The sequence below is a fragment of the Eschscholzia californica genome, unplaced genomic scaffold (genome assembly GCF_041429995.1).
Source record: "Eschscholzia californica isolate CP2 unplaced genomic scaffold, dmEscCali1.0.p SCAF_2, whole genome shotgun sequence".
NCBI lineage: Eukaryota > Viridiplantae > Streptophyta > Magnoliopsida > Ranunculales > Papaveraceae > Eschscholzia > Eschscholzia californica.
In genome coordinates, this window is record NW_028238309.1 from 20,432,080 (window position 1) to 20,502,255 (window position 70,176).

The window sequence follows — 70,176 nt, forward strand, 5'->3', positions numbered from 1 at the left end:
GATATTAGTGCTGATCTGAGACGTGCGGCTAGATTTGTCTCAATGGACAATCAATATAATATTTATTATATCAATTATAGTCAAAGTTATATCTAATGAATGGTGGGGATTTATACGTTGTTTTGTAATATAGATTACTTACTTGCATTAAGTGGGTGACTAAATTTTTTTTAGATAGGTATTAGATTAAAGGATGAGGATGCAATAAAAAATGCAACGAACGGTTGGATTTATCTTTCGACTTGTCCCAGTCAGCACAAAATATTGTGTTTTTGTATAATAGATTTATTAATGTCATAGGTCGTAATCATGTTTTGTGACAATTATGTGTGATGTAGCTACATCATGTGCTTCATGATGTAATGATCCTTTAACAACAAGTTTCATGGTACGATAATGTTGACATAAACTCCAAAACGTTGGAGGCCCCAAATTTGATTCCCGAAGGAGGTGGATTTCATGGTTTATCGAACTTGGGTTATTATGTATGAATAATGTTGTCGGGTTTCCGACCATAGTTTAGTTGAGATATAGGCCCGTTCTTGTAAGAGTTTGAATTAGGCGGTTATCGTGCTTATCACATCTTTGATGTATCAATGTCATTGTAATGACCAGCGTAAATCGTAGTCAATTTCTAAAGCTCGATGTTTCGCAGAAATAAAAAAAACAACCAAGAAGAAAGTTTTAGGTGGAAACAAATTTTTTGCGTGTCCTCCAAACAATACCCAGTTTTAATGTTTTTATTTTCTTCATCCTCCATCTTCCTTTCCCCTACCATCAGCTCCGGTGACCTTCGCCATATTCCGACAACCTCCACCATTAACATTGGCGAACTCTACCACCAAGCTAGTCTCATCTTTTCTTCTCTCTTCACTCTCTCCTTGCATCTCTCTCTAAATCCGGCGAAGGGACTCTCCCCTTCGCCGATTTAGAGAGAGAGGAGGAAAAAGTTGTCGGTCGGCGCTGTCCAACCCCGACCGACGACATTCTTCCGGCGACTTGAAGGGTGTGTTTCGGGATTAACTTTTGAATTTTACACCTTTTTTCCGCATATTTTTCTTGTTCCCCCAAAATACCCGCCTTTCCAAAAAGAAGGGTTTTTTGGGTTTACTCCCTGTTAGTAATGGCTAATTGAGTTTACCCCCACCCCCTACCCCTGCGTCATTATCTATTTAGTTTACCCACTTATGTGAGTGCTCTTCCCTTACCATTCTGTTAGACCCATTTCAGTGACCAAACTGCCGCTTGTAAAATTAAATTACGAATCTGTCTACATAGTTCTGGTGCCATCCTATAACTCTCTTAATAGTTATCGAGAACACTCTCCAACACTTTGGACCTAACAACCCAAGCAATATGATAACTAATATGTAGCCTGGTTTTTTTGTGAAAAGCCTTAATTATTCCACCTAGTTTCATAGTTTCATAATGGGTTTTGATCTCTTCTTCTAGAACCATGGCTACATATCTAGCATCTGCCATCCTGTTTCTCGTCTCATCAACCACCCTACATGTGTGTTCCGCTTCTAATGTTTTTAACCTGAAAGTTATGCCATCACTTGTTACACTAGTGGAACATAACCAAGGACAACCTTCATTTTTACACACACCTCGGATTCTTGTCGTTTCGTTCACTATATAACGAATCTCAAGGTGATTTGTAATTGCATATTTCTCTAAGTAAGTTCTAGCATCATTAACGGTATCCCATTCTTGACCTAATGTTAGAGTCAATCTTGATGTATCCACATTCACTTGTTTATCGCTTTCTTCATCCTGATAAAGATTGTCTGAACTTGCAATAAAATCGTTAACCTAGAAGGCATATCTTCATCACTAGAAGAATAACCAGTCTCATAATCTTCCACTATGGGCAACTCATCACCGTTTACTTGTTCATTATCTGTATTTGGAATCTCATCAAGTTCTTCATCACTCCTTTCAATCTCCTCTAAATTGACGGCAACAACTTCCTCTTTATCACCAGACTGACCATTAATATCATCAACGATCGCCCTAGATAAATAATAAAAAGACAATCTTCATCGTCAGAAAAACCATAAAGCAAGCATGGCGAAACAATAATATAATAAATAACGGTATCTCCAACATATAATAATGAAGGGTTGTTTCCCAAATAACCCCTAACTTTATCACCAACTTCCTGCCTAGCCCCTACTTTATCAAAAATACCCAGATGGCCCCCTTTTTTTAGTTACTGTTGTAACTCCGTTAACTAGTCATCACCCCTTTCTCCTCCATCTCATCACCTCTCTCTGCCACCTCATTTTCTCGCCACCTCATCGTCTTCACTGGCAAAGGTCGCCGACCAGCGACCTTCAAACATTAAAAAAGTTTCCCTCTCTCTATCTATAAAAGAACATTTTTTCCTCTCTCCTCTCGCTCTCTCCTTCTTCTTCTTCTTCAGATCAAGATCTCTCCTCCGACTACCCAAATCCCTCTTCCGATACCCATCTCGTCCAATCAAATCCCCCACCTCTTCTTGTTATCAAGCACACTAATAACCAACAACAATTAATGGTCATTCATTTAGCCCTAGAAATTTATTAGGACTTTCTGCTACACTTTCAGATGATCCAAGTCCTCCACTTGTTCAAAGAAAAAGAACCTTAAATCCATCTTTATCAGCTACAAGTGCAACAAGAACAATCTCCCTTAATCAAATCCAGAATCGGTCAGGTTCTGAGATGGGTTAGTCAGGTTCATCATCTTCAATTGGGAAATACAACCAGTCAGCTGCTCTCAATGTTACGATTCAGCCGAGAAGATCGAATAAAGGATCAACAAATAAAGCAGAAGAAGGAGGAAAGATGGGATTTTATGAAGAAGAAAAAGATGATGATGTTGTGAAGGAGAAGAGATGTTACCACCCTATGAGATGGTTGCAGCTAGGTCACACATGACTACGTTTTCAGTGTTTGAAGGAGTTAGAAGGACATTAAAAGGAAGAGATCTTCATCGTGTTTGAAATGCTATCTTTCAGAAAACAGGTTTTCTTAATTGATTGATTGATTAAATTTCAGTCTCCATTTATATTCCCCTGTTTTTTGTTTCTTCTTCTCTTTGTGGTATCATAAATAATCAGTAACTTTATATTAGTAGTAATGATTGGATTAAATTTCCAACCTTTTTATGTAATTGTACTAGATTGTAGTTTATTATTGCCGAATAATCATGGTATAAGAATGGGATTGTTAGTTTGTCTCGCAACTTGTATTTGTGTCTCTCACTTACTTGCTAGTAGGGTTCACACAGAAAACAAAAGTTATTTTAGAGAGAGAGAAGAGAGAGGAATTTCTTTTTTAATGTTTGAAGGTCGCCGGTCGAAAATTGGTCGGTCAGCGACCTTCAGCGGTGAAGACGATGAGGTGGTGAGAAGATGAGGTGGTAGAGAGAGGTGATGAGATGGAGGAGGGAGAGAGGTGATGACTAGTTCACGGAGTTATAACAGTAACTTAAAAAAGGGGCAATCTGGGTAATTTTTATAAAGAAAGGGCTAGGCAGGAAGCTGGTCATAAAAATGAGGGCTATTTGAGAAATAACCCAATAATGAAATATTCTTTGTCATAGGAGAAACAATAAAGAAATCCTAGTAAAACAATAAACGAAAATTTGATTTGAACATGAAGAATATATATCATGAGAGAATTAAAAGAGAAACATAAGTGACCAAGGGTTTTTGAGGAGAGAGAAGGAGCCCTGTGACGTCAGCAAGTCGATTCCCTCCTTTCTCCTTTCCCCTAAATTGAAACCCTAATTTCATACTACTGTCATCAATTTAGAGCGATCTCAAGTTTCAAGCAGCCACAAATCTTAATCATAACAGGCCACAACCAATAATAGACTAGGTATACTTGCATGAATCCACTGGACAAAAGATCAGAATAATTTTATGCCATCTCTTGTTATCACGAGGTAATCACAACAAGTGTTCATCAAAAGGAAGAGGAAGAGTCGATTCACCTAGGGAACTAGCACAAAGAAAGACAAAGATCAATCAAAGTAGATACACAAAACAAGGTTTGTCTTTACAGAATTTAATTAGCATTTAATTTCTGTTAACATGTGTCAAAAATAAACTGCGAGAATTGGACTGTTTATCTTCCCCTCTCCTTTGCATGCACCGAACTGTAGGCCTTTAAGACTCCTGGCTGCCTCTCACCGGTCATTCTTTTCGAGCCTCTGAATGTTAGGCTCTCTATCTTATTCCCGAGAAGCACGAGTGTAATAATACCTTTTTGAGTCTAAATCTCAACTTGGTTATGTTTCCTAAGTCTTCTTTTGGCTGTTTTCTCGAAAATCATCCATATTTTATCTTGAATCTGGCATCCACTCTTAATCTCCCATTTACTTCTCACCGGTCTAAGTTTAAACTTCTCTTCTTCGCCCTCGCCATTTAATGTCGTCCCGTTCATCTGAGATCAACATTGACAACCTTACGAGAAACATGGCCTTACAACTCAATCTCTCGGATTATGGTAATCTTACTATAACTTACCCCAAGCCATCTGAAGATAAGGAGCTTCAGGAGATATCAGTGGGTTTTGTGGCTAGATTATGTTGTCACTACAACTATGGGATAGGTTTTATCAGGAGGCATCTCTCTTATCAATCTAAGTTTTTCAGAGAATGCTAGATTGACCCTCTCAACATGGGTCATAATTATTTCACTATCCAACCTAGGAACAGCATAGTTATGAACGAGATTAACCAAGGCCGCCCATGGATCATTCGAGGCCTCCTAGTGGTGATTCAGGAAATGGACTTTCCCCTCTCGGGAGAACTGCCTGAGCTTATGCAGGAACCGATGTGGTGCAGCTTCACAGGTCTTCCTTCCTCTATTCAGAATCAGCATGATTTAGAGATCATTTTTTCGTGTATGGGCCACATCATGCAGGTACAGCTAAAGAATTTCAGTATGGTGAAGAATTCATACATAAGAATCCAATTTATGTATGATGTTCGCACCCTTCCTAGCCATTCTGAAGTCTATTTTCACAGATGGAGGTAAGCCTGTGAACTTCAGCTATGCCAGATTTCCGAAGGCCATCTGCCATGTTTGTCGCAGCATTGAACACCCTCTCACCCCTTGTATTAGAGCTAATCGCCACCAGGTGTTCTCTTCTATGGATACTACTCAACCCCAGCCTCCCCTACTGCCAATTGGGCTCTCTCTGTTGCAAACTCTTCTGTCAATTCTGATTCCCCTATCCCTCCTCATGAGTTATTCCAGTTTAGAGGTAAAAGGAAGGAAGGTCAAGCTTGGATTGAAGTGAAAATTGAAGAAGGAGAATACAGAGACTATGCAAAGAAAAAGCAGAGAGAAATGTTAAAGGGTGGTAGTTCTTCTGGTGCTTTCAGCCGCTCCAACTGGACGTCTAGTAATTTTTCTGACTCAATCAGTCTCTCTCCTATCATCCCTGTCAGTTGGTACTGTCCTCCTCCAGAGTCTGTTGACAGCCATGAGGAGAGAACGAGACACATTTTCGCAGACTCTTTTCTAGAGTCTCCTGGCCATAATCCAGAAGCAAGGGAAGAAGGAGGAGATGATCAGTCCAATTCTCAGTCTTAAACCGATAGTCTTAAGTGACAGTTGCAGTTGATAGATTTAGATTTTATAATTATGTTCATGATGTGTGTCAGTTTATGTTAGTTTCTTACTGTTTGCTTAGTCTCTTTTGATGTTAGCAGGTATTTGCCTTGACTAATATAAGATAGTCGAGAGAAGTTAGGATTGTATTTCTCTACCATTTTTTGGTAGTTTTTGTCTTTTTGGATAGTACCTGTTAGTTGGTCTTCTTGATGATTATGGTTGCATCTAGTTAGAGAAGATTACTTAGTATTTGTCTTTAGATTTCCTACTGTTAAAATAGTTTTAGCTGTTCTAATTCCTTAGTACTATCTTATGTTCTTGTTTTTAATTTGTTTAGTTTTTGCTTCCCTTTTAGATTATCTTAGCATCAGATTGCCGTTAATCTCCCTCTCTCTAGTTATTTCTGTACTTGCTATAATTTTGTTTTATCTTTTGCCTATATGATTAGACCACCCCTGCTATCTTCTTCATCTTTCATGTTGATCTGTTTAGTCAGAATTCTCTGTTTTAGGAGTGCCCTCAGAGTGCTTCTCTCTAGGAGTCTCCGAGGGTGCCTTTAGTTTCTTTTCTCTCATCTATGGATAACCCTACCATTTTAAGTTGGAATGTTAGAGGTGCTTCCTCTTTCCACACCAAGAAGCACTTACTTAACCTTAATTGGAAACACCAGCCCGACATCATTTTCTTGTCTGAAATAAAGAACAAATCTATTACCATGAACAAAAATATCCCTATCAACAAAAACTACGCTAGTCATTTTGTTGAGCCCATTAACAAAGCGGGAGGACTTGCCTTTTACTGGAAGCACCACTTGGACGTTAAGATTACGCACGCGGATAACAACATCATTTAGGTGGTGATGCAGAATAATAATAATCATAACCCCATCAATATCATTTAGGTGGTAACAATGGATCCAATTCCCTCACTACCAGAATTATAGAGATTATCAGTGAGCTTGGTCTTTTGGACCTAGGATATCAGGCAATCCATTCACCTGAAGTAACAAACAGTTCGGAGAAAATCTTATCCAAGAGAGACTAGATATAGCTCTTGCAAATCTTACTTGGCTTCACCACTTCCAATCTTACGGAGTCACCAACCTGGAAGCAGTGGGGTCAGACACCTGCCAATCCTTTTAGATAACAAAGATGGTAGTCAGAGCAGTCCCAAACCCTTTAAATTTATCAGAACGTGGATGACTCACCCGGATTGCTTCAACTTCTTAGCAGCCAATTGGAAGGGCATAAAGAGCAACCAAGACCAGAATAACATCCAAACTGACCTTAAGAAGCTGAGTAAAAAAATTGACAATCTGGAACAAGAAGGTGTTTGGCAACATAGAGAACAAAATTAATCAGATCATCAAGAAGCTACAAAACACCAAGACAAAGGAGGATTACAACAAACTTAATATAGAATTAGAAGAGCTATACAATCAACAAGAGAGTCTTTGAAAGGAAAAATCGAGAAATAGCTTCCTTGCATTGGGAGATAAAAACACCAAATTTTTTCACTCCCAACGCAACAAAAATAACAAGATCAACGCAATCAAGAACAATGATGGAGAATGGAAAGAAGATATTAAAGATATTTTAGATACTTTGACCTCTCATCTTCTCAGTATTAGCACCTCCATCAACCCCGGCCTAGAGAGGATCCTAACACCCGTAATCTGTTCACTCATTCTATCTTCTCAGACCAGAATCATGAACTTTTAGCCATTCCTAGTATAGAAGAAATAGATTGGGTTATCTAGAGCCTGAAAAAGGAGGCGGCCCCGGGCCCGATGGTTACCCTCCTTTCTTATTTCAGTCTAACTGGGATACGATTAGATCAGATATTTATGACCTGGTCAAGAACTTTCAAACGGCATACCTTCCCCCAAGCATAAACCACACTCATATTTGCCTCATTCCCAAAACGTCCACACCCCAAACCCCAGCGAACTACCGCCCAATTAGCCTATTAAACACCACCTATATGATCACAAAGCTGCTGGCTGAGAAATTTAAAACAACGTTAAACCCCATCATCTCTCCCTACCAAGCTGCTTATGTCCCGGGGAGACAGATCGCAGATAATATCATTATAGGTCAGGAAATCATCCACTCTTTCAAGAAGATGAAAGGTGCTACTGGATACTTTGGCCTCAAGTTAGACATTTCTAAAGCTTTCGACGTAATTGAATGGAAATATCTTTCAGATATAATGAGAAGCTTAGGGTATGACAACCATTGGATTCGGATGATCCATACTTGTATCTCAACCTCCTCCATGTCAGTCCTCATCAATGGTCGACCAAGGCAGGCTTTCTATCCCACTAGGGGTATCAAACAAGGAGACCCGTTATCGCCATTCCCATTCACGATTGCTATGGAAGGCCTCAGCCGGAAATTAATGTCGAATAATGGCCACAATAGGTTCCTGGGGTTCCCGACGACCCATCTGATATAGAGATATCACACCTCCTATTTGCAGACGACTGTATCATCTTCGGCAAGAACACTATTGACAACATTCATAATCTGAAGGACATCCTTCAAGATTTTTGTGAGATAACGGGTCAAATGATTAACTACGCCAAGTCTAATATTTTATACTCGAAGAATTCGCACCCAAAGTTTAAACGTCTCATTATGCGTGCTCTTAAAGTCAGACAGGCATCCACTTCAGAGAAATACCTGGGAGCTCAGTTATTTATAGGGGCACAGAAGACAAAGGTATTCAAAGATATTCTAGAGCAAATTAAGAATAAACTGAACAAATAGAATCATACGTTTCTTTCCCAAGCAAGTCGCATTGTGGTCATCTCGGCCATCGCTGCAGCCATACCCCGATATCAAATGCAATGCTTTGCTATCCCTAAAGGAATTAGTAAAAGCATTAAGACCATCCAACGGAACTTCTGGTGGGGTAAGTCTAAAGGTATATGCACCAAAGCATGGTCATATATTTGCCTCCCGAAAAGCAACGGAGGCCTAGGAGACTCAGCTTTAATTTCCAAGATGGCTTGGAGACTCAAAACAGAACCAGAAGCGATTTGGGCCAAACTCCTCAAAGCTAAATACTTCCCCAACTCCGATACTCCTGGGTCAGCGAAAAACCACAACTCGTGGAACTAGAAAACAATAAGAAAACACTACAATCTCATAGACGACCTTTCCACGTGGGAGGTGAACTCTGGAAACGACATCAACATTTGGACCGACAATTGGATCCCAAATATAAACGGTACAGTTCACAATAACAACAACTCCAATCTTACCAAAGTAGCACAATTGATCACTAACAACAACTGGAATGAAGAAGTCCTCAGGGCGAATTTCGATTCCAACACCCAAGAACTTATCAAAGCTATCCCGGTAAACAGTGAAGGAAAAGACCAACTAAAATGGAAGCTTACCAAGACGGGCAAATTCACGGTCGCCTCTATGTACCAACACTTAATCACCAGCACTATCAATCAAAATCCAAGCACCCATAACTGGAAATTCATATGGACTCTTCCGACCATTCTCAGAATCAAGAATTTTATCTGGAAAATCTGCACCAAAGCTCTACCGGTTAGAGAGAGAATCGGTAAATACATTGACAACAACACTACATGCCCGAACTGCAATATCATCGAATCTATCAAACATGCGTTGTTACACTGCGCGCTAGCTAAAAACATCTGGTTCAATTTTAACATCATCTCTAAGAATATTTCGTCCATATCGGACTGGATTTTCTCTTGGGAAGAAAATGCTCACCTTTGTTATACCAAGGAGAATATTCACTTTTCGAGTATTCTATGGATTTTATGGAAAGTTAGATGTGACCACTATTTTCAGCACGAAATCAATGATCTTCATAAGATCATCAATATGATTGTAAACTACCCGAGGATCATCAAAAAACCAGGAAAAAACCTTCCTAGAAAGGATGAGAAATGGCAACCCCCGCCAAATAATTTTATTAAGATCAATGTCGATGCATCTTTTACGAACATAATATCCAATATGGGAATAAGCTAAATTGCTCATAATGAAGAATCTAAATTATAGGCGCTCAGATAAAATCTTCTAGAGCAAGAAACAGTGAAGAAAGCGAAGCTATGGCAATCTTATTCGGTATTGAATGGGCAATAGAAACGAATCACACTTCCATCATCATAGAAAGCGACAAGATCAACCTTATCAAACACCTTCACAACAAACAACATGCAGTACAATGGCAATCTCTCATCCACATAAAGAAAATCCGGGATTGCAGGAAAGAATTCCAGATGATTAAATTCAATTACACCAGGAGAGAGCTTAACACGACTGCAGACAAACTAGCAAGATGGGCGAGGAAAAAGAATCTTAGCAAAGTGTGGAAGAATGTACCTTGTGTTTTAGCTGACAAATATTGTAATAACGTTTTATTTAATTAATGAATAGATAGTTCAACAAAAAAAATAGTAAAACAATAAACTAACAAACAAAGATATCTTCAATAAATAATAATTCTTCGTTATCAATGTAAAAGGCAACAAACTTCGTTATTTTATGTTATCTTATGTAAAAGGCAAGAATATGTAAAAGAAGACAGTGAATATCAACAAAACAGTTATTCATCATTCATTAGTTTATAAGCGAAGTAGATATCTAGAATTTCAGTATTTAGGGTTTTTGTTTTGGAGTTCCTAATTCATAGTTTATTACTTTAGGTTACTTGATTAATTAATTTTAGGTTTTCTGCGTTAGAATTTATGAACATCATACTCTACACAGGTATATTCAAAAACTTGGGACTTACCTCTCTCTATGTCGTGGAAGATCCATCGTCGGTTGCTTGCACATCTCTCAAGGTGATGGAACAGATTGAAGATGATGGAGTAGATTAATGATGACGATGATGGTGGAGAGGATTGAAGAAGAAGACGGGAAGAGAAGAAGACGAGAAGTCTGTGCGGCAGAGAAGAGGCGAGAAGAGAAGGGTTAGTGATAAGATTTTCGGGTCAAACTATATTGACCAAGTTAACATTTTCTGAACAGAGAGTTTCGGGTCGAAACCATTGACCGAGACAGCATCATTATGAAGGAGTCCTGCAGGGACATTTCTGTAATTTAACTTTGCAAGGGGTAGTTTGGTCCCAAAATGGGTCTAACAGAACAGTGAGGAAAGTTGGCTCACGGAAGTGGGTAAACTAATTAGATAATGACGAAGGGGGGTAAACTCAAACACACATTACTGACAGGGGAGGGGGTAAACAAAAAAAAAAAAAAAAAAAGAAACAACAAATTCCAACACTTCCCTCTCCACATAGGCAATATCTAGCTTCCCATATCAACAGTGTTGAAACCACACACGTATCACTCCTCACTATTGATGTGTGAGCGAGTAGTTGGCAGTTCGAGGCTGGACCCACCTTCTATAAAACAGGAATCACATTCGCCCCCCCACACCTAGTAAATTACCATAAACACCCTTCTAGAATATAAACTGTCCCTCAATAAAACGAGACAAAAATGAGACCGTTGGAAGTTATATAACTCGTCCCACGTTAACCCTTGAAATTCTCCACGTTCACTCAAAGCTTAAACGACTTAATAACTTTTTCTTACCCACGTCGCGTTGTAAGTTAACATTACTCCATCCACCGATCAACTGAAATATAGTATAACGGAGAGAATGCAGGGAGATCACGGGAGTATCGTACACCCACGTAAAAGTAGGTGTGTTTAAATAGAGAAAAATCAGAGAAAATAGAAACAGAACTATAAAATAAATAAAATATTCTAAATTTGTAAATTCTAACTCACGACATACCAGGAAATCCAGTAGGAATTGGGAGGGAGAGAAAGAGAGACGCACCAGAAATACCGCCAAAATCATCTTCTCTCTCTTCTTTCTCTCTCTACTCTCTTTCTCTCTCTCTCTCTCTTGATCTAGGTAGTCTGTGATTCATATGAAGAGTTTCAATGGCAATTGAAATTTCCCCGAGGTTTTCTTCTTCAAAACTGATGTTCTTGTTTTAATTTTACGTCCAATATCAGGTATATATATATATATGCTTATAAATCAAATTCTCCTTTTACTCATTTCATGATTTCCTTCCTTTTTAGGTTGTTATTATTGTGTTGATTTTATTTGAAATTCCCAAACAGAACCTTGTCTTGATGGGTGAATTTTGTAACAGGAATAATAATTGTGATTACAATTTGGTGAGATTTGATTTTTCAGGTGGGGGCGAAGTCGAATTTAATCGACTTGAGCTAACACCGTTGAAAGATGACACAGGGGAGGATAAGGGCGAAGATTCGAGATAAAGTTCGATTATCTAATCTTTATACATTCTCTTGTCTTCGTCCTCATGGAGGAGATTTGGAAGGCCCTCATTCTCTCCAAGGTCCAGGTTTCTCTAGGGTCGTCTTCTGTAATCAATCTCGTCTCCACCGAAGACATCCTCATAAGTACCCATCAAATTATATATCAACAACAAAATACAATATCATTACTTTCTTACCCAAGGCAATTTTTGAGCAATTCAGGAGAGTAGCAAATATGTACTTTTTAATGGTTGCAATTTTGTCTTTAACACCCGTCGCTCCGTTCTCTGCTGTGAGTATGATAGCTCCTTTGGCATTTGTTGTTGGGTTGAGTATGGCAAAGGAAGCTTTGGAAGATTGGCGTAGATTTATGCAAGATATGAAGGTTAATAGTCGAAAGGTTAGTTTGCATAAAGAAGAAGGAGCATTTTGTTACAAGCATTGGCAGCATATTCGAGTTGGCGATGTAGTTAAAGTTGAGAAAGATCAGTTTTTTCCGGCGGATTTGCTTCTTTTGTCGTCTAGTTATGAAGATGGGATTTGCTATGTTGAAACGATGAATTTGGATGGCGAAACAAATTTAAAAGTTAAAAGAGCTTTGGAGGTGACGTTACCGTTGGACCATGATGGGGCTTTTAGGGATTTTTCAGGAACAATTAGATGTGAAGACCCCAATTCTAGCCTCTACACTTTTGTAGGTAATCTTGAGTATGAACATCAAACATATGCTCTTGAGCCCAGTCAGATTCTCCTCAGAGACTCAAAACTCCGGAACACGACTTATGTGTATGGTGTGGCAATATTCACGGGCCACGATAGCAAAGTCATGCAGAACTCAACAAAATCACCTTCCAAAAGGAGTACAATTGAAAGAAGAATGGACTATATCATTTATGTCCTCTTTACTCTTCTTGTTTTGATCTCACTAATTAGCTCGATAGGGTTTGCAGTGTACACAAAGTTCCAGATGCCGAACTGGTGGTATATGCGACCACAAAATACGACAAAATATTTTGATCCATCAGCGGCTACACTATCAGGCCTTTTCCATCTAGTTACTGCTCTTATTCTATATGGATACTTAATACCCATTTCTCTTTATGTTTCGATTGAGGTTGTGAAAGTCTTGCAAGCATCGTTCATTAACCAGGACTTGCACATGTATGATGAAGAAACTGGGAATCCTGCAAATGCACGGACATCGAATTTAAATGAGGAGCTTGGCCAGGTTGACACGATCCTCACTGATAAAACCGGCACTTTGACATGCAATCAGATGGACTTTTTGAAATGTTCCATAGCTGGTTTTACCTACGGTTTGCGTAATAGTGAAGTGGAGATTGCAGCAGCAAAGCAGATAGCTTCCGATAGTGGGAGGAATTCTGACGATCACATGCGTAAAAGCAGCTCACAGGAATCATTTGAGAAAAATTTGGAAGACCCAGATATTGAATTGGAATCGGTTGTTACTTCTAAGGATGGAAAGGAGATGAAACCTGTGATAAAGGGGTTCAGCTTTGAGGACAACCGCCTTATGAACGGAAATTGGTTAAAAGAGCCCACTGCAAATGACATTATGTTATTCTTCCGGATACTGGCCGTCTGCCACACAGCAATTCCTGAGCTAAATGAGGAAACAGGGAGTTATAACTATGAGGCTGAATCACCAGATGAAGGAGCATTTTTGGTAGCGGCGAGAGAGTTTGGTTTTGAGTTCTGTAGAAGAACACAATCAAGTGTTTTTGTTCTAGAACGATATCCTTCTTATGATGACCCAGTTGAAAGGTCAGTTATTCAAATGCTCTTAACTTTTCCGTAGAAAACTTATTTATTGTTTATATCATTCTTTGGCCTAATCTCTTTATCTTCACTTGATATTTTCAGAGAGTACAAAGTTTTGAATCTAATGGAGTTCAATAGTAAAAGAAAGAGAATGTCAGTTATTGTACAGGATGAGGATGGACAAATTATTCTTTTCTGCAAAGGTGCAGACAGGTTCGATTGACAATACGTTTGCTCTCTTTTTCAAACTTTTAAGTCTCATTATAAATCATTAGACGAGAAAATGGTGCTAAAATAACAGAGATACTCTTCTTTCAAGCCTTAACAATCTGTATGCTTTTAATTATTCAGCATCATATTTGACCGATTAGCAAAAGATGGAAGAATGTACCAGCCGAAAACAAGTAGGCATCTTAATGTATATGGAGAAGCAGGTTTGCGGACTCTGGCTCTTGCATACAGGAAACTTGATGCGTCTGAGTATCATGATTGGAATACTAAGTTTCAAAAAGCAAAGACTACTGTGGGTGCTGAAAGAGATGCTATGCTCGAACGAGTAGCGGAGACGATGGAAAAGGATTTGATTCTCGTGGGAGCGACTGCCGTTGAGGACAAACTACAAAAAGGGGTAAGAGTTTCTGTTACTTGAGGTGCTATAGTAATTGTAGCTTTCTGATAGAGTTCTAGACCAAGACTGTACTGATTCAACCGTGGGCATTGTTTTATAAACTTCTTTTCGCTGACCGTTTTGACAGATTCTGCACTCTACCCATTAATGGGTTTGCCCAAATTGTGTGTTTCATCTTCTACAATTCCTTCAAGAGAACAAAACTCGTTTACTTCTTCAGTATTACTTTTCTTTTCTTGATTGAAAAACAAAAAACCTAACTTTCTGAAATAGGATGCTTGGGCTATTAGTAACCTTTTGCCTCTTGATATGAATAGGTACCTCAGTGTATAGACAAACTAGCACAAGCTGGTCTGAAGATTTGGGTGTTGACAGGCGATAAGATGGAAACAGCAATCAACATTGGGTTTGTTCCTTCTGCACTTTGTGAACCTTCTTTTGCCGAAAACTCCATTATGAAATGATGCAGTATTTGGGTAGCTTATCTTTTACAGAATATCATATGATCACTGAACATAGATTTGTGTTTATATGATACAGATTCGCAACTAATCTACTTCGGGAGTCCATGAAGCAAATATGCATAACAATGAACAATGACGAAGAAGATAATAATGTACACTCTACCAAATGTCCTTCTAATGTCTCATTTTGTTTCTAAATCAAGCAAACACAGGCACTAGTATATATACTCAAAGAGATGAAAACAAGAAACGAGAAGTCAAAAAGAGTAAGTTTTAGAAAAGTAACGTGGTATATTTGCTTTGATGACTCCCCAGGTTGTGAAAGCAAACATCTTCAACCAAATTATCAGTGCTACTGAAATGATCAAGTCGGAGAAAGATCCCAACGCTGCTTTTGCCTTGATTATTGACGGGAAGACTCTATCTTATGCTTTAGAAGATGATATGAAGTACAAATTCTTGGGTTTAGGTGTTGAATGTGCATCCGTCATATGCTGCCGAGTATCTCCAAAGCAGAAGGCACTGGTAGGTTTCTTCCTTTGTTTAAACGATCAATTATGTTCTCAGTATAAGTGGCAATCAACTGATGTGTGGTAATGTCATTAGGTGACGAGATTGGTCAAACAAGGTTCCGGGAAAACAACTTTAGCTATTGGTGATGGGGCAAATGATGTTGGTATGATTCAAGAGGCGGATATAGGCGTTGGTATTAGTGGCGTAGAAGGGATGCAGGTTAGTAACATGTCAAATAGATATTTCTGTATCTTCCTAAGAAACAATATCGTATTTCATTTCTCCTGTCCTATATGTCTTCTTCTTTGTCTTTCTCTTTATAGTGGACTTATGTTTCTTGCAATGCACATGTATGAGCACATTATTCATTGTTTCTCGACGGGATCTCGTTTTGTCCTGGTTGAGCTAATTAATCTCATTAATATTTTCCATAAACTCATCTCCAGCCATACATGTCAATTCTTTTATAAGTATACATAGTTCCTCGTTTCGTTTTGAACTCCCATTGAATCGTCATCTTGGTTTACAAGTAAGGTGGAATTCCGAAAAGTACTAGTGGTATAAGAGACTAAAATGCTAGACCTTCCTGACCATTTATTGCCAACCTCACCAACTTTCAGCATTTTGCAGGCTGTAATGGCTAGCGATTTCTCTATCTCTCAGTTCAGGTTTCTCGAGAGACTTCTTGTTGTCCATGGTCACTGGTGCTACAAGAGGATATCTCAGATGGTAAGGATCAAAGTCTATCAACTTGATCGTTTATTTAATTTAAATGTAGACAAAGAGATACATAGCATAGTTCAGTACTTATTTTTAAAATGCTACAGGGTATGCTCCACAGCTAATTCCTAATCTCTTCACTTTCTTTCAGGTCTGCTATTTCTTCTACAAAAACATAGCCTTTGGTCTCACTCTCTTCTATTTTGAAGCATACACTGGATTTTCGGGGCAGTCAGTCTATGATGACTGGTATATGATACTTTTCAACGTTATTCTCACTTCTCTGCCTGTGATTTCACTTGGAGTTTTCGAGCAAGATGTCTCATCCGAAGTTTGCTTACAGGTGGATACCCACTAACGACCCTTTTATTTTATTTGGCATTGCCCTTCCACGGGCATGGTGTACGTTAAAAACATTTTGCATTTGCAGCCTCTGTTTTACAATTACATTTTTCGACCAATTAGAACAATGTGATTTTTTATGAGATTTACATGGAGTATTGAGATGAACAAAAAAAAAATATTGCACCTTAGAGTATCTCCATCTGACTCATAGAGACTGGTGTTAAGATTGTGCACGAGTGATTGTGGTACCGTGTTTTCAACACCCAGGAATGCTGCAGCAACCACGGAGGAAAGTTTGTCTGGTTGGAGTTTTGCCAGTTAGTTGCGGGGGCAATTCCGTGCAAATGATACAAACGGATTGTTAATGAAAATTGACTCACCAATAGTTACACCATCTAAACATAATATACTTTTTGTTTTGCAGTTCCCAGCATTGTATCAGCAAGGACCGAAAAACTTGTTCTTTGACTGGTCTAGGATATTTGGATGGATGGGTAATGGGCTGTTTTCTTCCGTTATCATCTTCTTTATCAACATAGGCATATTTTATGTCCAAGCTTTCCGAGACGAAGGACAAACAGCAGATATGGCAGCTGTGGGAACAACCATGTTTACCTGCATCATTTGGGCTGTCAACTGTCAAATCGCTCTAACGATGAGCCACTTCACGTGGATCCAACACCTTTTTGTTTGGGGAAGCATTTGCACTTGGTATATCTTCCTCATACTCTATGGAATGTCATCAACTCTCGCTAAAGATGCGTATCAAATACTTGTTGAAGCTCTTGCTCCGGCTCCGATTTATTGGGCCGTTACTCTCTTAGTAACCTTTATGTGCAATCTTCCCTATCTTACTTACCTATCTTTCCAAAGATTGGCTAACCCAATGGATCATCACATAATTCAAGAGATCAAATACTACAAGAAAGACTTGACAGATCAACGAATGTGGAAACGCGAACGATCCAAGGCAAGGCAAAAGACCAAGATAGGATTCACAGCAACAGTCGATGCGAAAATCAGGCAATTAAGAGGGAAGCTGCAGAAGAAGTATTCTTCTTTGAGTTCTCAAGGTTTAACACCGGCGTCTTAGTAATACCACCAGGTCCCGTTCCTTTCCCCTTTTCAATGTTATTATCTCCATTGATCCACAATTGCTATATAATCATCATTACTTTTTCTCCATTAGTTTCACACTGGTTGATTTGTTCGTAATTGTCAGTTCTTGTAACTGTATAGCATTGAATTACTTAAGTGTATACTATTTATAAGTTTGATGGAAATGCAGCTTATAATAGAATCCCGCGAAATGTGTTCAATTCTACCATCATTTTTGAAAGAATCCTAGTTCACTCATCTTCTTTTTTAATTTATCGATCTCCATTTGGACCATTTGTAGCATATTATGGGTGCTTCTCCTTTCTGTATTTCCTTCATTCATAGTATACTACAGAAGAACCTCCTGAAGGCATAGCTCAGATATTGATAACTTAATGAACCGATCGAAACTCTAGACAACGGTTTAGGATAAAACGTGTGGTTTATTCCATTTTGGAATACTTCTTAACTCACTTTTAAACATGGTTTAAAGCAGTGTCTTTTTGGTGGAATTCTTAATAGAAGTGCATAAAACTCGGCTTAAAGGAAAGCCAAAACGACCATCTTAGACCACAGTCTGCCTAAATTGTGGTGTAATCTGCAGACCATTTCGATATATGTTAGGTATTTTTGACCTGTGATGGTGTTGTGTTATAATAAAAAAGCGGTTGTTATAATGATTTTCCCATCAAAACAGGGCATTATCGAAAAACTTCGATATATGTTAGGTATTTTTTGGAATAACATAATTATGCAACGGTAGGAAACCAGTTATAACGATAGCAATGACTGTAAACTAAAACTTCATGATCCTTATACCATTACCAAAACCAACCTTTGTTTGATTAGAAAGGTTGTTTTTAAACATTAATTTTTAACGTGGTTTAATTCAATTCCGACGTTAAAAGAAGCACATAATCTACTGAGTACGTTTTAAGGAAAAAAAAATCAATTACTACCTTTCTGAGTAGTTACTTTTATCCACAAAAATAATTTATAGAAAAGATAGAACAACAAAGATAGATGCAGCAAACCGTGTGGAAAACATCGAATCTTCCTATTTCTTTAGTCGAAATATTCTCAAAGGTCTTGGTTCTTATTTGCGACGCCTTTTGCCCCATCATGAACACTCTATGAACGAATTTTTATAAGACAATGTGCATGTTGACAAGGTTTTATGCATACAATTTTGTCACAGACAGAACTTCATGTGCCTCATCTTGAGTATTGTTCTTGTTTTGGCTGAGAAATTATTCATTTATTTGTCTCGCCTTCTCTTACCGTGATGTCCTAGGGTACTAGTATTCGATCCTTTCTTGCTTTTGATTCTCTGATCAGATATGGGTATTCTATTACAAAAGAATTGAACTGTCAATCTGTCATTCTATATGAAGATATTAAAAATTATCAGATGCCATCTCTTACTCTAATACCCGTTTCGTTTGCTTTTAATTTTCAAATATCTGATTTGCTATAGACAGGGACTCTATCTCGATTCTTTTCATTCTCAAAAACCATTGACACCAGCCCAGGAACATCCCCAGAAATAGCACCATATGTGCAGAGAAGTTCATCTATTCTGCAACAGTACTGGATTTCGTGAAGAAATGAGAGGGTACCGAGACTCCAGAGCAAGAATTTCGACAAAAATGAGAGGATACATTATTAGCTTCGTATTTAGAAAGCCATAGAAACATATTATCTTTGATTCGAAGATGTATTATCTACATGTAAAAAAATGATTTTGTGAAAAAATATTTGCACAGTACTAGATTTCTTGGCAAAATGTAATGGTTTATGTAATTTCGTATTTTGTCTCTATTTCTTCTCACTCTCTGTTTACAATACCTTGAAACATATAAAAACCTGTAAAGTTCAAAGATTAACAAGTCATGAAGAGGAAACTATAGGATTTGGGCTAGCTGATTTTTCTGCAGGATTTTCTTTGTTTTAGTATTGGTTGCCTGTTTTTCACGAACAAGAATCAGAATGTTCTCGGTTGGTCATCCGGAGAACAAAAAACCCATTTAACCCAAAGAAAAACTAAGCTTCCATGAGCTGATTGATTACAGAAACTGTAATCCTCATACCTACGATTGAAAAATAAATGGAATAACAACATGAAATAGTACTGCTTGACTAACTACTTGAATGGAAGAGAATCCTGATCAAGAATCGAGTTTGTTCGAGAAACAGGTAATGATCGAGGTGTCTTACAAGGATACGATGGAATTCTATTACCCTTTCCATCATATATAATGGCATCTTCCTCGTCGGGGACTTTGCATTTCTCACCTAGAATTATGGTTTTACTACATAAAGAATCCTCTTGTTTTTGTTCTTGTCCATCCTTTCGAGTTAGAATTTTACTAAGGGAAGTTCCTGACAGTTTCATGCTTAAATTCGAGGTAAGTTTTGACATCGATCTAAAGTGGCGAATAGGCAATTCTTTTGCTTTCGGACTCGATTCTAGTTGTTGCTCTTGTTGTTGTAGTTCTTGATGAATAGTTGGAGTTGTTTCTTCCTTAGAGTTGCTTATTTCTGTTGTTGAAGTTTGTGATGAAGGTGGAGGTGTTGTTTCAGAAGATAATGCTTCTTCTTCTGTTGTTGATGGTTTTCGACTTCTTCTTTTAGATGAAGTTGATGGAGATGGAGTTGAAGGTTTTCGAGAATGAGCAGCACAAAGGGTAGCAAGAATGGCCATTGTAGCGATGATTCCTGCAGCAACTAACGATAACGAAACTGTTGGATTTATCGAAGAAATAGTAGTTGATGGTATTCTTCTTCCCATACTAGAGAAAGAGGTTATATAAGTCTTGGTCTAAGATCAACTCTCTCTCTCTCTCTCTTTCTTCCCTGATTTTAGATCTGTGAATATTTTTCTAACAGGCTTTTGATTGGTATAGAAGTGAAATGAGGATTGATTTCGAAATGGGTTTTGTATATTTTGTTTGTGTAACATCAACTCTCTACCTCTCTCTCTCTATCTCTGTTTGAAGATCAATGAAAGGTCTTGAAAAGGGGAAATGAGGATTCAATTCAAATTGTTGTTTTTGTTTGTTTATGTTGAATGTTAATAAGAAACAGATTGCTTGTTTTGGGGAGAGGAAGGTAGGAAGAAGAGGTGAAGAGAGAGTAACGCATTTTTACAACTGTTTTGCTTTTTTGGGTATTGAATATGCTTTTTGGTGGTTAAGTTAGTTACTACTCTTATTAAAAACCAATATTAACCAATGTTAAATATATTATTTTTCTAAAAAGAATTATCTTAATTTTGTATTTCAAAAGCTCACTTAAAATTGATCCCTAAATTCCTCAATGGTGTGGCGAGAAGGAAAAAGGTCAAGAAGAATACACTATGAAGTGATATTTTATGATCTTAGAGCGCGCGTCAAATGAAACTTCAATTGCGATGTAGGATCTGTAAAGTAGAACGGAATTGTTTACCGTACAAAAAGTTTTGACTTAAACTGTGACTTGCTGACTCTTCTTATACTCTTTTACTCTCACACCTAGGTTACACCCAAAATGTGATCGTTACCTTTGTCTTCCTTAATAACTTTGGTACTAGAAGAGGCGCTCCTAGACTGACTTAATGATGGATTTATCTTTTCTGAGGAGGTAAGATAAATTATGATTTAGGCTTAGCAAATGATTATGATTTAGGCTTAGCAAATGATTATGTTTTTCACATTTTTCTTGCAGTGTTCACACAAACTTTCTTATCAAGAGAAAGCTACATATCTAGAGAGAGATCAAGCAAAAAACACCAACTCATATCAAATTCCAAGCTTAAAACTAGATAACAAAAAAACCCAAAAAACATTTACTGAATGAACTCATGAGTAATAAAAGCAAAACCAGGTATAATATAGAATTTTGGGTGTTATTGTTGTTTGGTGGCTTTGGTCCAGTTTCTCACTCTCTCTTGTTTACCCTGTTAAAACAGAATATCTATTTGTATTAGAAATAGAGTGGCCCTTCTCTAAGATTTCCTTTCAGAGTTGTGATGGTACTTAAGAGTGCTAAAAGCGTTCGAACCTTTAGATGTACTATGAACGCCTTAAGACAATTTACGCATCCATAACAGTACCAACTGTAGAATGTCTTAAGACAAATTACGCATCCATAACAGTACCAACTGTAGGGGGTATGTGTCTCCCAGGATTTAACAACTCCTTTCATCTGAAAGTGTTTGAACCTTCGGATGTATTATGAACACTGGACGCTTCGATAACTAGTATGCTTTGTAAGAATAGACACTTTTAATCTTCCTACTACACATTTCTGAATTCATACTCGTATTCATATTTATAAGATAATAAAGTTCCAAACGCTCTCCGAAGTGCAAAGTGTGCCAATAATGCGGCCACATCCTGGTTTGAACCAGCAAAGCACCAATTTTCTTATTCACTACCATAACAATAGGTGTGTAGTCTAATACAAGAGAAACCTTTTTGTTATTGATAGATGTGCTACTATTTAAAGTTCACTATTGTACTTTCGGCTAGTACTATTTTTGTACTATATTTATATGAAACCTCAATAATCATTTAATCATGATCAAAATTAAACAAACAGTAGATCTAAAATCTAAAATCAAGAGCTCGACGACGAAACCAACCCACCACAAAATCCTGACATTTATACCCGATTTGAAACCTGAATAAATCTAATCATAATCAAAATTAAACAAACAGTAGAATCTAAAATCAAGAGCTGGACGAGACGAAACCAACCAACCCATCACATAATCCTGATTTTGACATTTTTAGGTCCCTCAAAACAAGGAAAAAGAAATTCATCTATGGGTCGGATTCCAACTTATTTGATTCAATTGGTAATCAAATCATACATTTATTAAACAACAATGGAAACTTGAGAAAAGTAAGATGAGGAAAAGAAGAAATAAGAGAGAGAGAGAGAGAGAGAGAGAGAGAGAGAGAGAGAGAGAAAAGTACATGAGAAACAACACCCAAAGTGATGAAAAGATTAATCACCACCACCTATAAACAGCCCTGGTGTATTTATCCTTTATCCATCTAAAACTCTTTTTAAAACTTCCTTTCACTTTACCTTCAACTGAATAAACCTTATAACTAGCAACCCTTTTTTTCCTCTGCAACTCAGGATCATTAAAACTCCAAATTTTTGTAGACCCACCACTTTTGGATTTCTTAAACTTGATTTCATTAGGATTACTCATCTGAGTTTGACTTGTTGATGATGAGGAAACATAAGAAGTATTGTAACTTATAAAATCATTTGGATCAGATGAAGGTCTTACTCCTCCCTGATAAGGCTGTACTTGCATCTCTCCTTCTCCATAGTTCTTTGATCTATATTGAGCCATTAAAAAACTCCAAAATTATGGGGTTTTTCTTTCTTCTTCAAAGACTAATGGAGAGAGAGAGGAAGGATGGTGTGGGTTGTTTTCTTTTTTCTCTTACTAGAGTCTAAAGCCACCTAAAGAATTGCAAGATGTTTTTATATTTTGTGTCCTATATCTTATTATTCTATCTAGTTGACTGTTCTAATTGAGAAAATTGACCAAGTATTTGTCTAATTACCAACACATTTGATAATTCTTTGGTGAACTTGTGATTATAAATCATATGTTGACTCAAGCATATACAACAACACCTTCATCAAAAAAAAAAAAAGCATATACAACAACTTTTAGAAGTCAACATTCTTTGTAACAGTCCTCTATGGTAGAAAGAAAATATCTCAGCCACCAAAAAAGTTAGGGTGTCTCTATAGGCGCCTCTCCTAATTGCTGTAGGGGCCTCCCTCTGTTGGCGCCTCCCCTATCGTACCGAAAGGCTCCTCCCGCACCTCTTCTTATTTTCTTTTTTCATACTTTTCTTTCTCTTTCTAATTCTAGAAATGGGCGATCCATCTAAAATGCTTATTGTTCTTGAAAGAAAGATCAAACAAATTTGAGATTAGTGGTTTGAATAGATCAGAATAAGTGATTGATCTATCATTTGAAGAGATCAAATATTAATTAGTGATATTTCAAATGCTAAAACCCTAGAACCAAGTATCGAAACAATTGATACTATGATAATTCTTACAAGTGCTTCTTGGATTTGTCTCTGTTCATTACTACACACACTAAATTGATGCTAAAACCCTCTGTATGGGAGGCGCCAACAGAGGGAGGCCCCTACAGCAATTAATGCAGGCGCCTATAGAGGCACCCAAAAAGTTAGCGTCAATTTTAATGGAACAGTTACCGTGTCACTTTCTCTCTCTTATGAAACAGGACCATTGTGAGGCGTTGGATCATGATTCGCGCCAAGTTCACGACAATTTTGTCGATCATGATTCGCCCCTGCCCAAACAGGTTGGAGACTAATTGGTAGGCCGGCCAATCCCTCTAACCCACCACAAGTCATGCCAGCTTATTGGATACCAGAAAAAAAAATTTGTTTTTAGGTCAGGGTTTGATGGGAAAACTCTAGGTTAGACGAAAAAATATCAGTTTTGTAGAGAGTCATATCAAAATATATGGGAATGTTTAAAGACCAAGAAATGGTTTAGTAAAGCATTCTAGTGATGCAAAAGCTGTTTTGTTGTGTTTTATCTTAGTTTTTTTTTTTTTTGTTGAAAGTGTTTTATGTTTAGTTAGGATGAAGAAGATTCAAACTCAGACAAGTTGTGACCCTGATAGATGTGGAATTTGAAAATTCAAATTAAACATGGTAGGTTGCATGTTAGGACTTCATAGAATGACTACCCTATATAAGAGATTTATATTAGATTTGACCCAAAAGTCTTGGTTGTTTAGAGCCCTACACATCACTTCAACAAAGATGATAATTTTACAGATTTTAGTGGTTATTGTTTGGTCACTTTTGTCTCACAGGTTCCATTATATTCATTAGGTCATACGGTACAGATACATCACAAAATATAAAACACAAATTACCATAAAACATCGTGTCATGGTGCATCAAAAGGATGAAAGTTTGTAAAGGCCAGCGCTTTTGGGGGGGGGGGGGGGGGGGGGGGGGGGGGGGGGGGGTGAAGACTTGGTCAAAATTGGTCAATTTTGTTTGACAATTTTATTTAGGAGGAAAGCAAAATACTTCTCCACCTCAGCTCTCTCTCCACCTCACCTCACTCTCTCTCCACCTCACCTCTATCTTCTCCGATTAGGTCGCCGGTCACTCTCTATCTCTCAAGAAACTCCGGCGAAGGGGTTTCCCTTCGCCGGAGTTCCGGTCTGTTGAAGAACAGACCGGGACTCCGGCAAAGGGAAACCCCTTCGTCGGAGTTTCTAGAGAGAGAGAGAGAGTGAAAATTGTTTTTTTTTCTTCATGGTCAACGGCCGGAAAATTTTCCAGCCGGCGACCAAATCGGAGAAGACAAAGAGGTGAGGTTGAGAGGGAGTGAGGTGAGGTGGAGATAGAGTGAGGTGAGGTGGAGAGAGAGTGAGGTGAGGTGGAGATAGATTGAGGTGAGGTGGAGTGTTTTTTTTATTTCCCTTTAAAATTTATTTCCCCTAAAAATCTCTAAAATTATACATATTCCCTTTAAAATTTCACACCCCGGAAACTATTTAGCTTTCCCCAAAGCGCTGACCTTTCTAAATGCCTAGACTCCACTTGGAGCTTAAAGTCGGTGGAAGAAGTGAACTGACACCAGTTAGACCTTAAAGACCACATAAACGAACCCTAACATTCATTTTTACCTATAAATTTCATAGGAGAATCTTAAGATAATCCGCACCAGAAGACTTAGAACGGACGGATGCATAACTGAGCAGGCTAGTGCAGTGTTTTTACTAATGGCTTGGGTCCGGTAAAGGATTTACAGCAAGAACTCATCTCTACTATGGACTTATAAGTGTACAGAATCTTCCTTCCGGTCTCTACTATGGGCTTATAAGTGTATAGAATCTTTCTTTCTGCTCCTGTTATTATGCAAGAAATGCGTCGCCAAAATCCTAACCGAAAATGAACTTTATTTTCATTTCAGTTGGAGGAGAAAACTCAGAAATTCTTCATCTGCAATTGAAGTAATATTAGTTCCCACTTCTTATTTGTGAACAAAGTGCTACCAGATCTAATCACAAGTGACTTGCTATACCGAAAATATATCTAAACATAACCTAATTGTATTGAATGCCATCACTGTAGTGATTTAGTATATAGATGAAATAAGCACAAAAATTTTCTTATCTAATCCAGGGGTTCACAAGCTTAAGGTCAAACACATTAACCAATAATCATATCCAAGTTCAAAAAAAGAAAAGAAAGAAAACCACTAAGTAAATAACAATCACAGACAAAAAGAAAACACTTTTAAATAGTACTGGCAAGGATTGAAGTGATATATCAAGATGCAGACTCAGAAAAAAGTATCTCCTCAAAGAAGATCAGCAACGTTTGAAGGCAGCTCCTCAACAACCACATTGTAAAACCTCTGAATATCAAACAGCATCCTCTCATCGTCTTTCGTTACGAAATTAATCGCAACTCCTTTCCTTCCAAATCTTCCACTACGTCCAATACGATGAAGATAGTTCTCTGGCTGAGTGGGCAGATCGTAATTTATAACAAGAGAAACTTGTTGAACATCAATACCTCGAGCAAGAAGATCAGTAGTGATTAGAACACGAGATGACCCAGATCTGAATTCACGCATAATAATGTCTCTGGTATTCTGATCCATGTCTCCATGAGTAGCAGAGACTGTGTGATCACGACTTCGCATCTTGTCAGTTAGCCAGTCCACCTTTCGACGAGTGTTGACGAAGATGACACTTTGGGTTATGGCTAAGGTTTCATATAAATCGCAGAGTGTTTCAAGTTTCCATTCTTCCTTCTCGACATTGACGTAGAATTGTTTGATACCTTCAAGGGTGAGTTCGTCACGCTTCACTAGAATCCGAACAGGTTTGTCCATGAATTTCCTAGTGATTTCTAAAGCCTCAGGAGGCATTGTGGCGGAGAAAACTCCGACTTGGACTTTTGATGGGAGGAGCTGGAAAATATCGTAGATCTGTTACAAAGAAACTTGATAGTTAGAATGGTAGGAAAGCAAGGATTAACAAATTAAAATTTAAGAAACTAGTGGTTTTTTCCGAATCTCAAATATGGAATGTGACTCAAGATATATAAATTAACTCGAGTCAGTTCGTACGAGGTTTATTTAGGTTCCATTTGAGTCGGACAGAAAATAAGTCTAAATCGCAAGGTGGTTGAATAAAATAACCTAAAACGACTATTCTGGCCCGACCAAAACAAGTCCAACGACTCAGGTTCAAACAAGTAAGACTCATGAGGGTTAGTGAATCAAACAACACATACATCACCCAAGGCGAAGAAAAGAGTGATCAAAATACCTGATCCTTGAACCCCCGAGAAAGCATTTCATCAGCCTCATCCAATACAAACATCTTGATGTTATCAGGACGAAGTGATTGTCTCCGTAACATGTCAAAAACACGACCTGGGGTGCCAACCACAACATGAACTCCACTGGAGAGAATGCGTTGATCTTCCCTGACACTGGTTCCACCTACACAAGCATGAACCTTCACACCCAAATAATCACCTAGTGCTCGCATGACCTTCTCAATCTGTTGGGCAAGTTCTCGAGTTGGTGCAAGAACCAAGGCCTGACAATCTAGCAAACCGTAGTCAAGTTGCTGCAAGATTCCAGAACAAAATGTAGCTGTCTTTCCAGTTCCTGACTGTGCTTGCTGAATAACATCAAGTCCCTGGCAGAAGGGTACAATTCCCCTCTGTTGAATTGCAGAAGGCTTCTCGAAACCTTCAAATTGAGAGAAAATATTCAAATTTTGCCATTAAGAATATATACACATAGAAGAGATTAATAAGAACACTGAAGCAAGAAAATGTACAAGTACATTATAAACAAATGGAGTATTGTAAAGGTCGGGGAAGTAGAATGAATGTTGAAGTACAAATAACTAAGACCATGTCTTCTGCGTCACTTTTGAACACATTTTAAGACCAAATCAGTCTAGCTGGATACATCAACTATAGCAGAGAAAATCAGTTAATTTGGTGATCTGTGATGCATAAAAATTTAGTAGGTGAACAAAGGAGTTTCAGATTTTCATCATCTTCCATGTTACAAAACTCTATTTCAAACAGTAGATAGCTGACACTAAATTAGATTACCATATGCATATATGCCCCTAAGTAGGTTTTCTTGCAGACCCATAGCATCAAAACTTTCAAAAACCTCGTCGTAAGATGTAAAGAAATCCTGCCCATCTGCTTGAAGCCTAATTCATTAAAAAAAATTGTATGTGAATATCAATAGTAAAACCTGAACAGTAAATACATGTCACAATCATTGAATTAGACCATAATATACAGAAAATAGAAAAAAGAAGTAGAAGTCTTACAAATCATTCATTTTGGAATCATACTGCTTAGCATCAAACTGAGATCCCTCTGGTGCTAATCCCGCCATGACTACAGATATAGAATCAAACATTATTTAATACATAAAGACAATGTAACATATGAAGATTAAGTTTTTCTTAAAAAAAAAACTAATGCTCTCTTCTTGGTATATACCAAAGAGTGAACTGCCGGAACACAAAAAAATTAGTACAAGTAAGAGAAGACTAGAGGGTTGTAAAATAGATATTTGAAACTCAGTAGTACAAGAAATCAGTTGAATAGCTAAAAACAGTTAAGTTATCTATTCTCTATTTATTTTATGAAAATGTACTTCAAACCACAATTATAGAAAAGGAAAGAGGATGCCGAAAAACTTGAAGCTTTAGATTATGCATCTTTGTAGCATTCTCTGTGTTTTAATCTAGTCCCTTTTGCAAGGTCTTCTCGGGGAAGGACAAGACCATATAATCAGAAGAATCCAACAATTTGAAATCACAAATTCCATAGGAATCAAGAAGAACAAGAACAAAACTAAACCAAAAAGTTCATTAAGAATTCTCTTAATTCGGTCGTGAGCGGGCCATATTGATGATATTTAAGCGAATAACAAGAAGAATCTACAAAACCATTATATGGAAATTGACTGCCTGTAACATCTATCAGGCACAGCCCAAAAATTTACAAAAAAAAAACCTAAAGCTTTCGATTTTCTTTTTCTGATATGCAAGCATATAACATCTACACATCCCTATTTCCTATTCGATAATCTCATATCATGGATCAACTTCAGAAGCTAAAAGTACAAACTTGACAAAGGGAACTAGAGATGCACAAAGGGAAGAAGAATAACAGCAAGCGACAGAGAGAGATCTGACAGTAACCAATAAATCTCAAACAGAATCATTAAACAAACATTCCTAACAAAGATTCAACGAAAAGATACAAAATTTTCATATAATCATCCCAAACAAAAGAAATTACATCATAAATTTAGAAAAAATTAGAAATTTTTGATAGATAGAATGAAAGGAGTACACAAAGAGGCAAACAAAGAGATTAAGAAGACAAACCTAATTGAGATGAAATCCGTGAGATTTGAGAGAAGAAGAAAGCGAGTACTTTTTTGTTTAGAGCTAGGGTTTCCTAACTCGTGTATCAGCCGAGGAGTTAAGGAACGCAAGTTTATTCTTTTTGAAAGAGGGAATTTGAGAGAGTGGGGGTTCACTATATCTATGGTTGCCCTTGATTTTCCTTTAGTTACCGAATTTACCCCTACCTATTTTTCTCCTTTACTATAAAATCTCCCTATATCCAATGTTTAACACAACTAGTTTGGAAGAAAAACCTCTTTCGTTTTCTCCCTGACCCAGTCCGACTGATTCCCACCCCTGGAGGAATGTCCGCTTAGGAGAAGGTTATTGGTCTGGATCGGGTGACCATCGGCTTTCTCCCTTGCCGGGTCATGTCGATCCAGCTCTAGTATTTATGTATGTCAGGAATATCGTCCAGAATCGACGAAGGTACTTCTTTAAAAATCCTTGTGCCAAAATCCGTCTAATGTCGTGAAACATTTTGGACTTATCTAGTATCAGATGGCCTGAGCTCAGGTTTACACTGTCTAAAATGGGAAATGCTAGACAACACAGCAATTTCAACTCATTTGGTTGACAAGTATCGTTGGACCACAATTGAAAAAAGAAAATGAAAACTTAGATAAAATTCGGACATTCTATTTTGTTATCCATGTGTACTTGTCAATTAAGTGGGTTGAAATTGCTAGGTTATCTAGAGAGGAGCACCTTAAGAGTATTTTTACGTATTATTCAAGAGAGGGACACACCTCAACAAAAAAAAAAAGAGAGGGACACTTTAATACGTTGTGGACATGGAATCATGGACACATGGATGTCCATGGCCATTAGGTCAGTTGAGCTTAATGAATTTTGAGAATTTCGACCTTTATAAATGAAGTTCATCCTAACATGCGTTCTCTCTTTATGATGTGGGATTAAACTAACTTTAATGACCTCTCCGTTCATGAAATAGAGAAAACTAATAATCAACTGATGTAGGAATACTATTGAATCGATCTTCGGCGAGATTAAATAGATTTCAGAGTCCATTAGGTTAGTTGAACTTAATGAACTTTGGAGTGTCTCTATTTTGTCACTTAAATAAAATTATTAAGATGCTAATTTATGAAAGAGAATTTTAATTAACACTTTGTTGCTTTTTTTTTTTTTTTTTTTTTTTTAGGAAAACACAAAAAAAAAAAACGAAACCATAAAGCAGTTACACCTTCAACTCACACTTCATTCTCTCCTTCGAATGCCACGTACGACTGATCCCCTGTTTTCTGCCCCACTTGGCTAAAGCATCAGCTAAAATATTTGTCTGTCTCGGGCTGTAGTGAAATAGTATTTGCTCGAAGTTGATACAGAGGGCTTTGATGCTTTCCATGTGATGAAGTGACTGCCAGTTTATTGTCGTGTTGTTGTCCTTGATATGATTTATCAGATTGTTATTATCGCTTTCGATGAAGAGATGAGAGATTTTGAGCTCCGCAGCCCATTGTACTGCCTTCAGAATTGCCAAACATTCGCATTCCTCCGCCGTCTGTCCCCTAACGGGCTCTGCCTTAGCTATAATGAAATCTCCGTTTTCATCATGAATGATGCAACCTATACCTGCAGGATCTGTGTATATGCTGAAGGAAGCATCAACATTTATTTTGAGGAAGGAGTGAGGTGGCGGCCGCCATATCTGAAGGGGGGCCTTGTGTGTAGGAGTTTGATCGTCCTGGACGCTTGTAGTATAACATTGAATCTTCCTAATCACCTGCTGAGGCACACTATCTGTTCTTCCAAAGCATTTATCACATCTTGCTTTCCAGATAAACCACATGATTTTGGCGAGGAGCGCCATAGTTGGATCAACCAATGATGGCCAGGACTGAATCCATTCCAGCACCGAGATAACACCATCAGTTCGAAAGTTGAAATGAAACCAAATGGATCTCGCAAAGGTGCAATGAAGTAGTAAAGGAGGCAAGGTTTCCCGTTCCTCGCAGAAAGCACATTGATAACTGTTACCGATGTATTTACCGATTTTGTCTTTAACCGGAAGACTATTAGTGCAGCACTTCCAAAGGAAGAGTTTAATTCTGGGTATAGTTCTAATGTTCCAGATAAATGACCATTCGATGGTATTATTTTCCCGATTGTCATTAGTCAAAAACTTGTACATGGATTTGAGTGAATTACTATCCAATAGATAACTTGTGAAAAGACACAAGTTATGGGTTGTGAACAAGTTATGGGTATTCACAACCCAAATGGAGAGGCATCTTGTGGATTTGAAGGGTCACGGCCTGTGACGGGGCAAGAAAAATTTTCTATGTGGGGCCACTTTTTAGTAATGAATAATGACTAAAAATCAATACTCTAGAAGAAAATAAAATTATATATTAATCTATAATATTTTAATTCCGTTGTACTAAATATCCTCTGAATGTGCATTTAATTTGAAAGATATTGAAAATTGCATTGTGCAGTTTTGTACGGTGACTAACGTATCAATACATTTTGCTTTTACTAAATCTTTCACATTATATTTTTTTTTATAGTGCTTCAATTATAATTTTATCGTCAAATAATTAAATTAAATAATTAATTTAATCAAATGATCTTGGAGTCTTCATAAAAAAAATATGAATTAGAGACCAAATAGATACTATTTAATAATTAAAATATATGGTGTCATAGTTTTATAACTTTATTGATAGTCTCCCTGACGGGCTTGAGGCCGGAGGAGTATTGCATAGAGGTGTGGGCATTAAATAGAGGGTTTTTAATTTAGGGGGAGGTCACCTTTGGGCATGTGGGGGGCACGCGCCCTATAGGCCCCTTGGTGGCCATGCCCCTGGGCACGAGTAACTCTGTAAATACTCAATTTGACTTCTCTTTTCAACATAAGTTTTTTGGACAACTTAAGTTAAAATTTTGAAAACAAAAGTTGAGTTGTTAGAGTCGTCTATGAGAATATACTAACTAGAAAGTTCGTTGAATTGTAGCGTTTCCTTCTATACGACGTGATTGTTGTATTGCGGGAGACAAATGTCTGTATAACCGTTAACACCATTGCGGGGAAAACCACTCGCCTCGATCAAATAAGATAATATTTTTTTTGATATCGATAAACTTTTTTTAAAGTGAATTTTTTATAAAGTGATATTAATTAATTGTCAAGAACTGATCCCGCAATCCAAAAATAACAATCTTAAGACAGTCATTATTTTAGATTCGAAAGTCTTGACTATTCTGGATGTCATATTAGGTCTAGTTTTTTTTAAGTAATCACCATTTTATTCATTAGAATTATTAATACTTACAAGACGATGATTAGTTGTATATCTCTCGTCCAAATGGATAGTAGTCATTGTTCTAACCTACCCGTTGTTTCAACAAAAACCTACCCGTTGTTTCAACAAAAAAAAAACTAACCTACCCATTCTATAATTTGTATCTTTCTATGAAGGAGAATCTTAGCGCTTCAAAATGTTTTTGTTTGTTCAGTATTTGTCCAATTGTATCCGTTGCGGTCCAGGGGTAGTCTGATTTCCTTCTATTCAGAACATCTACAATCTTCTTTGAATCGCCTTCCAGTATTACTTTGGTCATCCTCTATCCATTGAATTCTGCAAGAGCTGCTCTAGCTTTTCCTTCATCCACCGATCTAAGCCTCATTACATGTGTTTGTCCGGTAATACATTCACCTAAGGCATCAAATACTGTGAATCCTATGGCTGCCAAGTTTTTTACATTTATGAATAAAATGTCAAAGTTTATCTTAGTGTGATTTTCCGGGGGTGGCTTCCATTGGTTTAGCCCCTTGTGTTTTGTTATGAGTTGACGACTTTTTAGTTGAATAAGTTATATGAAAGCCATGATTCTCTGAAGGAGTGATGATATGTTCAGTTTCTGTCCTTGAAATATTATCCCGCAACGGCGCTTCCAAATAAACCATAAGTGTGATCGATATGATGTCTATGAAGTTTGGGTTGTTGTGATCTGAAGAAACTGGTTGCATCTGAATTGCTTGATGCCATTGTGCGAATGATATTATTGGTAGGGCCTCATACCTTATCGTGTAGGGTAAAGCAAACATTATACGATGTAATACCTGGCATTGGAACAACCAACAACATATGTGATCTTCATTCTTGGTCGTAAATGCATAGCGGACATTGAAGTTCCTCTTGATCAATATATTTACCTAACATTGTTCTGAGAGGTACTATATCTTGTGCCAACTTCCACATAAATAACTTAACTCTTGGATGTGTTTTGTATTTCCATATATTCTTCCAGATTCTTCCATCATTGTTGTTTGTTGTTCTATTTTGGCAAAGGTAGTTTGTACATGGAAGAAATGCTATATTGACTTGTCGATGTTCCTTCCCAGTGCAGCGTATCATTTACGCCTTTTAATGGAATGGTCAATATGCAGTTGATAATATTTGTGGAGAAGAGTTGAGAAAGTTGTGGTAAGTTCCATTGATTCTGATCCCCAATCAATTGGTGTACCCAACCCATTGTATATTTATTTCTTGCATTGGTTATCCCAGTTTGTTATACACTGGGATCCACTGATGTACTCATATGTTTATCTTTGTTCCATTGGAAATCCAACCTTCGCACGTACATATGTATACCTGTAAATATGTATGTATATATAATCTAGAGATATGAACGAAAAGGAGAACTAAAGGAGGATGAAGCCAAAGATTCTCCGCAGTAAACTGGATGCATCCGGTCTTTTTAGACTAGAAAATATAGCCCTAAGCAAAAATGGACTAGTATGAGTAACAAAGTTCTATTATCCATTTTAGGTAGAGAGGCTTGTCCGGATCGCTACTTCATTATCAGATGAAGTCAATTTTGGATATTTACAACAGGCTTGCCCAAGGAATGTGCACCCCTTCAACATCTAGCTCTTTGGATTGATAGCTTGTGGGTCAGGTTCATATCATTCATTGTTCCGGGATACAAATAAAATAAGTACTTTCCATGGACTTCAAGAATAAGTTTCTACGGCCTTTAGGTTGTCTCAAAGGAGGTTCATGATCTCATTTCATCGTCTTGATGTATCAATGCCATATTATGTAATAATATTTCATGGCAATAATGAGCTTATTCCATCCTCTGATGTATCAACGACGTGCAAAGTAATGAATGTAATGAACACTTAAAAAACAGGCAAGAGAGAGATGTCTGAACTCTGAATGGCAGGAAGAACTTACTCTGAATCTCTTAAAAGTTAAAACACATCGACTGTTTAATATAATTCGTAGTACTGACACTCTAACACAAGTACACAACTCTACCAACTCAACATAATGATCAATAAATTGTTCAAAATCGAGTAGATATAGGTACCTCGAACTGTATTTCTAGGCTTAAAGAAACAACATACCATACTTGAGCAGTATTTCAGTACAAAGAAACCAATATAGATTAATGGCCACTGCAACAGAAAGTGCAGAGATGACTTCCAAACTGAGAGATTATGTCCACAAGACCTCCATAACCTCCAACTGCTGTTACCTGAAGATATCGAGTAGCACATTTTTTGTATGAGAAAACAAAATCCTTAATCTACTCTCCTTTATATCTTACTGAACGCTAGTTATCAATAATTGAATTCTGTTACTAAGTTTTCGCTTAGTTCTTGGTTCTTACTAACAAACACGTAAAAACAGTAGTCACTATAAAGACTACTTATCTGCTATGTAAATTGGATACTCTTTCTAGTATATTTTGATATTTTCTATCGTGTCAGAAACAGATGACCCGCTTTTGGGATTTTATAGGGTGTCGAATTCTATACCTCGTACAAGTGAATTGATACCTGTATAGTTGCAGTATGTTTCATTGGTTGTCACTGTTTTCTTCGTGATAAATTGGCAAGTAATGACCATAGGGGGCCATAGCCATACTTTCAAACATGAATCAAATTGTTATTCTCACCATCAATAACTAAACTTAAGGCTAGTTAAGTTATGAAGTGAAGAAAAAATGGAGTGTAAGCGCTAATAGAATAAAACATGCAAGTAAAGTTCGATTTGTAGGAAATATATGGAAATAAATTAGTAATAATTTAGAGCCGATAAACTGAAGATGTGTAAAAAGAACATACTCCAGAAGGGTTTATAGAAACGGAAAACGCTGACTGAGGAGCACACTGTATCTGTGATAGAGTAATCCCATTCAAATCAAAACGAGTTAATACAGGCTCTGCTCCAACTGCTAAAATCTGAAATTAAGATGTAATCAATGTGAGTTCGGCAGAAGAGAAACTAAAAACAAGTACAAAAAATCAAACAATAAATTGGTTAGGCAAATAAGAATTATAAGAATATCCATGTTATTGGAGGAAGAAAACTTCCAATCAATCTATACAAAAAATCTTCCAATCAAGATCAGCAAACTCTAACTGAAAATACAAAAAGTCAATATCACGGCATGAATGAAGGTATTTCTAGTGTTGTAACTTGTAAGAACAATCACCTCATTAGTCAGCAGTTATAGAAGAAGACATGATTTCAATACTAGAAGAAACAAGTATTCAGTGAACTGGAGTTAATGACAAGCTTTAGAGTAAAATAAAATTGATATCAAACTCAGAAACGGATAAGAATCAAGATGTACTAGGCAAAATATGCTTACTGTAGTTTGATTTTACTTAGTAGTGACTGAAGGAGGGTAAAAGAAGACAAGCACAAAGTGTCCCAATTCATCCAGACTAGAAGACATACACACACCTCATAACTGTAACAATTTAGGACTTTCAATTTGGAGGAAATACAACTCCTTACTAACTAGTAGAAATGAATAATGATAACAAGATAACACGAAGTAAAGAAGAAACATGGAGAGTGAGTTACTTGATTGTCATCAAAAACTAAGTCTTGAGTAGGAGAGTGAGTTTCAGTCCTAGAAATGCACTCAAGAGCAGGAAGATTCCAGACTGAGAGGCATCTACCGTTTCCACAAGCCTGGAGATGGAAAATAGGTCAATTAGGTTATGGTATAAGCATAAACAACTTCAGAAGTAGATCAACAAGTGCCACCATTAGAAGTCCTCTCGCATTATGTGAATAGCTAGCTAAGGAAACCCTTAATAAAGGGGACTATACGTTAACAATGTAACATACATGGCAGCCACTTATTCCTTGCCAACTAGGAAATACCCACAATCTAGGGAAGCTAGTATGGTTGGGTTCAGCATCCAGCAACAAATAGATTGGCAGATGAAGAAATTATGAAATATGAGTACGATATGTGGCACATGGCAAAGCATCTGATAATTTTAAAGTTAATCCAACTAGATCTCTTGGCTATAAACAGAAAACAGGCTCTACATGAATTCAAACTCACTGAGCTGCTACGGTTTGTAATAAGCCAGCCTCGTGGCATACAATTCTCCCATATTTATAGCACAGATAAATCAGTATCTGACCCGCTTGACTGCCACATGTTAATAATATCAGGTGCTGTTTGTTTTTTTTTAGATCTGAATTTGAAATCTGAAATGATTGTATATGTAATTGAGTTGTTTTGCATGCTTTCATCTTAAGACCTTGTAAGAAGTCTCTAATATCCAATGTATATGTTTTAAGATTTCAAAACAAGTATGAATTTGAGAAGAAGACTTGTTTTAAGGTCTGAACTGATTACAGAAGTAAACACACGCAAGTACTCAAACTACACAAGTAAATTACACATTATTAATGTCAGATCTCAAATTCGGATTTAACAAAAACACAATCAGGCAATCAGCACCTCAATCTATGACAGAGGAAACAACTGAGGATTGAGATACATGCAAGCTGGACGAGATAAGCAGATCAAGATAATTAAATAAAATACGAACTATATAAGCTTATTTCCTAAACATGAGATACTTAAAAGTCAAAACCCAAAAATCCTAACAAGCTGCGCCAAATCCCTCTTATACCCACATACCTAATGGAGAAACATTAACTATGGCTTGTAGCTAGTAACTCTTAACCCCTATTGAATAGCCAATGCAATCTAAACACAGAGATTCATACCAGCCAGCTTTCACTTGCATCAAGCCCAATGCAACTAACCCATGGAGAACCCTCTTTTGACTTCGTATGCTTTTCTGAATCTATCACATGGATAGTTTCCCCGCTTCTGCAATCTATATTGCCACAGAAAAAGTGTGGTAAGTGCAATCGGAACTTTACTATGGCCATAACATTGGTATTATAGCAATCAAATATTAACAAGGATTAATATCCATTCACTGTAATATAGTTATATTGAACAAAAGAAAGAATTTATATTAATAATGGACTGTACGTATATGAACCACAAATGGCTTGGAAGACAAGACAAGGGTGAAACAATCATGAGATTGTATAGTTGTATTTTTTTCTTTACCTAAATCTCAAACAAACTAAAATTGATGTAGATAAATCCTGTACAGAATTAAAATTATCTATTCATATCATTTTTGTCTCGATAAATATTTTAGAAGAAACTAGAAAGAGCTCACCCCAGATTCGCATGGTCCCGTCTTCCGAACCAGTTATAACCTAATAACCAATAAAGTGACTAAATGAGCAATAGAAATCATATTACGATAGGATGCTATCCGGTAAAAAAAATTATCTAGGACAGGATATATTAACTTGCATGTCGCATGCTGTTTGACCCAAAAAGAAGATAAAGGATTACCTGATTGCTTGAGTTGCGTGCTACAATGCAATGCAAGTAGTCTTTGTGCCCCCTGAAAACCATTTTTATTTTGCTCGTTTCCTACAAGTAGAATATAACCATGCTGGCCTAAAAGAGATGCACAAACTTTCTCTAACAGAAATTGATAAAAACTTTTTCTATTTCCAACAATAGAGAGAGATTGCAAGCTGAACTGTGATTTCGTGAAGATAAGTCATGTCTTCACCTTCAAAATATACATACCACATCCCAACAGTACGCACAAGAATCACCAGCAGCTGAAAAAATGGATCCCCCCTGTTGGTGAGAAAATAACTTTTCAGTCTTAGCTGGAAAAGAAAAGAAAGGTGCTGACCTTAAAGATGTACATTACGTATAGCACTTAAAGTAATAGTACTGCAACCACCAGACCGGAGGAAAAAAACAATACAAGACTGTCTATACAAACAAACACAGAAGTTTGACAAACCTGGATATCAAGGGCAAGGCCATTGTTTTCCGGAATGGGAGAAAGAGAACCCCAGGGACCTCTAAAAGACAAAAGAAAAAGAAACCATGTAAGAACACAATCTGTAAAAGACTATCAACATAAAGAAAAGGTACACATGAGTGGATGACTTAATGGTCCTAAAAGAGTTGAAACATTAAGTATGAAATTTTACTGAAGTGCAGATAAGCAGGCCAACGTAGTAACTTGCCGAAACAAAACTCATAAACTTGATAAAAGATCTAACGTGTCAATCAAGTGAGTATTAAAAAAAAAGACAAAAAAAACACAAAATGATCAGTTAATTATCGAATCTTAAAACTCGAGAGCTACATAACTAAATTTAGGAAATCTTAATATGTTTCTAGAAATAGATTCCAAGAACAATTATTTTGTATAAAAAGAAGTCCTTTAATTTATACATAAAAACATAATTCTACAGAAATAAGTCATTCTTTCTCCTTTTTGTTGAGAGTAAACAAGGTGATGCTTCCATCTCATAGTTGCATGACAGTATATTTTTTCAGTAAAAATAATTTGTGCATGTACAACTTTTCTTTTGTCAACCAAGAAAATGTGGTGCCTCTACCACTATCTATAATATTCATTCAGTGTCCCAGCATGTAAATACACAAATAGTTTTAGAGAATATATTATTGAGGGGAGATTTGCTGTTTGGACTCCTTTTCCTATAATTGACTTGCACTTTGGACTCCTTTTTCCAGAGTTGCACTTTGGACTCCCTTTTTCAAAATAATAAGTTATATGTAACAGTTCCAAAATAATGACACAGTGAAAGTACTATTTTACCCTCGTTTTGGAAATTGAATCACAGACAAATCGTGGGTTTAGTTGAAGATGTATAATAGGGAGAAACCCATTTTCCAATTTAATCAATTTCTATAACAACTCATTGTATTGCAAGGATGGGTATGACGAATGAAAAACCCAGATCATATAGACTAGAAATTTTATCAAGCATCAGGTGTGAACCAGTTTGATGAAGAAATTTGGGTTTGGTTACTGGCTGGATTGACTCCGGTTTGGAAGACCCAGATGAAGATGGGTATGAAGATTGAAGAGCAGGTAAAGCTATTGGTGAAGAAAAGGAATGAAATGTTAGTGAGATGCCTTATTTTCCTGTTTTTAATAAGAGAAGAAGGAGCATCTCATGGCTTTTTATTTTCAGTCTTGCTTCAATAAATTCTGTTTTAGAAAGAGAAGTTGTCAATCTTAGAGAGAGAAAGAGTGTTTTCTATTCATTTCATTAGCTAGGTTGGGTAATGGAGCTCTTTATAGACAAGTTTAGAGAGAGAAGGAGTGTGATGTTGCTCAAAGTGAGGGGATGATGTTAATGGAACATGTAGAGGTATGATGGATTTAACCAAAAACAACCCCCTGAAATTCTTTTTCAAGTTTGAGTTTCAGAGGCATAGGGATACTACTAATAGAAACAATGGAGAATCTCTTAACTTATCTGAAAATGCCTTCACTAATAATACTAAGTATCAGTTAATGGCACAACAAAGATATTAACTCATACTATTATGAATGCCTTCATTATTATGAATTCAATTTTGATGAGAACAGAGATATTATTGTTTCTGATTAGTTCAATTCAGTTCAATTCATGGTGAAATTGAGGTTTATCAAAGAAATTTGAAGTTGTTGTTTCTGATTATCCAAAACAATATTATCCATGATAATTAGTCATCCTCCTGATTTTTGGTGATTGAGTTATATTGGATATTAGGGTTTGTGTGGTGTGTTTGTTAAATGGAGGAAGAAGATGAGTTAAATAAACTAGGGAGTCCAAACTGCAATATTGCTAATCTAAGGGTAAATTGGGCATTTTTGTAAGTATAACCTTAGAGACGGAATATTCCCGGATGATTCCGTCAAAAGGGAGTCCAAAGTGCAACTCTGGAAAAAGGGAGTCCAAACAGCAAGTCAATTATAGGAAAGGGGGTGCAAACAGCAAATCTCCCATTATTGAGATACCATTTGAACTTTGTTAGCCTGTTAGAGAGTGGGCTAATTATGTGACTCTTTAAGAGGAGTCAAATTGTCTTCTCGGTTTCAACATTTGTACCCTTCAGATAGACAGTGTAAAGTCTACCCTTACCTACAAAATCCAGAATCACCAGTTCTAGAAATGCTTTACTGGGGACTATAAGAAGCATATGTTCGGGAAAAAGGAAATGGAACTATGAATTACAAAAAAAAATATAAAGACTTCAGGAAAGATTTAGTTCTGAGTTACTCACTTATGCTGAGGGTTCACCAAGTCAATTATAGGCTTCAAACTGTTTTCTGCATAAGAAAAAAACATATGGTCAAAGAGACATGACAATATGACGTATGATCTCTTACCTGACACATGCCATTGAATGCATACAGCACATACAACAAACAACACAAGCATAAACGATATATATATATATATATAGATATATATTACTCTAGAAGGCAGAAATACAAGCAGAAGTTACAATATTGATCGTGACCAAAGTGTAAGTATAAACTTAAGTGGGAAAGAAATAAAATGGCATATAATTAATTAATTATACATCTTATCATCCTGTGATCTGCTAGAATTAAACACTGGAGTTGCTCACATACACGTAATATTTCAAGTAGAAGTTGAACCAACAGCCCGAACTATCAAAAATGGTTAAGAAGATGATAAAGGCAACAAGTTGGAGTCAAGAACTTAGTATAGAATGTAATAGAATAGTATTATTGAGTATTACTATTAAACAGCAATAGAACTGAAGTAGAACTTCTTTCTTTGAATCATCATTCAAAATGCATGAGCTAATTGCTAAAATAACGCAGTTTACCTTGACTAGGATTCTCCGTATTCAGGATTTCTCTCCATTTCCACCCGCGGATTCGACCGTCATCCCCACAGCTACATAAGTTTGTCGACCAGTTTACACAACAAATTGCACAGAACGAGTAACAATGTAACATATTGTTATAATTTACACAATAAATTGCAACAATAATCTACAACAAACTAATGACATAATCTTACTCATTGTCGTTACCTAGGGTATCATTTGTGTGATAAGTCAGATAAATAAAGTGAGAGAGTACCTCAGTAACAATGAATCTTCTCCATCACCAAAAAACTTAACATCATATGCAGGTCCGTTATGCCCTTGAAGGAAGCAAACAGGTTCAGCCACAGAAGAAGCAGTCAAAGGCCTCCATGAAAAATAAGAAATAATCACTACTAATTACTCATTAGCAAAAATAAATAAATAAATAAAACAATGACAAGAAAAAAATGAAACTTGACTAAATTTGACCTAATATTGCTTACATTTGATTCCTACTCTTACTGAACCATAGATGCTGTAAACACAAGAAATTAACTATGTCATTAAGGAAAATTAGATTAAGCATTCAGTTCAGTGACCTAAGATACATATATATATAGAGAGAGAGAGAGAGAGAGAGTGAGAGAGGTGCGAGAATACTGACGTATTTGGAGATACAAGAGGAAATTGAATAGGGGGCGACAGATCCATCGCTAGCGGCGACGACAATGAAATCAGGATTAGGGTTTTGGGAAGGAGCAAAAACAGTTCTAAAAACAGTACGAGACTGAATTTCTCTCTCCTTGAGAATGTTATTTCTGTATGAATCTTCGTCCCAATTCCTCGCATCTCTTCCCATCTCTGCCAAACTGAAATGAAAGAGTAGTGATAAATTTTGATTTCGTTGAAGCTCGTTGACAGGGAGGAGGGGGTATTGGCGGGAACGCTAAAAAAACCCTCGAGTACTGAAAGAGGGCTTTGATATGCTGTAAGAGGGGAATTTTTGAGGTTGACCCTGAGGCCAAAATATTTGGATGAAAAAATAGGGTTGGCAAAAGCAGGCTCCTCCATCCTGACCCCTACTCTTTTTTTTTTTTTTTGGAAATTGACTACGATGTACATAGCATTACAATGGCGTTTATACATAATGTGTTTCCTTTAAGTGATTAAGGTTCAATCTTCCCAGAAAATAAGATTTAAGTGTGTTTCCTTTTTGGAAGAAACGTTGTTGATACATAAAGTGTTTATTTTTTTGTTTAATAGGTTGATTTAATTGAAGAGAAAATGATACAAGGGTCCCCAAAGAGGAAACCACAAAAAAAGAGAAAAAATACAAAGAAAACATTAAATCATAGCAAAGCAATGAAAGACTCCCAGGAGACAACCGCGTCCATGAAAGAATAGGAATGCCCAGGGCATTTTTCTACTCCACAGATAAATGAGAGATTTTAGCCGTGAAGACAAGTGGGAGGTTGAAGGATATATATTCGTTCTGTCTGAAGGAGATGTTCTTCTGAAGGAGTGTCCTTCGACCAAGGTAACAATGCGATCAATTTGTCAACTAGGATAACGATGAACTAATCATGAAGATCATCTAATCCGGTTCAATTAGGGGTCGTAATGCTTTGCTAGAAGCCGTTTACGATCGTCAGATTACTTCGGTAATTCGCAACTAAAATAAACCGGATCCTACAACGGGTTACACATAAGAGGGGTAGCTTGATCGGAGAGATTTGACTAGTGGGAGCTAGGCTAAGGATGGATTAGATCCAACTAAATAAGTCAAAAATGTTCCAATAGAGATTCGGAACAAAGATAGAATGAACCAGGCTTAAGAAAGAAGTTTTGTTAAAGCCTCATGATTGGTCGGCCATGTTATGGCCGACCAATGCATGTGGGCCGGCCACAAGCAACGGAAACCCTAATTAGGGTTTAATCAAAATTAGGGAATCCCAATGAGATAAAAGGTTATCTCATGCTTATCTTTTCTGAGGGACTTTTAGGATTCCTTATTTGAGTAAGACCTTACTAAGGTAATGCCTATATAAGGATTATTGAGAATTCAGAAAAGGTGTGAAATTTTCTCTGAGATAATCAATTCTCTCACACATAAAAGAGATAAAAGAGAAAAGATAAAAGAGAAAAAGCTCACATTCTATCTATCTAGTCAAGAAGAAAGGTTTTTCTCAACCTTCCATTAAAGTCCTAGCAGTCATTAAGGAAGGGAAACCAAGTTAACCTATTCGGTGTCTCAAATAGAGGAGCGACAATTGGAGCTCTGGATCTTCACGCGCGATTAGAAAGGTTCGAGGGAAAAATTGCGATAAAAGTTAGTTTTTCCCGATTCTAGTTCTTAATAGTTCGTGCATATGATCCTGGATAACTAGTGTTAAACATTAGATGTTTGAGATTCCGCTTTCAACATTAGTTAGTGTATTAGATACACATAAAACCCAACAAAAGGAACCAAAGTGGACTATTTATAGTGGAAAAAGGAAGCCAAGGGACCTTTTCAAACAGATGAGGAGCCATTAAGGCGAGAACCGAACACGCCTCGGGAACACTTGAAGATATAATGACCAAGGGATACGCATAACTCGAGACTGATCAGATTCGAGGGAATATCAGCGGATTTCGAGGAGACGCGTCAACTCTCCCACTAACCGACACCACGTGCCCGCGCATGATGAAACAACTGCCGTGTGCAGTAACCCAAAAGATTAACGCCGGAAACGCGTGATCAGAGGATCAAATCTGTGACGTTACAGAATCAAGCATGGAATGCTTGGGGAGAAATCGAAACGTGTCTCGAGAAAACAAACCACGCGTCCACCAGCTCGGCACAAACCAGCTCAAGAATACGCAGCTCTGGAAAATCAAAAGAAATACCAAGCTTCACGGAACAGCTCTGGTCCAGGTAAAATTCTTTGACTTCAGGGTCTTCAATGTTTAAAAAACGTGAGTTACTTCTACTCCTCAGTCTCATTACTTTCGACTAAGGAGTGGCGGGACTCATGATGATGCACAAAATGTCCAGACGTTGACTAACGTCTGAAGAGTCAAGATCAGACTTGAAGTCCATTGGGTCAACCCGGCTAAAGGTAGCAGGACAGCTGAGCCCTTGATGGCCCATCGCATATTCCCCTAACTGGGAGGTCGGCCAGAGGAAACCAGCCCTGCAAAACGCCATTGGCATGAACAGATCAGCCCTGGGGTCCACAAAGGTTCGGTCAATGTCTTACACCCAGAATTGGGGAGGCAAGAGCGCCAAGCGACCACCAACTTAATCTCGAAACTTCTAGAGAGATCTCAGTCGGCTACATATCTCGAAGTGTTTAACTAAGTTTGGACTCCACGTATCTAAAGGAGGAAATTTCTCCATTAGAGTCTATCACTCCGGCAAGATATCTACGAAGAACCCTTGAACTTAGGAACTTCCACTTATCAAAGATCCAAGATAGACTTTAAGAGAAACCCTAGATACTCAAGAGAGGAAACTTCTTCCTTGGTTGGAGAGCAACCGCCTCACCATCACCACTAAACACAGTCGACCTAACATCGTCTATAAAAGACTCCCCACATCGTCCTTCACAGAACACGATCTCTTAACCCTAAAAGATCACAAGAAATTCAGAGTTCTCATAACTCGCCCCCAAAAGGATCAATCAATATTCATTCTTTTACTGCAAAGAGCACCCTGACTGGCTTGAGCGTCGGAGCGGTTTTCGAACCCTTTGCAGGTTTTCCCCCTTTGGGAACAGACGAACAGGAGCTGGAGCAAGGAGCGAGGAGCAGGAGCAAGGAGCGAGGATCAGGAGCAAGGAGGGAGGCTGGAATAAAAGAAGCAGAGCATGAAGCAGAGCTGGAAACAGGAAGACTCGAAGGAATCTATACTCTATTTAACATAATATCCAGACATAACGGAGGCTGTCATGCATCAACTCCCTTTTTCATGTTGATCTAACGGAAGGTCATTTTTTGACATCAGCAATACTCAACATGAAAAACTCAATTGACGCCTAGGATTACTTGAGTTTTAACAAAAAAACATTCTCTAATGCAACACTCAACTTGAATCTCAATATGATGTGGCAACAATAAATGTTGAGATACTAAAAAGAAAACTTAATGATTGAATTTTCTTTTGAGTATCTCAACATTTATTGTTGTGTCTCAATTGGTCCACAACACCATTTTATAGTATTAAAATAAAAAACAAGATTAAATGTAAAGTAAATGTTGAGTTTTTTAGTGTTGCATTGGGGAAGTGTTTTGGATCTCAATAGTGTCACCTAGGAAAGAGAATCTCAATTCATACTTCACTTTAGATTAGTTGAGTTTTTGTTTAGTGTTGCAATGGAGATGCTCTAAGCCCTGTATGATTAGAGTTGTTATTAGACCCATATTTTAGGTTTTAGACCTAAAATTTGGTCGCGACTTTGGAGAATAAAGAAAAATCTCTGGAAAACAAATTCTCTAGGGAATCCATGTTTTTTCGTAAAATCTCTAGAGAATATTTTTCTATGGGGAATACAAAATTTTTTTGCAATTTACAAAATTAACTTTAAGTAATTTTTTTTAATTGTAAGTTTTTCCCCCTCTTTCTTCTTCTCTAGAGAAAAACTCATCCATCTCATCTCTTCTGTAACTTCTAGACAAACTTTTTGTTCTTTCTTCTCCATCACTTCTCTTACTTATTTTCCCCAAATCTCCAACCCCTACTACCCTTATTTTTCTATCAGAAACAAAGTTAGAAAGATAAATAGGGAAAAAACATTCTAAACTCTAGAAATTATCAAACAAAAACTCTTGAAGCTCTTAATACATCTTCCATTAGACGTCCAAAACAAGTTTCTTCAGGGTAAACACATTCTAAACCCTAGAAATCATTAATCAGTTAATCTTGAGCCTAAAACATATTTTTCGTCACTTCTAAACATATTAGGTTCTTTTTCCATATTTTTAGAGTTTAATGATTAAAAGTGATTAGAAGAAAATGAAGCTATGGAGAAGAAGATGAAGAAAAGAAGAAACACGAGAGGTTTAGGATTTAGATCCCTAGAACGATTTTGTGTGAGTTTATAAAAGTTCCTTATAAATTCTTTTATGCGATCTTCTAAAAATTTAATATTTTTCAACTCTAAAATTGGAAGTCCTACAGCAACAAATAGAAATAAAAAAAAGTCAATCTAAGTTGACCAATTTTGTAGAGATTTTTCTTTATTCCCCGAACCCACAACCTAAATTTTCTTTCAAATATGGACTTTTCCTCCTATTGACTATTTTACGCGGGACTAAATGGTGATTAGTTTTGAGAAAATGGACTCTTTCGCCATGGACTATCTAAACAAGCAAAAACAAGGTGGACATATTCGACTTTCCGTGTATCCTACGCAGACGGTAAACCAAACGACGCAAAAAGAAGATGCTGTCGACTTCCTGAATCCGACCATACATATCCACTTTCGTTTTTCCCCCAAAGTCATCCGTCCGTTGATTCCAAAGTTAATTCTGGTTTTCCGTCTCATTGTTTATATTAACATCTCTCTCTCTCTAGCTTTCAAAAAAAAAACCCTAGATCGCCTCCTCCATCCATATCAGGTCACCCTCATTCACAGATCTACGCACAAGATGGAAACCTAAAATTCAATCCCCAAAACAACTCTCCTGAATTTATTATCTGATCAGCTAGGGTTTCCATCAAAGTCTTCGTGTTCCGATCTCAAAGTTTCTTCATATATAATCAGTAAGTATTTCTCCTTCTCAACACTACTACCATTTCTTTCCTTCCATATTTTCTATCTAATTGATTTGATTTTTAATATATTCATATTCATTGTTAATAGTAGTATTTTGTTGTTGATTTGAGTTCTTATTTGTTTAGATTGTAAGTTTTTTTTAGATCTGATTGTAAATTCCGTTTCGATTTTTGAGTTTAGATTTGTAAAGGGGAGCTTTATTATCTTCATTTAATCAATTATAACAATGGTGGGTAGCAATTCAACAAGTGGTTCTACTGAAGAAAACAATAAACCTAATACTGATTCAAACCCACCTTCTGAGAATGAAACATCAATTGAAACAATAGCTAGAAAAGTTCAAGATTCTCTTTCTCTAGGAAAGAAACATACTTTTTGGGAAACCCAACCTGTTGGACAATTTAAAGATCTAGGTGATAGTAGCTTAACTGAAGGTCCTATTGAACCACCAACACCTCTATCTGAAGTGAAACAAGAACCTTATAATCTACCCAATTTATATGAATGGACTACTTGTGATATTGATTCTGAAGAAACATGTGCAGAGGTTTATAATCTGTTAACAAACAATTATGTTGAAGATGATGAAAATATGTTTAGATTCAATTATTCGAAAGAGTTTCTTCGTTGGGCTCTTCGTCCACCTGGTTACTTTAAGAGTTGGCATATTGGTGTTCGTGTTAAAGTTTCAAAAAAGCTTGTTGCTTTCATTACTGGTGTGCCTGCTAAGATTCGAGTTCGTGATGAAGTTGTCACAATGGCAGAGATTAACTTTTTGTGTGTTCATAAGAAACTTAGATCTAAGAGACTTGCTCCTGTTATGATTAAGGAGGTTACTAGGAGGGTTCACTTGGAAAATATATGGCAAGCATCTTATACTGCTGGAGTTATTCTTCCAACACCGATATCAACTTGTCAATATTGGCACCGATCTTTGAACCCCAAGAAACTTATCGACGTGGGTTTCTCTAGATTGGGTGCAAGGATGACAATGAGCAGAACGATAAAACTTTATAAGTTACCCGAATCAACTGTCACTCCGGGTTTCAGGAAAATGGAGCTTTGTGATGTTCCTGCAGTTACCCGTTTGTTAAGAAACTACTTAAGCAACTTCATTGTTGCTCCTGATTTCAATGATGATGACGTTGAGCATTGGCTTCTCCCAACGGAGAATGTTGTGAATAGTTTCTTGGTTGAGAGCCCAGAGACACATGAGATTACTGATTTCTGCAGCTTTTATACCCTTCCATCATCTATCCTCGGCAATAAAAACTATTTGAATTTGAAGGCTGCTTATTCGTACTACAACGTTTCCACAAAGACCCCTCTGCTCCAGTTGATGAATGATGCTCTTATTGTCGCTAAACAGATGGATTTTGATGTCTTCAATGCATTAGATATAATGCAGAACGAATCTTTCCTCAAAGAATTGAAATTCGGACCAGGTGACGGGCAACTTCACTACTATCTCTACAATTATCGTGTAAAACGTGCCTTGAAACCATCTGAGCTTGGGCTTGTACTCTTGTAAGTTTGATCATTTGAACTTAACCCTTTATGGTGTTAATTTAGCTAGTTTTGATGAATGTGTTTTTGAATTAATCATGGGTTGTATCCAACTTTGAACAAAGAGATGTCTTCTTGGAGTTTTGTTGCTTTTACTTTGTTTTCTTCATGGTTGTGGCAGGAGACTGAATAAATTTTACTTTCGATTATTGAAGAACTTCCAATTTTGCAACTCTGGAGAACTTGTTAAATTGTTTGCTCTATATCTGTGCTTAGTTTACCATTTTATCCTGAAAGGAGTTGGTAGCAGTTATAGTCTAATATGGTCATATGGATATTTGAATCTTAGCCATTTATTGCTGGATCTTGGGCTTCATGGATATTCTGAAGTGCAAAATTTGATTCAGATATTGGTTTGTATTCATACTGTTATTTATTACTATTAATCTCAGAGGTTTGTATTCATACTGTTATTTATTACTATTAATCTCAGACTCGGAAGGCTCGCATATGACAATGTTTGAAGCATATATTAGGTGCATATGAAACAGAAACGCCTTTTTTTTTGTTGAACAGAAACACCCTTGAAAGTAAAATTTCCGAACGGAATAAGTAAAAGACAAACTCTTTTCAAGAGGGAGATGGTGATGTGAATAGCGGGGGAGTGTTTTTGAAGCCATAGCTACCAATGGAAGATGAAGGAGAACAAGAACCAAAAATGGAAATAAACGAAAACAGGAAAAAGAAGAGAAATCGTTCTCTTAGGAAGAAAACAACTCGATCATGAGAAGTTCAAGACATTCTCTTAGAAAGAAAACCATAGAAAATTGGAAGAAAACAACTCGATCATGAGAAGATCAAGACATTCTCTTAGAAAGAAAACCATAGAAAATTGGAAGAAAACAACTCGATCATGAGAAGATCAAGACATTCCCTTAGAAAGAAAACCATAGAAAATTGGAAGAAAACAACTTGATCATGAGAAGATCAAGACATTCTCTTAGAAAGAAAACCATAGAAAATTGGAAGAAAACAACTCGATCATGAGAAGATCAAGACATTCCCTTAGAAAGAAAACCATAGAAAATTGGAAGAAAACAACTCGATCATGAGAAGATCAAGACATTCTCTTAGAAAGAAACCATAGGAAATTTGAAGATATAAAGATAAAAAACAACAGTTGGTATGACCACATGAAGTTTAAATGTTTGAATTCAAGAATGTCTCAGATTTATTTGGCAACTATTACTTGGACACACGCTTTGGTGATTGGAGTTTCCAATGGTTTAAGTTCGAGAACAAACTCTTTTCAAGAGGGGCAAGATGATGTGAATCGTGGGTAACCCATCTGTTTTCAAGACACGGGAACTTCTATTTATTTATTTTACGAGGGTATAATCCGTGCCCGATAGACACGGACAGTTATATCAAATGCGTCACGTGAAGTTGACTTTAAGATAATTGTGCCTTAACTTAAAAATTTTATACAGACATACGAAAGATATAAGATCATTTCAAAGATCAATTAAAACTCAAATGTCAATTGAAATAAAATGAATAGCAAAACCCAAACACCTTGAAACTAAATCAAAGCCCTAAATCACCACTAATCGAATCCCTAAATCACCACTAATCGTCATCCTAAATGACATAAAAGAACATATACCTCTCACGCACCCTCACTTTGATTTTTATGATTCAGAGTCAACGGAAATTGCTATGATTTGTTTGATTTTTTTTATCTATGGTTTTGAATTGTTGGAACATTTGGAAACCATCAAGCCCAGAGCGAGTTGTTTCTTTTCTTCAATCTTCCTCTCTGAGTCTCCCTACAAATCTATATCAATTTCCTTTATGTTTGTAAATTAGGGATTACAATCAGTGAATCCATTTATGAGTACCACTAAGACCTTAAGGTTTGTGATCTAATTTTATGCATCTTGATGTGCTTCTTAAACTAAATATCAATGAATTTCTTCAGTACTACTTGCACAAACTGGCTCTTTTGAAAGTCTACCTCAATCTTAAACCGAAAGCTTGGAATTCAAAATCCTAGAAGATTCAAATATGAAATCACCATAATCTATATAACAAAACACAAAAGTTGTGACTAGGACAAGCTGAATAGGTCTAAAAAAGAGAAAATTTGCCAACTAGACTTGTAGATTATGTGAAATCTAATGGTGTCCCTACCGTCCCTCCAAACATTTTTGCCAACTCAGACTGGAAATTTTTTAAATCTAACGGTGTCCCTGCCGTTTATGCGAACGTTTCAACTACTTCAATCTAACTGCGTCTCTGCCTTCTCTCCAAACGTTTCATTTACGCTCTCATATTTCTATCTATCTCTCCACCCACTCTCTCTCTCTCTCTCTCTCTCTCTCTCTCTCTCTCTCTCTGTGTCTCCTGCAAATCAAACGGTTTATTCTTCAGCCACTTCCACAACCAAAATCATCTTATTAGGGTAAGGTTCATTCTTCCCTCACTTCCAAAACCAAATTCATTTTATTAGGGTTTGATTTTTCATTATAATCCTCAGCTAAATCAACAAAAGAAGATAAATCCAACTGAAGATAGTGAATTCAACCTATAATAAATCCAACTAAAGATATTGAATTCAACCTAGAAGTCCTGAACTGAAACCTAGCATTGATTTCTCTCCCTTCATCTCTTTCTCATCTTCTTCATTCACTTTATCTTGGCTTCTTCTTGGTCGGCATCAAGGTTCGTATTTTTCTTTTCCCTAAATGAATATCTATTTGAGTTTTGGGTTGATTATTGACAATTTATGTTTTTCACTTTAAAGATCTTAAACTTATTCATTTTCCTTTATTTGTTTCATTGATAGTTCTCCATTGTTGATCGACCAATTTAGTGAGTTTCACCTGTAGTTCAATTTATCAATGATTTAACTCAGACCTCTTCCCCTATCTCCCCCTTTTTATTATCTCCGCCTCCTTGCACCCGTGGAAATAGACCCATTTGATTTTGATTCTGAATCAGACACTAAACAAAAAATTACACCAGCAAGAAGGACTACTTCTGAACCTGCACTTTTAACACCAGATTTGAATTCCAACCCTTTCGACGACGATTGAAGAAAACCCTCTTCTTCCTCTTACGCATCTAACAAGGCGGGAAAATACAACTACCTGAATGACTTTCGTGACTAAGGTGGGTTAGAAAACCAGAGTGTGCAGGAACTAGAAAACTATGATGTTTACAAGGCTGAGGAAACTACCAAGTCGGTTAACAATTGCTTGAAGATTGCCAAGGATATTAGGGAAGATGCTACTAATACCTTGGTCACCTTGCACAAACAAGGTGAGCAAATCACAAGGACTCACATGATGGCTCAAGATATTGACCAGGATCTCAGTCGAGTAAGCCCTTCTTGATTTTTTCTTTCTCGTGTTTATTTCAATGAGTATATTCTTTAGGTTAGTATGGGTTATAGCTTATCAATCTGAATGGAGAAAGTGAATATTATAACTTGAATGAAATTTTTTATCTACTTATGTTGCCGATATCAACGATTCAACATTGTGTTTTTTACTTAGTAGTCAACCTAACCAGACAGATGTTATCAATCAGTATGAACTCTGATAGAGAGTTTTCGCTTGCATCAATCATTAGTAATTTAAGACATCAACCCTGAGTTTGTTCTTTCTAAAAATTCTTGAGTTGATCCATTTAGTGGTGTTTCCCCGACTGAGGAAAGGGAATAATATGTCTATAAATACATAGAAGATCCGCCTCTATATTTTTTAATCATCTTACCCGTATTTGAGTGGTCATTCTCTGTTGATCTGCTAGATTTTTCGGCATGGACTTTTAGTTGTAATCGTATTGGGTTGATATCAGGGTGAAAAGCTTCTAGGGAGTCTTGGTGGTATGTTCTCTCAAACATGGAACCCAAAGAAGACTCGTGCCATAACTGGACCTCTCATCACGGGCGGTCATGATCTAAAACAACGTGTTTTTGGTTTTCTTTTCTGAATTCATGTGTTTGTGTTTTATAGTGAGATTTGTCAGATAAATCATCAAAAACAAAGGCAAGTCACTTGGAGCAAAAGGAGAAGTTGGGTATAGCACCTGTTCCCAAGGGACCGGAGAACTCTCGTGCTTCTGAACCAACAGATGCAATCCAGAAGGTTGAGGTGTGTATCTGTTTCCTTTACAAATTACAACACATCACTTGCAATTTACAGCTCAAAAGTAGCCAGTCAGAGAGTCGTAGCTCTGAATCCAAGCCTAACCTGTTTCAACATAGTTTTGAAGGCTGATTAACCCCAAATCACGAACTTAACGTAACCTTGACAAGGAAAAATGTTCAAGTTGTGTGAGAAGGATTTTGGACAGCTCCATCTATTTCAACGAGAAAGAATTCAACCCATTCACTATTTTTGAACTTGAGTTCGAAATTGTAGAAGTAACATAGAATATGGGTTTTTGAATTCTACCTTAGGTCCTTAATGCAGATCAGTATTTACTAACACATAAATTCAATTAACACTATGAATGGTTTGGGCATTACTCCCTGACTCTGATTAGTTCAAGTCACAATGGCTTGCTCCTGTATATTTGAGTTATACTGTATATTTATTTGGGGTTTGTGTTATATCAGTTGGAGAAGGACAAACAAGACGATGCGCTTAATGACTCAAGCAACATTTTGGGTGATGTGAAGTCCATGGCTGTTGATATGGGAACCGAGCTTGAAAGGTTAGGAATTACCTCTTTTAACGAACTATCGAATTGAAACAGTAATCTTCCATAATCAATCAAAATCCACCACTAAGCTGTGACTAAGACAAGCTGATTAGGACTAATTGTGCTAACCAGTTCGCAGCCAATATGTTTTTATAGAATTGGATGGTTTTATGGAATTTGATAGAGTTAGTTGGAACTAAATTTCTCAAGAAATTAGATACACTTTACAAACACAACTGCATAAGTTATACTATGTAGTTCAAAATTTTATAATTACAATTTATTTTCCTGAATACAAGCTAATTTACTCCATGATGTTTTTGGTATTATAGATACCACCAAAATTGATATGTCTCATTCATCGAACTACATTAATTGTCAAAACATCAAGATAACAGTTAACAAGATCCCAGGGATAACAAAAATATGCCTACGTAATTTGCTATCCAAAATCTGTTGCAATTACATGTATGTCTATGTAAGACAATTGTTGAGGGTTTTCAATTTGTTTGATTTGATTCAGATCGAGGAGTTTTGACACAAACTAAAAGAAGAAGGGAAATTGGAGTCTTCACGCTAAAATAAGGTTTCTGCTAAGGGTTTATGTTTGGATAAAATATTATCACGGCCGGAAAATTGGTGAATCGGTTCTTAGGTTTCATTTTTGTTGGAAATTTTACCTTCAATTTGATTTTTTCCCTTTCTCTTGCATGTTTCCATAAAATCATTTAGACATTGAATATTTGATCTTTAACTTCATTGAAACAGATGTAAATAACACTGTAACAAATGTATATATTTAATTTCGTGGTACATTGATGATGATATTTGGAGCTAATCGACGCAGTTTAAAACAAAATCAAATTCTCTGTCACATGAGGTGATATACATATTATATGATACTTTTGTTGTCCGTGCCAAAGGCACGGGTTCATGCCTAGTATATTGATATGACTTCAAAATCACTAAACGTTATCTCTCATAAATCAATGAGAGTTCAATACAACACGCTCTACAGTTTCCAAATGAAAATAAACACCAATATTGAAAATAAATTCTTCCCGAAATCAATGAGAGTTCAACACAATGTACCCTACGTTTTCCAACGTAAAGCCCTAAAGTGTGACTGAGTGTGAGAAAAAGAGAGAGAGAAAGAGAGGTCTGCAACGAGAGGGGGTTGCTTGAGAGATGCAGAGGGCGTTGAGAGGAGATAAGACGGGATGAGGTTTTGAATTTTGACCTAAACAATCTGAGATGAAGGGGCGTGAGAAAGAAGAATTGGCGAGGAGAGGGATGAGATGTCTGGGGGAATGGCCGTGAGAAAGAAAGAGGTTGATCTATACACGCCCCATACTGCAGCTATAGGCGCCCCTCATAGGCTAAAGTTTTAAGGGATCTATATGTAAATGTGGCGCCTACAACAATAATATGGGTGCCTTTAAGTCTTCTCAAAGAAAAATGAGATCTTTTAAAAGATGTGCTTTCTTACAATCTTAACCCTTGGATGAATTTCAATCAAATCTGAACCCTCAAATTTTGAGAGAGTAAATCCCAATCACTAGAGACAAACATGGGAGAACAAATCTTAGTCATTGGGAGGAGGGGGAAGACAAACTCCTCCCTTATTATACAGATATAGATATTTGAATTAGAATTTTAATTATACTAGGGTATATCCCGTGCCCTAGGGCACAGACACTTGTATCAATCAAATGTTACGAAATTTGTTGTTATGTTTTATTGAGAGAGAGAGAGATTTTTATTAGTTATTCATTTTTTGTTTCTTTTCTCTTAAATTAGTTATTATTTTATTGAGAGGGAGAGATTTTAATTTCTTTTTTTAACCCTTAAAATTTATTTTGTTCATTTTTTTCTTAAATTAGTTATTTTTTTTCTAAGAAGGAAAGGATTATCGTTTTTTAAATAGGTAACTTTATTTCTACGAAGGACTATATCTTAAATTTTGAGAAGAGCTTCTAGACAATATGCTTTATTATAAAAGGATGTTTGTCCTAGTCATCGTTTTCCCTTCTGTTTTATTATATAGATTTAGTTGTTAGTTTTATCGTCAGATATGTTTCAAAATGTCTTTTGTTTCTAGTTGATTTAAGATTTATATAGTTACTTCAAGAAGAAGATATTTATTTAATTCCTATAAATATATAGAGCAGCCAGATTTCAGATGGTATTGAGGATCATCTAAGGTGCTGTTTGTTTTTTTATTTTTTCAGACGTGAAATTTTTTAGTTTAAGAAAATCTGAAAATTTAGCAGAATTGGACCAAAGTCTGAATTGACTGAAAAAGAGCCCACATAGTTCAGACTTCAAAACAAGTCTGAAAGAGTGGCCAAATTTCTGAAATACATGAAATGACGTTTTTGCCCCTATATTTTTAAAAAATTTGTTTCAACACCACCGTCAGACAAAACCACCATTACCAATAGACTAAACCACCATCACCGACATAATAAACGACCAACACACTACAACACCACCACCACAAAGCACATCACCACCACCACCACCACACATACCACCACCACCACCACCACCACCACCACATAGCATATCACCATCACCACTACAAAGCATATGATCACCACCACCACAGAGAGCATATCACCACCACCACCACAACGCATATCATCACCACCACCACCACCACCACAGAGTATATCACCACCAGACCACACCACCACGGAAGGCCCCATCACAGACCACAACATCACAAGAGTATAACACCAGATGTTTGTTTTCTTCGAAAGAGATCAATGAACCCTCGTCGGATCTGGCGAGGGTCATCTTGTTCAAACCCTCAAAGATATGGTGAGGGTCATCTTGTTTGAACCCTCACGGATCTGGCGAGGGTCATTTACCCATTTTCTTTGAAACCCTCGACAAATCTAACGAGGGTTTAGTTTTCCCGATCTTTGCTTAAAGAGAGAGAGAGAGATACGGAGAAAGAGACAGATCCGCGAGAGTTCTCCATCTCTGAGAGAGAGAAAGAGTCGACGAGAGCTTCTCATTGGTTAGAGAGAGAGAGATCCAGTGAGAGTTGCCTTTCGTTAGAGAGAGAAAGAGTCGACGAGAACTTCTCATTGGTTAAAGAGAGAGAGATCCGGTGAGAGTTGCCTTTGGTTAGAGAGAGAGAGAGAGAGAGAGATTTAGCGAGAAGAGAGGGATCTGAGAGGAGAAAATGTAAAACCTTAATTTCTACCACTTTTATTTCGCCACGAGTTAGGGTTTGTTCGGTTTTTTGGAAGGCTTAGGGTTTGTTTGGTTAAATATATTAATGAGGGACATACCGGTCAAAATTTTAATTCAGACCTAATGATTCAGATTTAGAAAAGAAACATCTAATTGGTAAAACAGTTCAGCCAATTCAGATTCTGACCCAAATAAAAAAACAAACAACACCTAAGTTAGAATTTGTTACATCTTTGTACCATGTTTTCTTTGTCGTATTTATAAATTAAGTTAGTTACCTTTCAACGAAAAACTTCACTTGAAGTTTCCACCGACAAATTTACATCACTACTAAACGTCTCTTTGTACATTGTCGTTCAGATGCAGAAATTTGAACTTCAAAAGATCGTGGAGCATCTAGAACACTTCAACAATTTCAAGGGGAACAAATTGTGAAATGTAATACCTTATCCGACATTAAGAGTGTTGAGCCAAATATTTATCAACTTTGACCAAGTGAAAAAATCAAAATGTTGACAATAAGTTGGACTTGAACGAGCAATGACACTTCTTTTTTATTTAACTGATATAGGAAAAAAACTTATAGTCGAGGCAAGAATAAATTCTCTTTCCTTAAAAAAAAAATTCTCCCTTCTAACAGTACTATCAGTTGGGTGTATATCTCCTAGGATTCAAAGACTTCCTTAAGACGGTGATGATACTTCCCAGTTTTGAAAATTAGAACCTTCGAAAGTAATATAAACTCTTTTGATTACGTCTAACTTGATATTCTAGACTAACTAGAATGCTTATGACTTGAGACGTTGGATTATATATATTTATAATTATATATCTTTAGATATTAAGAGAAGAAGATAATGAATTGATTTCTGATTTTGGTGGGTATTTATAGGTGATGAACATATAAATTTGGGGGGTGTATCTGATGGAAGCATCTGGTCCACGAGATGTAACGTGGAGCTTCACATATGATGGTTTCGTGCACAACACATGGCGCACTCACATTCCTCGCTAGCTCGCGATCTGAAGCTCCTGTCATATCTTTGACCCCAGTCAACCGGTCATCTAGTTGCTTGACACTTAACCAGTCCAATCAGCCACCGGATCGCGCATCTATTAAAAAAAAGGCTATAATACTTCCTCAGGGATCCGCACTTGCAAAGTGAGTCACTAAAACGCCTAATACACCCTAAATGCCCATTCACCTACGCCACACATGCTCGCGCATAATTTATGTGGTTTGCACACGCAAAGAACCTTATCATCCCCTTTGCACTATTTTCCTTCTTTTTGGTAGACATGGTAGTATGGTACTAAATTAAATCTCACAACTTTAATTGAGTTAGTATTACTTTGTATTGCATTTGTACCCGATATTATACCTTTAAAACACATTCAATCGAAACACCAATTAGGCCAGCCTTAGGTTTAAATTGGAGAGATTGAGATGAATCCAACACGCTGGAGAGCCCCTGATTTCGACATCTTTAGATCCCACAAAATGGAGGAAAAAGAACCTAGCTAAGGGTCCGATTCTATCAAACACGACACTAAAAAACCGAAAAGAAAAAATACTAAGATATCCACGTGACATTCCAATGATCCTTGTTCGTTTATTTTATTTACGGGGACTCACTTTTTTCAAAGATCAACTGTCGTCTAAATGTAGCAAATTTAACTGAGGAACGAGTAATGGTGTTTGCAAAGTTGTTTTTTGTTTTTCAAGAATTCCTATGAAGAACGAAATACGAACATAATAAAGCTTCGATCCTATTCCTCTATATACCGAACACCAAGTTAAGAATCTAACATGTTTCATATTCATATTTCTATTCTTGGTTACACCAAATGCTGAGAGAAGCTAATGTGATCAAGAGAAATCACTTTATTCGTTTTTTTAGTTATAATACTCGCAATACATTTCTGCACTCCAAATGTGACCTAATGGTCTACAAAAATTATACCCTTTGCGATTTCCATTGCTTTATCGCGTCCAAAGAACTTTTCTACAATTCCAAAAGAAAATTCCATGGCAGTCCCTGAGCCTTGGCTAGTTATAACATTGCCATCAATCAAAACTCTATGCTCAAATTTATCAAAAAGGTTATTGCATATGGTGACTGGGTGAGCAGCCGCTTTAGTTTCCTGTAATTCGAGCAAACAAAACATTCATATATTGAAAATATAAGATCGAAAAATGTAGATAGAACAATAATGGCAATAAAAGCATGGTTAAAACATGCCTTGGGTAGCCCGTGAGGCTCAGGTACTGCGGACGGGGAGACACATATTGCTCCGTAAGGTTTATTTGATTCCGCCTGCTTTTTAAGCAAATCTACCAACTTCTTTGAGTTTGCAAAAGTTCGGACACCTAGAAGTCCACCCTAGAAAAAACCAAGGGAATTTTAAGAAGAAAATCACGAGGAAGTTAAAGTAGAAAGATTACTTATACGAGTCAGTCTGCTCAAGATGCCAAATGGTAATTACCATGTTGAATATAATGACTCTTGGAGTCTATCTCAAAAAAAATGCCAAATGCAAATTACCGGTAACACAATAAGGTCATAGGGTTGTTCAGCCGCTTCATCGAGAAGCATATCAGCTATTAATTTCACGTTTTGAGAAGCCAAAATTTCTAACTTGTCTTCAACTGATGCCACTACCACTTTTGCCGTTGCTCGTCGCAAAATGTCAATGATGGCTGAAGCTTCGATCTCTTCTATGCCATTAGCAATCGGTACAAGAACCTGTTCCTCAGAAAGGTCAGATAGTCACATCACAAGATAGATTAGGTGTTGTATATATATATAAATATAATTTCATAGTACCTGTGGAGTATGGTTGAGTGTCCAATTTAGTGGATTTATGTCTGTGACCGTATATTCTTCTCCATGATTGGGAGGTAGTACCTGAATGCAAACACATTTTTATGCCATATGAAGCAGTAAAATGAAAACCAAATATGAAAAGGACAATTCAGATAGAAGGGTATATACTTGGACCTTTAGTATGTCTGTTTTTATAAGACTTTTTCATATGAAATGAAATTCTGTGGAATTGACTTGTCCTATAGTCAAGTAAATAATAGTCATTCCAGGCAATAGTAGTTTTCTTCTTTCACACTGGCAAGGGTTGCCGGAGAATTGACATCACCAACGACCCTTAAAACAAAAAATTCGGACCTTCTTCTCCTCCTACCACAACCTCGGACCACCAATACCATTTCTCTCTCTCCTCAGTTTTTTTTCACTCTTACTCTAATTCTCTCCCTCATTGTTCCGGCGAAGGGAAGGGTTTCCTTCCCTGGAACTCCCTTCGTCCAAATAAAATTTAATTTTACCAACTGATTTCTTAATGTGCCAAGGACGTCCTTGAAAGAAAAATGAAGCACCAACCAATGTACTAAGTATAGAAGAGGAATGTCTTACCAATGATCTAGCAACTTCATCAGCTTTTTCTTTTCCATATAATGCTTCAACAAGAACTACAGGATACTCCATTCCAGTACCAGGTCCTTCACTGGTCACAAGGTTCCCGTCACGACATACTCTTGTTTTAACATACTTGACTTTAGGAGATAGTTTGCTCCTCAACCCAGGAAAGCAAGTGGCCTATTAGCTCAAAGACATGAAAATTTAATAAGAACTTCACGAGGGAAAACGATGAAGGCGTAAGAAGAATCAGGTATCGATGTAGCACTTAGGTTATGTTTTTTACCTCATTGTTTTGAATCTCACCCGTCTTAGTCTGGTTTGTATAAATTTTGGTCATAACAGTCATTTTTAAATTATTTGAGACATCAATTTTGTAAAACTTATTTTATGTCAAGTTCGAATATAATCAAAATTGACCTTAGTAGGACATAACGACTCGTACTCGTACAAAAACCAATATTATGAAATCTTGGTTGAGTAAATTCTGATTTAGGTTAAGACATAAAAGAAAACAAATCCCTAGTTAGTAGGAACATACTTCCTTTCCATCCAAAACTCCCCATGGTGAAAGAGCAATTGCAGGAGCTGCACAAATTGCAGCATAATACCGCCCATCATCTTTTTGTTTCTTCACCATGTTTTTTAAAATCTCACAATTCCCAAGAGTATCAGAACCTGGACGTCCCCCCTACATTAAATAAAAGGACAATATATGAAGTGTGAATCAAGAAAGGCTAAAAAAAACCTTTGGAAATTAGAGGGAATAATGCTTAATTGGGGGTTTAATTGCAGACATCAAGATAAAAAGTTGACATCAAAATGGATCTACCCGACCCATCTCCAGCCCGGATCCCAATATGGACGGGCGCGTGGGAGGCGAACACCATACTAGTTTTGGTACCAAGACCAGAGAACATATTCATTGTCTTAAGGAAAGAGACAACTCGATTCGGCTTTCAATCTCTTTGTCATTTTAATGTCATTATCATTATTATTATTATTAGTGCTATCCAAAAATTGGACTTAAAAGTTCTTATTTTAAACAAAAACATATTTCAAAGAGATGAATTTTTGTTAAAAAATGGGACAAAAAATTCCATATTTCAATCAAAATCTTATTTCACCTTATGTTGAAAAATCAAATTTAAAGTCATTTTTATGACCAAATTCTCTGGTTTAAAATACAAAAGGACCAACAATAAGAGAGAGGAAGTGTGAGATAAACTAACCGGAAGAGTTATAAGATCAAAAGTAGTATCAGTACAATTACTAATGAAAGTATCAGCAACTAGCTTGATTCCCCATTTAGGATTAATCACAAGATCCTTTTCAACAGAAGCAATAGTTACATCAGCTCCTGCTCTACGAAGGATATCAACAGTCATCACTGCTTCCATCATTTCATTTCCATCTGCAATTGGAAACAAGACCTAACAAGAGACAGAGTGAGAGATAGAGAGATTTGATCAGACGTCCATCTAACAATGAAAGAGAAAATATCTATATATATATATATAGAGAGAGAAAGAGAGAGATGACAGATGAATTACCTTTTTAGTAGTGGAAGCCATTTTGATGAAACTAAGAAGGTTGAAGATGATGAAGAACAAGAGTTTGGTTCTGGGTGAAGCCATTTCTGTACGGAGTACAATATCAGTGTTTGGGGTTGAGGATTATGAGAACTAGTCTTTGGGAGATAAGTGTGCACATGAAGTAGCATATAAACCCTTCTATATATATATATATATATATACATGTATCACACTCAAGCACTAGGTGTAGCCCTAGTTGTTTCCACCCTGAAAATAAACAATAACGATAGAAAACGAGAATAAACGAGGGAATTGTGAGTGAATTCTGACGTGTCCCCACCTCATTCATTGTCTTGCTACTTTTATTGGATCCCTACTTTTATATAGATTAGGGTATATTATGTGACGAAGGGCACGGTTCTATCAATTAAATTTGACGAAATTTTAATTCAGAATATATATAGGCGCCTCATACTATGGCTCTATGCGTTATCTCAAACATGTCACTCGATTTCTCATACTCCCTCCGTCCCAAATTAAGAGTCCACTATTCCTTTTTTAGATGTCCCAAATTAAGAGTCTCATTCCTAATATATCATATAAAATCCTTTACTTTTCCATGAATACCCTTACTTAAATATTGTAATATGTAGTGTATTAATTAAGCTAATTAAGACATTTGACACTTTCCAATACAAAAATTGGGTTTTCCAATAAACAAATCCATTTTTTTTATTAATCTAGTTACTTTTAACTATTATGGTCAAATTTGATTGACTCACCAACTAAAAATAAATAAGGGTAAATCTGGAAAAAGAAAAAGTATGAAAATAAGTTGGATTACCAATATGGGACTCTTAATTTGGGACGGAGGGAGTATTTATTATTGCTATATTCTGAATATCCTAATTTTTGTTATTCTACTTATTGTTTATTTTCTTTTGATTTTTTTTTTCTTAAATTAGTTATTTTATTAAGAGAAAGATTTCAACTTCTTATTTTTCACCCTTGCATTTTCATTTGTTTCATTTTTTTAAATTAGTTATTTCATTTCTAAAAAAGACACGATATTATTGAGAGAAAGAGATTTCAATTTCCTTTTTTAACCCTTTCAATTTTTTTCTTTTCTTTTCTTTAAATTAGTTATTTTATTTTTAAGAAGAACACGGTTATTTTTTTTAAATATGTTATTTTATTTCTAAGAAGGACTATATTTTAAATTTTGGAAAGGACTTCTAGACAATATCTATTATATTAAAACAGCTCAGTCGGTTATCCAGGGGATAAGTCTGACCGTTCATTTTCTCTACGAGATTTACCTTTGATTAGTTCGAACGACTGATATAAAATCTTTTTTAATGTAATTTGACCTAAAAAATAAGGGTATTAGTGTAAACAATTAATTATTTTGAATATTCGGTTACAATCTCCCTAAAATAACTATATCTCAGGCATCTTCTCACTCACGATTGCACATCCACTTTTCCCTTAATTTTAGTGATTCGGTTAGACTTCTAATAAGTCAGTTCAAAATTGTATAAATACGGTTCTCCCTCTCTACTCTTCAAACACATGGTTATCACTCTCCCCCGTAATTTTATCTGATTTATGTTGTGATTTAAATTTATTTTCTTCTCCTCCAAGGCGTTAGCCAAAAGGGATCTTCCCCGTCCGTAGGACGGGGAGGGAACCTAGTCTTTACTAAAAAAATGATGTTTGTTTCTTTTTTCTTAAATTAGAATTTTTATTCTAAGAAGGAAAGGATTATTGTTTTTTAAATAGGTAACTTTATTTCTACGAAGGACTATATTTTAAATTTTGAGAAGGGCTTCTAGACAATATCCTTTATTAAAAAAAGGATGTTTGTCTCAATCATCGTTTTCCCTGCTGTTTTATTATATAGATGTTTCTTTTTTTCTTAAATTAAAATTTTTATTTCTAAGAAGGAAATGATTATTGTTTTTTAAATAGGTAACTTTATTTCTACGAAGGAGTATATTTTAAATTTTGAGAAGCACTTCTAGACAATATCCTTTATTTAAAAAAAGATGTTTGTCCTAGTCATCGTTTTCCCTTATGTTTTATTATATAGATGTCACATGCTTTTTGGGTTTAGGTCCTTTTAGGAGAATAAACATGGACCAAAATCGATTATAAATCTTCAATCTCTTACTTTCCCGAAAAGGAACAAAGAGGCAGCTCGGTTCCAACGTTTTGGTAGAGAGAGAAGATGAGGGCAAGTATATTTAGGTTAGACTAGATCTAACCGTTGACGGAAATCAACCGTTCAGATTAAAAACAATATAGGGACCAAATATTATGTGAGAGATCTAGAACAACCTAAACCCAAAAGGCATGTGACAAGGATCCCACAAAAGTAGCAAGGCACTGACGTGGGGGACACGTCAGAATTTACTCCCAATTCCCTCGTTTATTCTCCTTTTCTATCATTATTGGGAAAAAGAATGATAGAAAACGAGAATAAACGAGGGAATTGGGAGTGAATTCTGGCGTGTCCCTCACGCCAGAATTTAGTCAGTGTGTTGGTACTTTTATATAGATGTCACATACTTTTTTGTTTTTAGGCCGTTTTAGATCTCTCAGATAATATTTGGCCCCTAATGTCAGAATTCACTCTCAATTTTCTCGTTTATTCTCCTTTTCTATCATTATTGAAAAATAAAAGTATTCCGAAGGTAGTTATAAAAAACTAAATTGCTACAAACATGAACTAGTCATGGACTTCGAATGTGAATGATAAATGCTAGGAAAAATTCTATTTGACCCGAGAAAAAGTGTCCTGAATGATTTCAGAAGGCATAATTGTTGTGAAAATTTTGTCCGCTCGGGCCATTCGGGTCATATGTTATTGGACCAAGTAGCCTAGTGCAAATGCTAAATGATTTGTATAATTGCTACAAAAAAATATTTAGGTATTTTCTTCGTTTGTTCGAATAACTCTAAAAAACATTTTTTTATGTGTTGTTAAGCAACGTAATATGGAAACAAAAGTCATTCTCTTTATACAAAATAAATATAGTTTTGTATAAATTAATAGTAAGAATTTTTATTAAAACAAGATATATTTTTGCCTAAAAGAATTTTCACGATAAATGAAATCCCTCCTCCACAAACGAGATATATTTTTTTTCTCTATTATTTGGGGAAAATCGAGTCATTTTCTCTCTCCAGCTGCGTACATTTTTGTTATTTCTCTTTATAAGTGTTGCTTAGCCGGTTATTTTTGTCTCATGGTTTTATTGATAAAAAATAAGGTTTTGTGTAGCAGCATAGTTTTGAATGGTAAGATCGTGCTGAAGTATCAATTAGTAAAATCATAGAAAGATTTTAGTAAGTAGTTAGAGCATCTCTAATGCCAAATTCAAAATAATCTCAATTTTTCTTAAATAATTACTAGGGTATATCCCGTGTCCTAGAGCACGAACAGTCGTATTAATCAAATTTGATGAACTTTTGATCCAGTACTTCTATAGGTGCCAATGGTATTGGTCTAGCCGCTCTCTCCAAACACACCACCTGACTTTCCATATTGTTATTTCTATTATAGAAGTACTAAATTTTTGCTATTCTACTTATTGTTTAATTTTTTTTAAAATTAATTGTTTTATTGAGAGAGGGAGAGATTTCAGTTTCTTTTTCTATACCCTTGTAATTTCTTTTATGTACATTTTTTTAAATTAGTTATTTTATTTCTAGGAACGACTATATTTTAAATTTTAGGAAGGACTTCTAGACAATATTCTTTACTAAAAAAAATCTATGTCCTAGTCAGCGTTTTTCCCTTTGGTTTCATTATAATTATTAATGTAGATTGTCATTGTTAAGTGTCAAGATAAAGATCCTCAAATTTTATTGTGACTCCAGTGCGGATCTCTACTGTTTCCTTGTTTATTTATATGACATGTTTATTTTTGTTAAAATAATAATTAGTAATTTTGAAGATTGACTGAAGAGATGATTTCCATTTGGCCCGTGATTCATTGAGGCACAGTATGAGCTCGATCTGGTGGCCGTTAGATTCATTGATAATCCATGACCAAATCTTTACACCAAGATATGGAAGTCATATATAGCTTTGTGACAGCTAGCATCTTAAACAAACGGAATGACAAAATTAATTAAATGAGAATAGATCTTATATAACAAGTTATTTACAAAAAATGACATCCTCCTCAATTTAACTAATAGAGTAAAACCTCACCTCATTGGGGCAACTTTCCACCACGACCACCTTCACAAATTCTCTTTGATTAATCAGATCAGAAATTACATTAATTATCATCTCTCTAAAATTCTTAATGTAGTTGGAAAAAAGCTAAATTGGTAATGGAGAATTGCCCCTAGGGTGAACGGAAACCCTAATATTAGAAAATTTTGCTCAAGTAAGCAAATAAACAGCACTCTGCTGTCGCTGCAGCCGTTCTCCGATGCCAGATGCAATGCTTTGCCATCCCTAAAGGCATATGCAAACGCATAGCGACTTTACAGAAGTCCTTCTGATAGGGAAAGTCCTAAGGCATTTTGCACCAAAGCTTGGTCGTACATCTGCCTTCCAAAAAAGTTGGGAGGGTTAGGAATTCATCATCCTAACCTAGACAACACATCCCTCCTCAGTAAATTAGCCTGGTGTCTCAAGTCTGACCCAGACGCTATCTGGGTCCAATTCCTGAAGGCTAAGTACTTTCAAAATTCTGAAACTCCAGGTCCGGCAAAATCTCATCACTCATGGAACTGGAAGGTCATTAGGAAACATTATGATCTCATCGACAACCTAATCACCTGGGAAGTCCACACAGGGGAGAACATCAACATTTGGAAGGATAAGTGGATCCCAGGAATGGATAACCCTGTTCAGAACGATTCCAGCTCAACCTTGGTCAAAGTATCGCAGCTTATAGACAATAATAGATGTGATGAAGATACTCTCAGAAAAAATTTCAATGAATCCACCTGCAATCTCATTAGAGCAATTCCGATTCAAAGCAACGACACATATACAATGAAATGAAATCTAACTTAATCCGGTAACCATTCAGTCAGATCGATGTACCAACTTCTTAGTTTCAGTTAAAACGAGTCTCCGCCTCAGGATATCAACTGGAATTTCATCTGGTCGATCCCCACGATCCTACGCATTCAACTGTTTATCTGGAAGGTTTGCATAAAAGCCCTCCCGGTTCGTGATCGTATAGGTAACATATTTAACTACCCGAATTGCACGAAAATTGAAACATCGAGCATGCACTTTTACACTACCCTCTAGCTAATTATAAATGCATTTGGTTCCACTTTAATATAATATCTACTAATATTACATCGTTATCAGATTGGATTCTATCTTGGAAGGACTCGACTCAACTCAGTTGTACAGTAGATAATATTCACTTTGTTACTATTTTATGACATATATGGAAAACGAGATGTGATCACTGCTTTCAGCAAACTTTATATAATTTTCAAACCATTATCAATCACATAATGTCTTTCCCTAAGATCACTAAAACTCAACTCAATACGTCGTCGGTAAATATAGCCAAATGGCAACCTCCCTCTCCCCCTTTCATAAAAATTAATATTGATGCTTCATTTGTTAATGTTGATAAGAAAATTGGTACCAGTATGATAGTGCATAATTCACAATCCGAATTTATGTGTGCAAAAGGTCGGCACGACTCGTGCCAGAAACAGCGAAGAAAGTGAAGCAATTGCTATTAGTCTCTTATGGGCAAAGGAAACTAATCATACTCAGATTATCATGGAAAGTGATAATATAAACTTGATTCGTCATCTTAATAATCCCAGGCATCAGGTCCAATGGCAGTCGATGGTTCATATTAGGCAAATTAAAGACATCAAAAGAGAACTCCAGAATGTCCGATTCAACCACATCAGAAGAAATCTCAATACTCAGGCAGACAAACTTGCAAAATGGGCTCGTAGAAAGGATAAATCTAAAGTTTGGAACTGCATTATATCTTCTACCAGATTCATCAAAAGGTAGTTCCACCAATCTTCGTTCCACAAACATGATCAAGATTAAACCCATTATAAGGAGTAGCATTAGCTTCTAATAATCCATCACTATTATGTAATCGTAATCATCTTCATATGGAAAATTCTTTGAATTGAAGATGAATTGTATGTATGGTGAACCTGGTATTAGGGTTTCAATAAACAAAATCAAGATCAAGAAAACGAAAATTAAACAGATTTTGACCTTAGGGTTTTAAAATTAAATTACCTTGTTCTTGAACTGAAGGATATCTCAATCCCCAACCTTTCTCTGTTATCGATTATGCCATTAGTATCAGTACTACATAATCGTCTTCAATTGCATTAGAAGAATATTTAAATTACTCAGGTAAAACGCCATCTGTTTCTAGTTGTGAATATGAAGTTTCTTCCAAGAAATCCAAATCCGAAACTCAGAGGTTGAAAAGAGTTAAATTTAGAAGATGACATTTTAGTAAATAACTAGTTCTATATTTTATTTCATAAAAAAAAAACTAGTTCTATATGGTCTATTTCCATCTACTTAGGATGCTAGCGGTCAAAAAAGCTACGTATGCTTGCGTACATTAATGTAAAGATTTGCTCCTTGATTTTCAATAAATCACGCCTCTTTCTATTTATCGAAATTCAAGTATTGATGACTAAGAAAATAAAGATATCGCCTTAAAAATTTAAATTAATGTTCTAGTGTCTTTATTTGACTGTCGTCAAGTCATTTTTAAGATGCCAATTGAGTTTTGCATCAAAGACAATTTTTAAAAAGTATCTAAAAGTAATTTTGTGGCTGTCTGAGTTTTTTAAGATTGACCATTGCACTTAAGATGATCTCAATTTAGAGCATTTCCATCAAACTCAAAACAAATATCTGAGATTGACCATAGCATTTAAGATGATCTTAATTTAGAGCATTTCCATCAAAGTCTAAAAAAATCTGGAGAGATTTTAATTGGCAAACTAGAGATCCTCTAATTGTGTGTGTGTGTAATGCAAATCTATAAGTTGTTTGGATTACTTGAGTGGCATGATTATTTTGTAAAGCTCGACGATACAAACGCAACGCGCTCTATTTCTGAACTTGACGAGTCGTGTCGAGCTAGAATTGGCTCCAATTCCAACAAATGGAGGGTGTTTTTGGAAAAAGAAAAGTTATGGGGTTCGAAATGAATGGCACCCCCACCGCTCCCTCCCATAGAATCTATAGAATCTGAGAAATGATACCACATCCCACTAAGATCATCTTGTTCATAGTAAATCTTTCGTGCCGGTAACAACAATCTAATTTAAATAGCAATGAAACAAAATGGGATCAGTTTATGAATTTTTCCATTTTTCAGATTGCCACAAACTCTTTTTCGACCAACTACTTCTTTTCTACATTGTATAGGAAACAACTGAAAAGAAAACGTCACAGTTTAATATACATATCTTAAGAGAATAGCCTCAGCCTTTTCTTGTGATAAAACGTCTTAAGCCATCATCACTATTTCACCTCGCATGCCTGTCACAAGAACGAAAGAGAAATTGATAAAAAAATTGATAAATAAGAAGAAATAGAAAGCGAATCAGATGGTAGTAAATAGATGAGTGTCAGCAGAAAATTACATTGTTCTACTATTTGTTTAGCTAGCTGCAACACTGTATCTGAATCTTCAGCCATTTTCGATACTCTTTCTGCCTCTTTTACTGCTTCTGATGCCACAAATGACTTGTTTTCAGCTTCTGCGATTTTGTATGCAGCAGTTACTGCTGCTTCTTCAAGGGTTTCATAAATAAACCCTGTCGACTGAGATTGCTTCGGGCGCGAGTCTTTTTGTTTTGCAGTTGGCGTTTTTGTTCCAAAAACTATATCTTTCTTCAATTTGAAACAATTCTGAACCTACACATTGTCGATTGAAAAGAAACCATAGTCATAAAAATGAAAAAATAAATAGGTATGGATAACATGTCAAGTCCCCTGTGTAGCAACCCAGCCCCCAAACTCCTGCCAATATTGTCCCCAATTAGTCACCTGTGCCTGGCTCGAGGTTTTGTTCTTGATATGAAATTATACAAGCCTAATCAAAAGCCTCAACATTGCAAGGCAATGGCCTCAGACCTACATCTCATGGTCCGAGCACTTGCCTAAGCATGTGGGACGAAGTTTGTTCTCCTGCATGCCACTTACACCCCGAGCCAAGCGGTGGGAGTAATTTGCGACAATGACAGTAGGCACTGGGGGTTGGGTCACTAGACTAGCTAAACCTAGATAACAGAGACTTAGACTAGATCACTATAACAGAAAAATCATGCCCTAGTCATGGAATTATGTTCATGGTTATGGAAGATAAACAATTCGTCAAGTATATAAAATGAAACTAGGTTGGTAAAACACTTGTGTCAAAATATTACTACAACATAATTTACCTTCTCGAGCTTGTTCTGTGAAACAAGCTTTCTCAATTTTGAGCTTAAATTCCGTCTGAAGTCAGGAGGCACATCATGCTTTTGCTGAATGAATTTGGGCAAACATGAGATATTTTCAGATCTTCCAAGTTCCGACGTGCAGTTTTGGAAAGTTAAGTAAAATATAAGCAACAAGATAAGGAAATATCACTCTAACCTTGATACAGTTAAGGATGGCACCAACATCTGATCCGTTGGGATCTTTAATGGTTGTAAGTGCTTCATAGATCATCGCAACACACCTGTTAATCAAGCAATTACATCTAGTAATTTACGGAAACAGTCATCAAAGTAAAGTTAATGCCGTAAACACCATAGACACCAATTAAGAAGTCTTTCCAGAATTTTCCATATTTAACATGGAAACGAGCACGCACCCCTGGAAAAACAAAGCAAATATTTTTGGGAAGGCAAACTGGGTTTCTGCTCAATTAGTTTTTACCTAATCCTCTATATAATATTACATATGATTAAACAAATAAGAGAACTAAAGAAACCAAGAGTCAATAGAGAATGTTACAAGTATATGGCTCAACTTATTGGCCAAAGCCTGGTTCCTGCAGGCTCGGCTTTCTGGCTGGCTATACCTACAGAGAGGCCAACTAGTGATC

General features: G+C 36.5%; 8 protein-coding genes across 10 annotated transcripts in view; 3 read left to right on the forward strand and 5 right to left on the reverse strand.

Annotated features, from left to right (window-relative positions):
* The first annotated feature begins 11,352 nt into the window (after positions 1-11,352).
* On the forward strand, positions 11,353-17,687 carry LOC147556797 (putative phospholipid-transporting ATPase 4). 2 transcript variants are annotated; one of them, XM_086657755.1, is made up of 11 exons: positions 11,353-11,640; positions 11,828-13,698; positions 13,798-13,908; positions 14,047-14,323; positions 14,641-14,729; positions 14,864-14,939; positions 15,103-15,312; positions 15,394-15,519; positions 15,931-16,029; positions 16,172-16,363; positions 16,790-17,687. In XM_086657755.1, the coding sequence occupies exons 2-11, from the start codon at positions 11,876-11,878 to the stop codon at positions 17,456-17,458; spliced, it is 3,672 nt and encodes a 1,223-aa protein (XP_086513881.1). In that variant the 5' UTR covers positions 11,353-11,640; positions 11,828-11,875; the 3' UTR covers positions 17,459-17,687. The 2 variants fall into 2 exon arrangements, with proteins under 2 accessions (XP_086513881.1, XP_086513882.1); XM_086657756.1 differs by having other exon boundaries at positions 11,356-11,640; positions 11,784-13,698.
* A 4,772-nt stretch (positions 17,688-22,459) lies between these two features.
* LOC147556798 (uncharacterized) lies at positions 22,460-22,816 on the reverse strand. The gene has a single exon (XM_086658704.1). The coding sequence runs from the start codon at positions 22,814-22,816 to the stop codon at positions 22,460-22,462; it is 357 nt and encodes a 118-aa protein (XP_086514830.1).
* Positions 22,817-25,634: 2,818 nt separating this feature from the next.
* Positions 25,635-29,314, reverse strand: LOC147556799 (eukaryotic initiation factor 4A-9-like). Its single transcript, XM_086657763.1, has 5 exons — positions 28,928-29,314; positions 27,857-27,926; positions 27,627-27,733; positions 26,822-27,252; positions 25,635-26,478 (listed from the first exon to the last, which is right to left on the reverse strand). The coding sequence occupies exons 2-5, from the start codon at positions 27,922-27,924 to the stop codon at positions 25,843-25,845; spliced, it is 1,242 nt and encodes a 413-aa protein (XP_086513889.1). The 5' UTR covers positions 27,925-27,926; positions 28,928-29,314; the 3' UTR covers positions 25,635-25,842.
* A 4,827-nt stretch (positions 29,315-34,141) lies between these two features.
* DWA1 (DWD (DDB1-binding WD40 protein) hypersensitive to ABA 1) lies at positions 34,142-42,052 on the reverse strand. The gene is made up of 13 exons (XM_086657764.1): positions 41,604-42,052; positions 41,443-41,474; positions 41,214-41,324; positions 40,955-41,025; positions 40,379-40,424; positions 38,094-38,154; positions 37,868-37,921; positions 37,625-37,705; positions 37,443-37,482; positions 36,973-37,085; positions 35,803-35,913; positions 35,055-35,171; positions 34,142-34,462 (listed from the first exon to the last, which is right to left on the reverse strand). The coding sequence occupies exons 1-13, from the start codon at positions 41,796-41,798 to the stop codon at positions 34,373-34,375; spliced, it is 1,122 nt and encodes a 373-aa protein (XP_086513890.1). The 5' UTR covers positions 41,799-42,052; the 3' UTR covers positions 34,142-34,372.
* A 4,232-nt stretch (positions 42,053-46,284) lies between these two features.
* On the forward strand, positions 46,285-48,436 carry NMT1 (myristoyl-CoA:protein N-myristoyltransferase). Its single transcript, XM_086657757.1, has 2 exons — positions 46,285-46,685; positions 46,879-48,436. Exon 2 carries the CDS (start codon positions 46,925-46,927, stop codon positions 48,227-48,229), a length of 1,305 nt encoding a protein of 434 aa, XP_086513883.1. The 5' UTR covers positions 46,285-46,685; positions 46,879-46,924; the 3' UTR covers positions 48,230-48,436.
* A 2,031-nt stretch (positions 48,437-50,467) lies between these two features.
* On the forward strand, positions 50,468-53,776 carry LOC147556802 (putative SNAP25 homologous protein SNAP30). 2 transcript variants are annotated; one of them, XM_086657759.1, is made up of 7 exons: positions 50,470-50,668; positions 50,744-50,928; positions 51,053-51,587; positions 52,069-52,162; positions 52,240-52,364; positions 52,832-52,929; positions 53,441-53,776. In XM_086657759.1, exons 3-7 carry the CDS (start codon positions 51,552-51,554, stop codon positions 53,463-53,465), a joined length of 378 nt encoding a protein of 125 aa, XP_086513885.1. In that variant the 5' UTR covers positions 50,470-50,668; positions 50,744-50,928; positions 51,053-51,551; the 3' UTR covers positions 53,466-53,776. The 2 variants fall into 2 exon arrangements, with proteins under 2 accessions (XP_086513884.1, XP_086513885.1); XM_086657758.1 differs by having other exon boundaries at positions 50,468-50,928.
* A 4,145-nt stretch (positions 53,777-57,921) lies between these two features.
* On the reverse strand, positions 57,922-61,371 carry LOC147556803 (protein DJ-1 homolog A-like). The gene is made up of 8 exons (XM_086657760.1): positions 61,109-61,371; positions 60,788-60,988; positions 60,097-60,246; positions 59,553-59,735; positions 58,953-59,033; positions 58,671-58,871; positions 58,368-58,508; positions 57,922-58,269 (listed from the first exon to the last, which is right to left on the reverse strand). Exons 1-8 carry the CDS (start codon positions 61,190-61,192, stop codon positions 58,066-58,068), a joined length of 1,245 nt encoding a protein of 414 aa, XP_086513886.1. The 5' UTR covers positions 61,193-61,371; the 3' UTR covers positions 57,922-58,065.
* Positions 61,372-68,345: 6,974 nt separating this feature from the next.
* LOC147556804 (telomere repeat-binding factor 4-like) overlaps positions 68,346-70,176 on the reverse strand; it is a 3,183-nt gene continuing 1,352 nt past the window's right edge. The window contains exons 3-6 of the mRNA XM_086657762.1: positions 69,723-69,807; positions 69,527-69,610; positions 68,726-68,999; positions 68,346-68,621 (exon numbers count right to left, since the gene is read on the reverse strand). Coding sequence (XP_086513888.1) covers positions 68,590-68,621; positions 68,726-68,999; positions 69,527-69,610; positions 69,723-69,807 — 475 coding nt within the window. The 3' untranslated portion in view covers positions 68,346-68,589. The remainder of the gene's footprint in view (positions 68,622-68,725; positions 69,000-69,526; positions 69,611-69,722; positions 69,808-70,176) is intronic.

What these genes read in the sequence shown, in the direction of transcription:
- LOC147556797 (XM_086657755.1), top strand. Translation starts at nt 11,876, where the DNA reads ATGACACAGGGGAGGATAAGGGCGAAGATTCGAGATAAAGTTCGATTA. An exon ending in TATGATGACCCAGTTGAAAG is followed by an intron (nt 13,699 to 13,797) that starts GTCAGTTATTCA and finishes TGATATTTTCAG; the next exon opens with AGAGTACAAAGTTTTGAATC. An exon ending in ACAAGAGGATATCTCAGATG is followed by an intron (nt 16,030 to 16,171) that starts GTAAGGATCAAA and finishes ACTTTCTTTCAG; the next exon opens with GTCTGCTATTTCTTCTACAA.
- LOC147556798 (XM_086658704.1), bottom strand. Translation starts at nt 22,816, where the DNA reads ATGGCTCAATATAGATCAAAGAACTATGGAGAAGGAGAGATGCAAGTA.
- LOC147556799 (XM_086657763.1), bottom strand. Translation starts at nt 27,924, where the DNA reads ATGGCGGGATTAGCACCAGAGGGATCTCAGTTTGATGCTAAGCAGTAT. An exon ending in TAGGGGCATATATGCATATG is followed by an intron (nt 27,253 to 27,626) that starts GTAATCTAATTT and finishes CTCAATTTGAAG; the next exon opens with GTTTCGAGAAGCCTTCTGCA. An exon ending in CTCGGGGGTTCAAGGATCAG is followed by an intron (nt 26,479 to 26,821) that starts GTATTTTGATCA and finishes TCTTTGTAACAG; the next exon opens with ATCTACGATATTTTCCAGCT.
- DWA1 (XM_086657764.1), bottom strand. Translation starts at nt 41,798, where the DNA reads ATGGGAAGAGATGCGAGGAATTGGGACGAAGATTCATACAGAAATAAC. An exon ending in GTGCGTACTGTTGGGATGTG is followed by an intron (nt 37,706 to 37,867) that starts GTATGTATATTT and finishes TTCTACTTGTAG; the next exon opens with GAAACGAGCAAAATAAAAAT. An exon ending in CACGCAACTCAAGCAATCAG is followed by an intron (nt 37,483 to 37,624) that starts GTAATCCTTTAT and finishes ATTGGTTATTAG; the next exon opens with GTTATAACTGGTTCGGAAGA.
- NMT1 (XM_086657757.1), top strand. Translation starts at nt 46,925, where the DNA reads ATGGTGGGTAGCAATTCAACAAGTGGTTCTACTGAAGAAAACAATAAA.
- LOC147556802 (XM_086657758.1), top strand. Translation starts at nt 51,552, where the DNA reads ATGATGGCTCAAGATATTGACCAGGATCTCAGTCGA. An exon ending in TGGACCTCTCATCACGGGCG is followed by an intron (nt 52,163 to 52,239) that starts GTCATGATCTAA and finishes GAGATTTGTCAG; the next exon opens with ATAAATCATCAAAAACAAAG. An exon ending in ATGGGAACCGAGCTTGAAAG is followed by an intron (nt 52,930 to 53,440) that starts GTTAGGAATTAC and finishes GATTTGATTCAG; the next exon opens with ATCGAGGAGTTTTGACACAA.
- LOC147556803 (XM_086657760.1), bottom strand. Translation starts at nt 61,192, where the DNA reads ATGGCTTCACCCAGAACCAAACTCTTGTTCTTCATCATCTTCAACCTT. An exon ending in GAGTTTTGGATGGAAAGGAA is followed by an intron (nt 59,736 to 60,096) that starts GTATGTTCCTAC and finishes TTGAGCTAATAG; the next exon opens with GCCACTTGCTTTCCTGGGTT. An exon ending in AGCCTCACGGGCTACCCAAG is followed by an intron (nt 58,270 to 58,367) that starts GCATGTTTTAAC and finishes CTCGAATTACAG; the next exon opens with GAAACTAAAGCGGCTGCTCA.